This window comes from Arachis stenosperma, chromosome 5 (genome assembly GCF_014773155.1).
Source record: "Arachis stenosperma cultivar V10309 chromosome 5, arast.V10309.gnm1.PFL2, whole genome shotgun sequence".
Classification (NCBI taxonomy): Eukaryota; Viridiplantae; Streptophyta; class Magnoliopsida; order Fabales; family Fabaceae; genus Arachis; species Arachis stenosperma.
In genome coordinates this window covers 102,463,644-102,535,732 of record NC_080381.1, presented here as the reverse complement: position 1 = coordinate 102,535,732, position 72,089 = coordinate 102,463,644, and the positions used below count along the sequence as shown (strand labels likewise).

Here is a 72,089-nt window from a genome sequence, read left to right as displayed (position 1 = left end):
TCGCGCTCCAGAAACTGAAACAAACGCTGAACCAGTAGGTAAGTCGGCTCAGGTGCTGAAGAAGGGGCTGTTAAAGAAGAAGGAGCTGCTGCTGTAGAAGAGGATGGGGCTGCTAAAGGTCCAGCTATCCCTACCACTGCTCTAGCCCTAGATCGGCGTCTAGCCGGGGGCTTCTCGTGCACCCAGCCACCCCAAGGAATAGTAACCTCCTTGTCATCGTCATCTGGGGGTGGTGGTATCACATCATCATCCAACCAGGGGACCTCAGCTAAGGCGGCCATACTGGTAAGCAAGGTAGGGAACGGAAGTAGGCCACGAATATGTGCTCGCCACATACACTGCCGGATCAATCGAGGAAAATAAACCTCCTTTCCCTCCATAACACAACCAATCAAAAGCAACATCTCTATAGGGATCTCAGAAAAGTGAGTGGTGGACAAGACGTAGTGGGCAAATATCATCTGCCAGGTCTTGGCCTCTCTAGTCAAATGAGCAAATAGCATCCCCTTAGGCTTAGTGTTGTTCGCATCCATGACCCAAGTGGCATCTGGTAAACCAATCACGCGCCTAAGCGCCTCATAGTCAAAGGTCATGCTGTGAATAGCTATCTCAGCCTGCTGATGAGCGCAGGTGCCATCAATAAGATGTCGGCACTGCAACGCCTCCTCAATAGTAGTCTCAGTGATCATAACCTCTCTACCCCTCAACTAAACTAAATCCAGAGTAGGACGGAAGAAGTTGCAATAGAATTCCTTAACCCAAGAAATGTTGATATCTCCCAAATCTATATCAACAAAGTCCAAACCCAACTCTAGGATTCGACTAGTAATGGCTCATCTCACATCATTGGGAAGGACAAGCTTCTTCTCAGTATTCAGTTTTGTCATCCGATACTTGGAAAGACGAAGCTCACAATAAAGATTGGGAAACTTTGTTTGATCGGTAGAAGGTAGCAACTGATTTTCCTTTTCCTCATCATTCAACGGATTCTTAGCATAATTCTTGTAAATGGAGGGAATAGAGGGTGTAGAATGTTTTCTTTTCTTGGAGGTAGTGGCTATAGCTTTTCCTTTGTCCGACATCCTGAAAAGTATGATAGAATATAAGCAATGAAGCACTTAGCATGAAACAAAGAAAGCATGTTCAGGATATCAATTGGCTTATGAACAATCATGATATGAACTGAACTTGAAAAAATTTGTAAACACGTAAGCATAAGTGAACAAGTAAACCAAGAATGCAATGTTCATGAAAGTCAACAACTCTTACTCATTAAGCAATAAAATCATCATACTTTTGAAAGAATGATTAAAGAGGGTTAAATGTGAGTAGAAGTTAAATGGTTAAAGAGATTAGTAAATTAGAAAAGTGGATTAGTGGTATGATGATAGTTAGGCTCAAATAAAAGAGAAGTTGTGGTTCATGTTCACAATGATTGGTGTAAATCCCGGCAGTCAAAAGGAACGAAAATTAGCCCAAATTTGTAATAGAGTTAAGATGAAAACAGATTTCTTGAAAATTGGGCAGCATCCCGGCTTAAAATTGGACGTTCCCGGATAGCAAAGTAGCACAAACAGCATAGTTACAACATCAATTAAGCACAGCAGCAGTGGTACAGCATTCAGGCAACACAAATTGCATAAAAGAGCAATCCAAATTCAACATACAACACCCAAGCAAACAAATAACGAATATGCACAAACGGAGCACTTATCAGGCCTAGAATCCTCTATCCAATCCTAGCTACCTAACAGCAATTATTTCTATCTATCCTAACATGCAAAGTTTCAATTCTAACTAACTACAAACAACTAACAGTACTAACAGTAATCAAAATTTACAGGAGTCGAAGCAGAAACCTGGAGCAGAGTGGAAATGGAAGTAGGGCAGGGGAGTGATGAGCGGATAATTTGTATACTTTTTGGCATTGTTTTTAGTATGTTTTTGATATCTTTTAGTTAGATTTTAGTACATTTTTATTAGTTTTTATTTAAAATTCACTTTTCTGGACTTTACTATGAGTTTGTGTGTTTTTCTGTGATTTCAGGTATTTTCTGGCTGAAATTGAGGGACCTGAGCAAAAATCTGATTCAGAGACCAAAAAGGACTGCAGATGCTGTTGGATTCTGACCTCCCTGCACTCGAAGTGGATTTTCTGGAGCTACAGAAGCCCAATTGGCGCGCTCTCAACGGCGTTGGAAAGTAGACATCCAGGGCTTTCCAGCAATATATAATAGTCCATACTTTGTCCAAGATTTGATGGCCCAAACCCGCAAAGCAATCCGGCCTCAGGAATTCCAGCGTTAAACGCCGGAACAGGAATAAAAGTTGGAGTTAAACGCCCAAACTGGCATGGGAGCTGGCGTTTAACTCCAGAAAAGGTCTCTACACGAATTTCCTTGATTGCTCAGCCCAAGCACACACCAAGTGGGCCCGGAAGTGGATTTTTATGTCATTTACTCATCTATGTACTAGTTTTCTATAAGTAGGACCTTTTACTATTGTATTAGAGAGCTTTTATCAAGACTTTGGTAGCTATCTTCACTTTTATGCTATCTTAGATCTTTGGGAGGCTGGCCATTCGGCCATGCCTAGACCCTGTTCTTATGTATTTTCAACGGTGGAGTTTCTACACACCATAGATTAAGGGTGTGGAGCTCTGCTGTACCTCGAGTATTAATGCAATTACTATTGTTCTTCCATTCAATTCCGCTTATTCTTTTACCAAGATATCACTTGTTCTTCACCTATGAACAAGGTGACTGACAACCATTCTTGTTCTACAAGCATTCGAGGCTTAGTGAATATCTCTTGGATTCTTCGGAATCTTCGTGGTATAGGCAGGACCTGATGGCGGCATTCAAGAGAATCCGGAAGGTCTAAACCTTGTCTGTGGTATTCTGAGTAGGATTCAATGATTGAATGACTGTGATGTGCTTCAACCCTGTAACCTACTGGGCGTTAGTGACAGACGCAAAAGAGTTATTCTATTCCGGTAGGGGAGGGAACCAAACCGGTGATTGGCGGCACTGTGACAGAGTGCTTTGCATTAGCTTTCACTGCGCGGATGGGAGGTAGCTGCTGACAACAGTGAGACCCTACACGAGCTTGCCATGGAAAGGAGTAAGAAAGGATTGGATGAAGGCTGTAGGAAAGCAGAGAGACGGAAGGGAAGGCATCTTCATACACTTGTCTGAAGCTCATACACCAATGATATACATAAGTATCACTATCTTTATCTTCTATGTTATTTTCGTTCATCACCATATATATCTGAGTTTGCCTGACTAAGATTTACAAGATGACCATAGCTTGCTTCAATACTAACAATCTCCGTGGGATCGACCCTTACTCACGTAAGGTTTTATTACTTGGACGACCCAGTGCACTTGCTGGTTAGTTGTGCGAAGTTGTGTAATGCCATGGTATTGAGCGCACCAAGTTTTTGGAGCCATTACCAGGGATTATGAGAGTTGTGAAAAAGTATAGTTCACAACTTCGCGCACCAAGTTTTTGGCGCCGTTGCCGGGGATTGTTCATGTTTTGAGCAAGCTTTTGGTAACATCAGAGCCAAGATCCGGCAACAACATCAAATTTTTGGTGTTATTGCCGGGGATTGTTTAGGCTGGACAACTGACGGTTCATCTTGTTGCTTAGATTAGGTATTTTTTTTTTTTTTTTTTTTTTTTTCGAAATTCTTGAAGGTGAATTCTAGAGTTTCATGATGATTTGTTGAAATCTGGCTGGCTGAGAAGCCATGTCTAATCTGATTGGACCGAGGTTTCAACTTATCACCACAAGAGCTTGTTGATTTCGTATCAATCTTGCTGTTGGAGCAGTGATTTGCTAAGGCTTGGCTGACCTTGGTCATGTCTAGTGTTTTGGACCGAAGCTTTCTTTGAAAGCTTGGCTGGCTGTGAAGCCATGTCTAATTCCTGGACCGGAGCCTTAGACTAGCATTGCACTGATTCCTGGAATTCTCATTAAGAATTTTGATACTTTCTTTTCACTTAATTTTCGAAAAATACAAAAAAAAAAATTTGCAAAACCATAAAATCCCAAAAATATTTCTTGTTTAAGTCTAGAGTCTCATCTTAAGTTTAGTGTCAAATGCATGTTTTTGTTATATTTTTCGAATCCATGCATATATTTCTTTGTTTTGATCTTTGAATTCTATTGACTTGAAGTATTTTGTGTGTCTCATATGCACTTTCATGTTGTTAGTGTCAGTAGTACACAAACTGCTAAGTTTGGTGTCTTGCATGCATTGTTAATTGATTCCTTTTGCATTTTGATTATCAAAAATCCAAAAATATTTTTAATTTGTGTCCTTTCAAGTCAATGATACAAAGAATTGAAGATTCAAAACATGCTGCAGAGGAATTATACAGAAAAAGCTGAGCATTCAAAAATGCCCAGTGAAGAAGGCAGACTGGCGTTTAAACGCCAGCCAGGGTACCTGGTTGGGCGTTTAACGCCCAAAAAGGGTGCATTTTGGGCGTTAAACGCCAGAATGTATACCATTCTGGGCGTTTAACGCCAGGATGGTGCAGGGGGAAGATTTTGTTTTCAAAATCAAATTTTTTTTTAGTTTTTCAAAATCAAATCTTTTTCAAATCAAATCTTTTCAATCAAATGTTTTCAAAATCAATTTCTTTCCTTTTTAAAAGATACTTACTAACAATTAATGATTTGATTGAACATCACAAGATTGTTACCTTTTCTGTTGAGAAAGGTTTGAATGTTTCAAATCATATCTTTTCTTGTTAGGCAAGTCATTCATTTTTAAAATCATATCCTTTCAAATGGTTTTCAAATCATATCTTTTAAAAATGTTTTCAAATCATATCTTCTCAATCACATTTTTTAAACTCATAACTTTTCAATTAAATCTTTTTAACCACATCTTTTTCAAAACAGTTTTCAATCAAATCTTTTTAATTTCTAATTTCAAAATCTTTTTCAAAAATCACTTGGTTTCCTTTCCACTTTGATTTTCGAAAATCAATTGATGTTTTTCAAAAATGTTTTCAAAGTATTTTAATTAATTTTCGAAAATCTTCTTCCCTCCTTCTCACATCCTTCTATTTATGGAGTGCCACTCCTTCTCAATGCACAATTCGAACCTTATCTAACTAAAGTTCGAATTTATCTTCTCCTTCTTCTTTCTATTTCTCTTTTCCTCTGACACTTAAAGGAATCTCTATACTGTGACATAGAGGATTCCACATTTTCTTGTTCCCTTCTCTTTCATATGAGCAGGAGCAAGGACAAAGGCATTCTTGTTGAAGCTGATCCTGAACCTGAAAGGACTTTGAAGAGAAAGCTAAGAGAAGCCAAAGCACAACTCTCTTTAGAGGACCTGACCGAATTCTTCAAGGAAGAAAACATGGCAGCAGAAAACAACAACAATGCAAACAATGCAAGGAAGGTGCTGGGTGACTTTACTGCACCTACTCCTGATTTTTATGGGAGAAGCATCTCTATCCCTGCCATTGGAGCAAACAACTTTGAGCTTAAGCCTCAATTAGTTTCTCTAATGCAACAGAATTGCAAGTTCCATGGACTTCCAATGGAAGATCCTCATCAGTTTTTAGCTGAATTCTTGCAAATCTGTGACACAGTCAAGACTAATGGGGTTGACCCTGAAGTCTATAGACTGATGCTATTCCCTTTTGCTGTAAGAGACAGAGCTAGAATATGGTTGGACTCTCAACCTAAAGAAAGCCTGGACTCATGGGAAAAGCTAGTCAATGCCTTCTTGGCAAAATTCTTTCCACCACAAAGATGGAGTAAGCTTAGAGTGGAAGTCCAAACCTTTAGACAAAAGGATGGAGAATCCCTCTATGAAGCTTGGGAAAGATACAAACAATTAATCAGAAAATGTCCTTCTGACATGCTTTCTGAATGGAGCATCATAGGTATTTTCTATGATGGTCTCTCTGAACTATCTAAGATGTCCTTGGATAGCTCTGCAGGAGGATCTCTTCATCTGAAGAAGACGCCTGCAGAAGCTCAAGAGCTGATTGAAATGGTTGCAAATAACCAATTCATGTACACTTCTGAAAGGAATCCTGTGAACAATGGGACTAATCAGAAGAAAGGAGTTCTTGAGATTGATGCTCTGAATGCCATACTGGCTCAGAATAAGATATTGACTCAACAAGTCAATTTGATTTCTCAAAGTCTGTCTGGAATGCAAAATGCACCAAACAGTACTGAGGATGCTTCATCTAAGGAAGAAGCTTATGATCCTGAGAACCCTTCCATGGAAGAGGTGAATTACCTAGGAGAACCCTATGGAAACACCTATAATTCTTCATGGAGAAATCACCCAAATCTCTCATGGAAGAATCAAGAGAGACCTCAACAAGGTTTCAATAACAATAATGGTGGAAGAAACAGGTTTAGCAATGGCAAGCCTTTTCCATCATCTTCTCAGCAACAGACAGAGAGTTCTAAGCAGAATACTTCTGACTTAGCAACAATGGTCTCTGATCTAATAAAGACCACTCAAAGTTTCATGAATGAAACAAGGTCCTCCATCAGAAATTTGGAAGGACAAGTGGGTCAGCTGAGCAAGAAAGTTACTGAACTCCCTCCTAGCACTCTCCCAAGTAATACAGAAGAAAATCCAAAAGGAGAGTGCAAAGCCATAGACATGGCCGAATTCTGGGAGGAAGGAGAGGCAGTGAACGCCACTGAGGAAGACCTCAATGGGCGTGCACTGGCCTCCAGTGAGTTCCCCAATGAGGAACCATGGGAATCTGAGGCTCAAAATGAGACCATAGAGATTCCATTGGACTTACTTCAGCCATTCATGAGCTCTGATGAGTATTCTTCCTCTGAAGAGGATGAGTATGTCACTGAAGAGCAAGTTGCTAAATACCTTGGAGCAATCATGAAACTAAATGACAAGTTATTTGGAAATGAGACTTGGGAGGATGAACCTCCCTTGCTCACCAAAGAACTGGATGACTTGTCTAGGCAGAAACTGCCTCAAAAGAGGCAGGATCCTGGGAAGTTTTCTATACCTTGTACCATAGGCACCATGACCTTCAAGAAGGCCTTGTGTGACTTAGGGTCAAGTGTAAACCTCATGCCCCTCTCTGTAAAGGAGAAATTAGGGATCCTTGAGGTGCAAGCTGCAAGAATCTCATTAGAGATGGCAGACAATTCAAGAAAACAAGCTCATGGACTTATAGAGAATGTTTTGGTGAAGATTGAAGACCATTACATTCCTACTGATTTCATAGTCCTAGAGACTGGGAAGTGCATGGATGAATCCATCATCCTTGGCAGACCATTCCTAGCCACAGCAAAGGCTGTGATTGATGTTGATAGAGGAGAGTTGATCATTCAAGTGAATGAAGAATCCATGGTGTTTAAGGCCCAAGGATATCCCTCTATCATCATGGAGAAGAAGCATGAAGAGCTTCTCTCAAAACAGAGCCAAACAGAGCCCCCACAGTCAAACTCTAAGTTTGGTGTTGGGAGGCCACAACCAAACTCTAAGTTTGGTGTTGAAACCCCACATTCAAACTCTAAGTTTGGTGTTGGGAGGTTTCAACACGGTTCTGAGTGTTTCTGAGGCTCCATGGGAGTCCTCTGTCAAGCTAATGACACTAAAGAAGCGCTTGTTGGGAGGCAACCCAATGTTTTATAATTAATTATTTTCTTTTGTTATTTTATCTTTTTTGTAGGTTGATGATCATAAGAAGTCACAAAAACAATGAAAAAAGCAAAAACAAAATGAAAAACAGGAAGAAAAACAGCACACCCTGGAGGAAGATGCTGCTGGCGTTCAAACGCCAGTCAGCCTAGCAGTTGGGCGTTTAACGCCCAGTCTGGCACCTTTCTGGGCGTTTAACGCCAGAAAAGGGCACCAGACTGGCGTTAAACGCCAGTAAAGGGCAACAACCTGGCGTTAAACGCCAGGAATGGGCACCAGCCCGGCGTTTAACGCCAGAAATGGCTCAAAACGTGATTTTGAGCAACTTTTGGTGCAGGGATGACTTTTCCTTGACACTACAGGATCTGTGGACCCCACAGGACCCTACCATCACTCTCTCTCTTCTTCCCCCATTCACCAATCACCTCAACACCTTTTCCCCAAAAACCCCTCACCTATCAAATCCCATCTTTCTCTTCACCACTCACATCCATCCTTCATAAATCCCCACCAACCTCACCCTTCAAATTCAAACCATTTTCCCTCCCAAACCCACCCTCAAATGGCCGAACCTTTTACCCCCCCTCTCTCCTATAAATACCCTTCTTCAACTCTTCATTTTCACACAACCTAAACACCCTTTCTTCTCCCTCTTTGGCCGTATACACCACCATCTCCCTCTTCTTCATTTCTTCTTCTTCTACTCTCTTCTTTCTTCTTTTGCTCGAGGACGAGCAAATATTTTAAGTTTGGTGTGGTAAAAGCGTTGCTTTTTCATAACCATTATGGCACCAAAGGCCGGAGAAACCTCTAAAAAGAGGAAAGGGAAAGCAAAAGCTTCCACCTCCGAGTCATGGGAGATGGATAGATTCCTCTCAAAGGTGCATCAAGACCACTTCTATGAAGTTGTGGCCTTGAAGAAGGTGATCCCCGAGGTCCCCTTTTCACTCAAAAAGGGTGAATATCCGGAGATCCGCCATGAGATCCGAAGAAGAGGTTGGGAAGTACTTACCAACCCCATTCAACAAGTCGGAATCTTGATGGTTCAAGAGTTCTATGCCAATGCATGGATCACAAAGAACCATGACCAAAGTGTGAACCCGAATCCAAAGAATTATCTTACTATGGTTCGGGGGAAATACTTGGATTTTAGTCCGGAGAGTGTGAGGGTGGCGTTCAACTTGCCTATGATGCAAGGAGATGAGCATCCTTTCACTAGAAGGGTCAACTTTGATCAAAGGTTGGACCAAGTCCTCACAGTCATATGTGAAGAGGGCGCACAATGGAGGCAAGACTCAAGAGGAAAGCCGGTTCAATTGAGAAGGCATGACCTCAAACCCGTGGCTAGAGGATGGTTAGAGTTCATACAACGCTCAATCATTCCCACTAGCAACCGGTCCGAAGTTACCATAGACCGGGCCATCATGATCCATAGCATCATGATTGGAGAAGAAATAGAAGTTCATGAGGTTATAGCCCAAGAACTCTATAAAGTGGCGGACAAGACCTCCACTTTGGCAAGATTAGCCTTTCCTCACCTCATTTGTCACCTCTGTTATTCAGTTGGAGTTGACATAGAAGGAGATATCCCCATTGATGAGGACAAGCCCATCACCAAGAAAAGGATGGAATACACAAGAGACCCCTCTCATCAAGAAATCCCTGAGATTCCTCAAGGGATGAACTTTCCTCCACAAAACTATTGGGAGCAACTAAACACCTCCCTAGGAGAATTAAGTTCCAACATGGGACAACTAAGGGTGGAGCATCAAGAACACTCTATTCTCCTCCATGAAATTAGAGAAGATCAAAGAATCATGAGGGAGGAGCAACAAAGACAAGGAAGAGACATTGAGGAGCTCAAGCACTCCATAGGACCTTCAAAAGCAAGGAAGAGCCGCCATCACTAAGGTGGACCCATTCCTTGATTTCCTTGTTCTTTATTCCTTTGTTTTTCGAATTTTATGCTTTATGTTATCCATGTTTGTGTCTTATGATCATTAGTGTCTTAGTGTCTATGCCTTAAAGTTATGAATGTCCTATGAATCCATCACCTTTCTTGAATAAAAATGTGCTTAATTGAAAAAGGAAGAATTGCATGAATTTTGAATTTTATAATAGTTTAATTATTTTGATGTGGTGGCAATATTTTTGTTCTCTGAATGTATGTGTAAACAGTGCATATGTATCTTGAATTTGTGGTTCATGAATGTTGGCTCTTGAAAGAATGATGAAAAAGGAGACATGTTACTGAGGATCTGAAAAATCAATAAAATGATTCTTGAAGCAAGAAAAAGCTATTCAAAAAAAAAAAAAAAAAAAAAAAAAAAAGAGAAAAAAAAAAACCGAAAAAAAAAAAAAAAAAAAATCGAAAAAAAGAAAGAAAAGAAAGAAAAAGAAAAGAAATAAAGTTGTGATCCAAGGCAAATAAGAGTGTGCTTAAGAACCCTGGACACCTCTAATTGGGGACTTTAGCAAAGCTGAGTCACAATCTGAAAAGGTTCACCCAATTATGTGTCTGTGGCATGTATGTATCCGGTGGTAATACTGGAAGACAGAGTGCTTTGGGCCACAGCCAAGACTCAATAAATAGCTATGTTCAAGAATCATCATACTTTACTAGGAGAATCATTAACACTATCTGGACTCTGAGTTCCTAAAGAAGCCAACCATTCTGAATTTCAAGGGATAGATTGAGATGCCAAAACTGTTCAGAGACAGAAGGTTAAAAGCCCCGCTCATCTAGTTAATACTGATCTTCACAGATGTTTTTGGAATTCATTGCATATTCTCTTCTTTTGATCTTATTTGATTTTCAGTTGCTTGAGGACAAGCAACAATTTAAGTTTGGTGTTGTGATGAGCGGATAATTTGTATACTTTTTGGCATTGTTTTTAGTATGTTTTTGATATCTTTTAGTTAGATTTTAGTACATTTTTATTAGTTTTTATTTAAAATTCACTTTTCTGGACTTTACTATGAGTTTGTGTGTTTTTCTGTGATTTCAGGTATTTTCTGGCTGAAATTGAGGGACCTGAGCAAAAATCTGATTCAGAGACCAAAAAGGACTGCAGATGCTGTTGGATTCTGACCTCCCTGCACTCGAAGTGGATTTTCTGGAGCTACAGAAGCCCAATTGGCGCGCTCTCAACGGCGTTGGAAAGTAGACATCCAGGGCTTTCCAGCAATATATAATAGTCCATACTTTGTCCAAGATTTGATGGCCCAAACCCGCAAAGCAATCCGGCCTCAGGAATTCCAGCGTTAAACGCCGGAACAGGAATAAAAGTTGGAGTTAAACGCCCAAACTGGCATGGGAGCTGGCGTTTAACTCCAGAAAAGGTCTCTACACGAATTTCCTTGATTGCTCAGCCCAAGCACACACCAAGTGGGCCCGGAAGTGGATTTTTATGTCATTTACTCATCTATGTACTAGTTTTCTATAAGTAGGACCTTTTACTATTGTATTAGAGAGCTTTTATCAAGACTTTGGTAGCTATCTTCACTTTTATGCTATCTTAGATCTTTGGGAGGCTGGCCATTCGGCCATGCCTAGACCCTGTTCTTATGTATTTTCAACGGTGGAGTTTCTACACACCATAGATTAAGGGTGTGGAGCTCTGCTGTACCTCGAGTATTAATGCAATTACTATTGTTCTTCCATTCAATTCCGCTTATTCTTTTACCAAGATATCACTTGTTCTTCACCTATGAACAAGGTGACTGACAACCATTCTTGTTCTACAAGCATTCGAGGCTTAGTGAATATCTCTTGGATTCTTCGGAATCTTCGTGGTATAGGCAGGACCTGATGGCGGCATTCAAGAGAATCCGGAAGGTCTAAACCTTGTCTGTGGTATTCTGAGTAGGATTCAATGATTGAATGACTGTGATGTGCTTCAACCCTGTAACCTACTGGGCGTTAGTGACAGACGCAAAAGAGTTATTCTATTCCGGTAGGGGAGGGAACCAAACCGGTGATTGGCGGCACTGTGACAGAGTGCTTTGCATTAGCTTTCACTGCGCGGATGGGAGGTAGCTGCTGACAACAGTGAGACCCTACACGAGCTTGCCATGGAAAGGAGTAAGAAAGGATTGGATGAAGGCTGTAGGAAAGCAGAGAGACGGAAGGGAAGGCATCTTCATACACTTGTCTGAAGCTCATACACCAATGATATACATAAGTATCACTATCTTTATCTTCTATGTTATTTTCGTTCATCACCATATATATCTGAGTTTGCCTGACTAAGATTTACAAGATGACCATAGCTTGCTTCAATACTAACAATCTCCGTGGGATCGACCCTTACTCACGTAAGGTTTTATTACTTGGACGACCCAGTGCACTTGCTGGTTAGTTGTGCGAAGTTGTGTAATGCCATGGTATTGAGCGCACCAAGTTTTTGGAGCCATTACCAGGGATTATGAGAGTTGTGAAAAAGTATAGTTCACAATTTCGCCGACCAGGGAGTAAGGAAGCAAGGGAGTGAACTGGGCGGAGCGCCGCCGCGGAGGGTGACAGGCACGGCAGAGCAGTGATAGCGCTCGGTGGCGTAGAGGCTGAGTGAAGGGTAGCTGGCGGCGGTGAGAGAGGGAGAGTGAGAGGAAAATATGAATGGGGAAAGAGAGGGAGGGGCAGCCGAGTGCTTTTCGCCGGCGGTGATGGCAGAGGTGGTTCGGGCAGGGATGAGCAGAGCGAGAGAATGAGAGGTTGGAAGTGAGAGAGAGAGACGACGGATGAAGGTTGGGTGGTGGTGATGGCGGCCGCTGTTAGCGGCGGAAGTTGAATAGAGGTTAGAGGAGGAAAGAGGAAGAAGATGATGGGGGAAGAAGAGATGTGCGCGACTGCGCAACACCCTCGCGCATTAGGGTTATCCTCTTATTCTGAATTCGCGCGGGCGCGTACATTGCGCTCAAGCGTGGATGGGGAAACTACATAGGGTGCGTGCGCGGATAGTGCGTGCACGCGTACATGGAGTTGGGCTGGAGGCTTAGAGTGAGCTCAGCGCGCGCCCAACTTTCTGGACAAAGGCCTGGAATGGCGGCATCAGCTAAGGCGCGCATGCGGCAAGTGCACGTTCGCGTACGTTGGTAGTGCAACATAAAGCGCGCAAGCGCGATGCGTGCGCTCGTGTCTTTTCCTCCTTTTGTAGATGGGCGCGCACGCGGCGAGTGCGCATCCGCGCGAGATGAGTTGGGCTGGGGGCTTAAAGTTGGCCCAGATTCAGCGCAACTCTCTAGAGATTGGCTCAGAAATTGCAGCAGCAGATCGACGCGGACGCGGCAGGTGTGCGTCCGCGTGCACTTCCTTGTAGCTGTGTGGACGCGCACGCACGTAGTGCACGTTAGCGTGGGTTATGTTGGGCTCAGGGCATAGTGTTTGCCCAAGAGAGGCCCAACTCTCTGGAATTTGGGTGATGATGCAGCTACTCAGGGACGCGTGCGCGTACAGCGTGCGCGCGCGTCTACCCTTTTTTTTAATTTGCCCAGGTGTTTTCTATAATGCTCACAACTCTTTATTCACTCAACTATCATCTACTTCACCAAAACATGCAATTTGATACTATTCATTTACTACTAACACAACATACATGTGACTATGCTAACAATCTAATTGTACAAACAAAACTATATGAAATATACTTACAATGGCAACTCAAATCCCTTATTAAACAAAACTAAGAGAGAATGGAAAGAGTTTACCATGGTGGGGTGTCTCCCACCTAGCACTTTTATTTTAAGTCCTTAAGTTGGACATTTAGGGGAGCTCCTCATCAAGGTGGCTTGTGCTTGTACTCGTCTTGGAACTCCCACCAATGCTTGGTTCTCCATTGTTCCCCAAGATTTCTTATGGATTGAGCCAAGTGTTGATGGAGTTCTTCACAAGCTTGGGGCTCCCATAGTTGATCCTCTTCTTGTGATCCGAGATCCCACACTTTATCTTCACACCCGTCTTGAAGTTGATCATCATTATTGGTCCATCCGGGTGGTGAACAAGATGAATTCTCTATGAAGTACCCAACAAACCTCCTAGACCCATCTATTTGAGCACTATTCCCACCTTTGTATTCAACTCTTGAAGTATCAACCAAAATGAGCCTTGATTTGCAACGCCAACCACGAAACATCTTTCGCTTACGCTTTATCCCACAAAGCATCCTAAGTTGACCATCCGTTTTAAGCAAGCCATACTCAAGTGGGACAATAAATCTAATAGAAATGAATTTTACCCACTCAAGTGAAGGAGTAGATGACAACCTTGGCAAAGATGCTTCCAAAGATCTTGACAAAGCATAACCAATCCCCGTTCTTCTATTTCTAGGGACTTCCACCTCTTCACAAGATCTCTTAATCTCAATCCTTTGTTCAATAATTTTATCTAAACCTTTTCCTTTACTCAAGTTATAATAGGGAGGGTGAGAAAAATTTACCTCCTCAACGCTTTCAAATCCAACCGGAGAAGGTTCTTCAAGTTCAAAGGATTCTCCACCACTAGGACTTGATGCTTGCTCTTCATCACCAAGGGAACTCAATTCTTTCTCTATCCCATCCAAGTCTTCATATGGAATATGCCTTAGAAGGTGTGCACTTTTCTCTCTAGCATCAATTTCAATCATCTTGGAGGGGTTTTCTTCAACTCTATGTTCCCATGGAAGCTCCGCATCTCCTAAGTCTTCTACCACTTCTTCCTTGTCTTCAACAATTAAAGCTTCCTCCAATTGTTCCAATACAAAGCAACTTCCCTCATTTCCCACCGGAGTTTCCAATCTCTCCTTCATACTATGTTCTTCATTCGATTCTCCACATGTATCCATAGGAGTTCCTTGAGTGTTCAATCATTGGGAGGTTAATTGATTTGTTACCACCTCTAAGGCGATCGTAAAATTTTGCATATCCCTTTTCATCTTTTCTTGCCCTTGAACAAGAACACCAAGGGTTTCATCCATTAGAGATTGGGGTGGGTGGAAGGGTTCATCATTTTGGGGGAAGGGTTCATAGTAGGAAGATGGTTCTTCTTGGTAGAGTTGTGGTGGTTCAATATTCTCCACTTTTTCTACTTGTTGCACAACATGCTCCATGGTTGCTTGAAATTGATCCAATGCTTCTTTGAGATGATCCCTTGACTCTTGTTCCTCTTGGATAATATGATTAGGATCATGTGACTCTTGGATTGAAGGACATAAGTATTCTTCCATGGGAGGTTGTGGTGGAAAGTAGTATTCATCTTGTGGTTGGAAATTTTTATATATTAGAGGTGGTTCATCTTGGTAATAATATGGAGGGGGTGGCTCTTGAAAATATTGATGTTGGAATGGTGGTGGCTCTATATGTGGTTCATATGGCTCATATGGTTGTTGGTAGGATGGATGTGGATTAGGGTCATATGAAGGTGGTTGGTAAGAAGGGGCTTGTGAGCATGGTTGAGAGTTATGTTGAGGATATGGTTTATAGGCATATGGTGGTGGTTCTTGAAAGTCACAAGGTGATTCACCATAGCCATTGGATTGATATGCATCATAGAATGGCTCTTCTTCATAGTGCATTGGTGGAGGTTGTTGCCATGAGGATTGATCATATGCATATGGCTCCTCCCACCTTTGATTGTCCCATCCTTGATACACATCTTCATTGTAGCTCCCATCACCTACAACATAGTTATAATCACACTCATAGCCAAAATGAGAATTCATGGTGAAAAGAGAAAACAAAAATAAAAAACTAATAGAAAATAAGAGAAACAAAATTCTACAAATAGCAAACAAAGCAAAAAAGCAAGATATTCACACTATTTACGTATATACAATAACCAATAACATAACACCATTGCAATTCCCCGGCAACGGTGCCATTTTGATGATTAGATTTTTGACGGTTTAGAATTTCACAAATGAATTCTCGTTGCAAGTATAGTTTCTAAACCAACAATAATCCTTTCATACAAAAGATTGTTTGTCACAAGTAATAAACCCTTAAATTTATAAACTGAAGTATTGGAACCTCGGGTCGTTCTCCCTAGGAATTATAATAAAGTGTCTTGTTATTGGTTGTGAGTTGTTTTCGGGGTTTTGATATGAAGCATGAAAGATGAATGGGAAGAAAGTAAACTAATGGCTAAAAAGGTCTTGGCAAGGGTTGGTGGTCAAGGATCTCTATCCTAATCACTAACCACAATATGAGAATTGGCAAGGATTAATCTCATTAAATCATCCTCTAACTAGTAGTAAAGGAAAGTCAAATGAGCTATATCAATCCTAGTCCATAAGTCCTAACTCTCCACTAATTCAATTAGTGAAAACTAGAGTAAATGGCTCCCAATCATCAATTACTTGGACATTAGTAACTCAAGAGTTCCTAAGTTACCTTTCCAAACCAAGAGTATAAAATTCTACTCTAAAATCCAACCAAGCATTTCATCAAACACTTGGAAGGCATAAAAGGAAAGCATAGTAAAATTGCAAGAAAAGTAAATCTACACTACTCAATTGCAAGGAATTAAACAACAACAAATCAAATGAACACAATTATTATGAATTACCTCTAATTGAATTGAAAGAGAATAGGAGGAACAAAAGTAGATCTACAACAAAGTATAAGAACAACATAAAGGAAATTACAACAAAAGAATAGAGGAAGATGAATGTAACAACAAAGAATTGAAAGGTAGAAGTAGAAGAAAATGAATTAAAATCTAGATCTAAGAATTAAACCTAATCCTAATCCTAATCCTAGAGAGAAGTGAGAGCTTCTCTCTCTAGAAACTAACTCTAACTACTAAACTATGCTAAACTAAACTAATGGTAACTAACATCTAAAGTATGAAAAGTATGTTCATTTCCCCTTCAATCCTTGGCTTAAATAGCATCAGAAATGAGTTGGATTGGGCCCACAAGGCTTTAGAATTCGCTGGCCACGTATTGCTTTAAGTGGACCATATGGCAGCAACGACACGTGCGTGTACAGTGCGCGTACACATCACCATACGTGTAGCAACTATGGCAAATCTTATATCATTTCAAATCCCCGGATATTAGCTTTCTAACCCAATTGAAACCGCATCATTTGGACCTCTGTAGCTTAAGTTACGGTCGATTAAGTACGAAGAGGTCGGCTTGACAGCTTTTGCGATTCCTTCATTTCTTCATGAGTTCTCCAACTTTACATGCTTTTCCTTCATTCCCTTGATCCAATCTTTGCCTCCTAAATCTGAAATCACTTAACAAACATATCAAGGCATCTAATGTAATCAAGGTGAATTAAATTAATCTATTTTAAGACCTAAAAAGCATGTTTTCACTCTTAAGCAAAATTAAAGGAGAATATACAAAACCATGCTATTTCATTGAATAAATGTGGGTAAAAGGTCATAAAATCCCTTAAATGAAGCATAAGATAAACCCTACAAATGGGGTTTATCAGTTATTAATTTATTAATTCCTGCAATTTATTTCTCTTGTTCAAAACCTTTTCAAAATCCAAAAATACAGTTTTCCATAACCAATAATAAATCATACTTCCCTGCATTTCCTTGAGAAGACGACCCGAGGTTTGAATACTTCGGTTTATAAATTTTATTGGGTTTGTTACTTGTGACAACTAAAGGTTTGTACGAAAGAATTTTCTGTTGGTTTAGAAGCTATACTTACAACGCGATTATATTTGTGAATTTCTTTACCGATAGGAAATCCAATCGTCAGTAGACTCCCAACTTGACTTGGGAGTTGATTAATAGGAGACCCTTGAGTTGGGATACTCAAGAATTAATTGGTAATTGCAAGTTGTTGGCTAGCTCTCTAGTTACTAATGCTAATCCTTCCCAAGGAAGAGGATTAGGACTTGTGAATAGAAGTTAGCTCAATTACTTGACTTTCCTTTATTCGGTAAAGGCTAACTAAGTAAAAACAACAACCCATTATTAATTAATCCTGGGAAAATTCAACAAGGATAGAACTTCCGATTTATCTTCTCCCAGTCAAGGCTTTTTATCATAAATCTCTCGTTCATATTCTTCGCTTTGATTCTATTCTCCAACTTCAAATTTCTCAGAAACCTACTGATCAATAAATAGCACTCTCTTAGCAACTCGTTGGGAGACGACTTGGGATTCATACTCCTAGTATTTTATTCTTAAATTGTGACAGAACCCCTTTCTAAATTGATACACAGAATCTTCAATGGTTAAGAGCTATACTCGCAACGTCAGTTCATTATAAATTCTTAATCGACAATTTTCTGCTTCGTCAGGTAACAAGCTCTAAATAAGTAAAATAATATATTTATATATTTTGGATGATTCAAATAATTAATAAGATGTTCTGCTGTTGTTGTATAGTCATCTATCATTTATACAATTATACACTACTACTAATTTTTTCCTATAAATTAATCATAATCACTCTTTGTTTTATCAAAAAACACTCTTAAAATAGCACACTCTTTTCTCTTTTTAAATTAAAATACACTATCTTCTTCAACAAACTCACTCTCACTCCAACTTGGATAAATACACTTTCAGCAAACTTCTTTTCTTCAAAAACCCTAAACCCTTCTACTATACTAGCTTTCACTTTCACTCTCTCTTGGATGAATACTAAGCCTTACCCCCACCCAATTTTAAACATACATGCGGCATGTGTGTTGAGCAACGCGTTTCCTGTATGTTGGAAAAAGCAGATTCTCATTCGGCAACACACCTATGGGTGGTAATAAATAGAGTATGGTAGTATTTAGACCCAACTCTAACCGTACTCGTGAATTGATTTTTCACTAAAACTTAATTCTACTCTACCTGTGAATTTTTAATATGTCAACCCTAATCCTATCCGTCGTCAACTCGCTGGTATCCGACTCTACCTGCAGATTATAAAAAAAATACAATATTCAATATTCTAATGAGATTTTGAGATTGTAATTTGATATTTATATATTATTAAATAGATTTGTTTTTATATAAATAAAAGTGTTAAACTTTCAATTCAAGATCTTGACTTAATGGTTAAAATTTTTTTATATAAATGAAAGGCTTTTGGTTTGATACTCACACATTTTATATATGTATGTATGTATGGTGAATTCTATCTAATTCTTCCTAATAACATGTATGATGTGTAAGCTTCTAATTGAATGTTATTTTAATCTGATAACTAACTGTACTTATAACTTGAGTTACTTCAATTTGAGTTAATATTTTAACGATAATAGAATTATTTTGTAATTAAGTTATTATTTAAAATGGGTGATTATATAATTTTTTAAAATATTAATAAGGAATTCTGGTACAGAGTTTTGAATGAGTTAGGATTTGATTTATTAATTTTGAAAAAAGAAAAAAATGATTATGTTAAATAAATATTATAAAATTCTGATTCAAAGGCCATGAAAAGTGTTGTTTGTGACAAAATGTCAAATTTTAGTCACTGTACTAATATTTTATGATAAATATGAGATACTTGCTACTTAAAAATAAGAGAAACTCATAAGTGTTTTGTTAAAAAAGAATAATTTGAAAATAAAATTTAATTATTAGTATTTTAAAAAATTATATAATTATCTATTTTAAATAATAATTTAATATAAAATTATTTTATTATGATTTAAATATTAATTTTAATGAAATTGATATCATTCAAGTTATAATTATAATTAGTTATCAATAATATTTAATTAAAAATTGACATATTATAAAAAATAAATTACATATTATTTAGAGAAAGTTAAAAAAAATTATATATATATATATATATATATATAATATCTTAATTTCCGGTTTCAAGCTCCACGTGTCACATTATCCTTTTGAAAGAAAATTTTGTTTACTTTTTTCTATTGGTGTTAAAAAGTCATCAAACGTGATGAAACTATGAAAGATAGAAGCCCCCGAAGTCTTACTATGTGCTGGTCATGGATGGAAATTTCAACACCTAATTAAATACCTGGTAGTTCAACACCCACTCTTTTCTGCCACCAGTCCATGAAGAAGAAGAAAAGCAGCAGTAATTTTCTCCCTAAATTTTTAGGTACCCTTTTTATCCAGGTAATAAAGAGAGGGGTGTTTTAGCTAGCAGATTGAAAGAAGATGTTGGTCCAGGCGTGCAGCAATTCCCCAAATTTGATTTTAGAAGGAAAGGTTTCTGTAGCTGATGACGGCAGCGTAGCTGGTGGCGACAGATGGGGTGCTGTTCAGTTTCCAATCAGGAGCATGAAGAAGCAGATGAATCCTTTCTTTGCCTCCACTGGGCAACAGTGGAAGGAGCAGAAGCTCGCCGAAAAACCCGCAAGGTTCGTCGTCAACACTGCCACTCAGGAGATAAAATAGCCCCATAAGGAGCTCATCACCAATGTCCAATCTTCTTCTTCCTCTTTCTCTCACTAACTGTAGCCTTATTTTCCCCTGAACGGATAGCTTTCATTTTTGGCACATCTTGCTAATATGTACATGTATTCTTATTAAACTGAGTATTTATGTTCTTATTAAACTTCATGTTTTGCTGTTCATAGCAACGAACAAAGCACAGAGCAGAGATGAAAGAACTTATGTTCCTGGACTGAAGCGTTGGGTTAATAGGGTTACGGGTTGACATGATAGTTTGATGTGACGATCGTTCTTGATGCCACATTTAATTAGCTGCCGATATCCAAGGTGGTGCGCAGTAATTCCTCTTCTCAATCGAAATTGAAGTTTATTGCTGTTGTTGTTGTTGTTGTTGGAAGTGATATTCTTATTGTAACTTGCTATAGGGTTTTTGCTGTTCTCACCTTTGATGTTTTTTGTCACCATTTTGTGCTTTCATTTCAGGATATAGCTTCAATTCATGGCTTGGGATCTCTGGGGTTCTTCATACGACCAAGGTTTCTTGTTTTCTCTCATTATCATCTCTCTGTAATTAATTTCTGTATGCTCAATGATGCTATGTACAGTTAAATTTACTGGGTTGCATGAAATTTGCCCCTTTCTCTTTGCTTTCTTTTGAATGATGTTTTTGCTTTTGTACATAATTTATTTGTTTCAGTTTTCTGCAAAGATAATTGCTTGATCATCCTGAGTGGCCATATGGCTTCTTCTTTGGCTGTGACCCTGGTATTCTTTCAATTTTACTTTATCCTACATTTATCCAATCTTCTTTGTTTGCATCACTGTTACTGTATTGATTTACTTTATATCTTTATTGAATTTGTAGATGTGATAGAGAAAGATGCCTTGAATGAGGAGTACTGTGTTCAGGTTTTAAGGATTTTGATCACCAAGGCAGATACCGAAATCAAGGAACTTGAAAAGGATCTATGGTCCCCTTCAAAATGAATTGGCCTGCGCTGAGCATGAGAAATGGCCTGAAATATGTTGTAGTGCTTTGACCGAAAGAATCAATTGGCTGGATGTTGCAATTAGTGCTTTGAAGAAAGATCATCCTGATGAAATAGAGACAGGGCTGCTATTACACTGTAAGCCTGCTGAGACACTTAATGAGATAGTGAAGGCTTTACAAAGGGATCATTGACAAGATGAAAACAGCCAAGTTTGACATTTGAATTCCCTTCCTCTTTCCAAGTTTACAAAATGTGATATTTTCCTGTTCCCTTTTGAAATCATTGCTATATTGATTTATTAGTATGGAAATGTAGCTTATCGAAGTATATGACCATAGCTATTAAGAATTATGAATCACTTACTATGTCCTAAAAAGATTAAGATTTATTAGTCTATTATACTATAGCACATAATATTACTTTAATTTTTATCTTCTATTTTGATGGTGCATTACTGTGTTGCAAGTGTTACATATGCTAATACTATAATTTGCAAATTCTATGGATTTGCTTCAATACTGGCTGTAAAATAGTTTTTCTTAATAGTTTGACTCTTAGTAGTCATTTTGGTGACTAATATAATCTTTATTTATTAGGTTGGAGATTTAGGATATGCATCAGAGGTTGGAAACTATGCTGAGTATTTAGGAGCTCCAAATGAGGTGTTATTTGTAATTGATGTTAATATCATAATTCCTTCACGTTCCAAGTAAACTTTTTTTGTGAATCTAATTATAGCTTTCTCATGTATAGGGATCAGGTCAAGCGACAACAGTTGGTTTAGGAATTGAACCCTTTGTAAAATTTGGTCTGTTTTCTATTTTTTTTGGGAGAACTTTGAAAGGATCATTGTTTAGTGGGTTAAACTCCATATCATACCTATTCATCATAGTTGACAAATGCATTAAACATGTATTCTAAATCTATATACATACCATAGAATGATTATATCTTGGTAAATTATATTTCAAAACAGTTTAAATGTTAATTATGTCTTATATGTCTTAAATAGTTAAATTGAATGATGACATTAAATTATGCAAGGGGATTTGTTTTGCTGCCTTGCTTTCATATGCTTTGGGTTGTTTTCATTAGGTGTTTTTGCTATTTGAAGCTCTGCTACTTTAGTTTTATATGTTGTTATCACAGTATTATGTTGTTGTTATTGGTGATTGGTGCACGAAATTGTGATCACTACAACTTCGCACAACTAACCAGCAAGTGCACTGGGTCGTCCAAGTAATACCTTACGCGAGTAAGGGTCGATCCCACGGAGATTGGTGGTATGAAGCAAGCTATGGTCATCTTGTAAATCTTAGTCAGGCAGACTCAAATGTATAATGGTGATGAACGAAAATAACATAAAGATAAAGATAGAGATACTTATGTAATTCATTGGTGTAAGAGCTTCAGACAAGTGTATGAAGATGCCTTCCCTTCCGTCTCTCTGCTTTCCTACTGTCTTCATCCAATCCTTTCTTACTCCTTTCCATGGCAAGCTCGTGTAGGGTCTCACTGTTGTCAGCAGCTACCTCCCATCCTCTCAGTGAAAGCGATTGCATATGTCCTGTCACGGCATAGCGGAATTCAGCTGTCGGTTCTCGGTCAGGCCGGAATAATATCCATCGATACTTTTGCATCTGTCACCAGACGCCCCGCCTGCTAGGAGTTTGAAGCACGTCACAGTCATTCAATCATTGAATCCTACTCAGAATACCACAGACAAGGTTTAGACCTTCCGGATTCTCTTGAATGCCGCCATCAGGTCCTGCCTATACCACGAAGATTCCGAAGAATCCAAGAGATATTCACTAAGCCTCAGATGCTTGTAGAACAAGAATGGTTGTCAGTCACCTTGTTCATGGGTGAGAATGGTGATGGGCGTCAATCATCACCTTCATCAAGTTGAAGAACAAGTGATATCTTGGACAAAGAACAAGCGGAATTGAATGGAAGAACAATAGTAATTGCATTAATACTCGAGGTACAGCAGAGCTCCACACCTTAATCTATGGTGTGTAGAAACTCCACCGTTGAAAATACATAAGAACAAGGTCTAGGCATGGCCGAATGGCCAGCCTCCCAATGAGGGTTCAATCATCAAAACATGATCAAAAAAAGATAGATGAAAATACAATAGTAAAAGGTCCTATATATAGAAAACTAGTAGCCTAGGGTGTACATAGATGAGTAAATGACATAAAAATCCACTTCCGGGCCCACTTGGTGTGTGCTTGGGCTGAGCAATGAAGGAATTTCGTGTAGAGACGTTTTCTGGAGTTAAACGCCAGCTTTTAATCCAGTTTGGGCGTTTAACTCCCAATTAGGTGCCAGTTCCGGCGTTTAACGCTGGGAATTCTTGGGGTGACTTTGAACGCCGGTTTGGGCCATCAAATCTTGGGCAAAGTATGGACTATCATATATTGCTGGAAAGCCCAGGATGTCTACTTTCCAACGCCGTTGAGAGCGCGCCAATTGGGCTTCTGTAGCTCCAGAAAATCCACTTCGAGTGCAGGGAGGTCAGAATCCAACAGCATCTGTAGTCCTTTTCAGTCTCTGGATCAGATTTTTGCTCAGGTCCCTCAATTTCAGCCAGAAAATACCTGAAATCACAGAAAAACACACAAACTCATAGTAAAGTCCAGAAAAGTGAATTTTAATTAAAAACTAATAAAAATATAATAAAAACTAAACTAAAACTACTAAAAACATACTAAAAACAATGCCAAAAAGCATACAAATTATCCGCTCATCACAACACCAAACTTAAATTGTTGCTTGTCCCCAAGCAACTGAAAATCAAATAAGATAAAAAGAAGAGAATATACTATAGACTCCAAATCATCAATGAAACTAAGCTCCAAATTAGATGAGCGGGACTAGTAGCTTTTTGCCTCCGAACAGTTTTGGCATCTCACTTTATCCTTTGAAATTCAGAATGATTGGCTTCTTTAGGAACTCAGAATCCAGATAGTGTTATTAATTCTCCTAGTTAAGTATGATGATTCTTGAACACAGCTACTTATTGAGTCTTGGCTGTGGCCCAAAGCACTCTGTCTTCCAGTATTACCACCGGATACATACATGCCACAGACACATAATTGGGTGAACCTTTTCAGATTGTGACTCAGCTTTGCTAAAGTCCCCAATTAGAGGTGTCCAGGGTTCTTAAGCACACTCTTTTTGCCTTGGATCACAACTTTATTTCTTTCTTTTTCTTTTCTTTTCTTTTTCTTTCTTCTTTTTTTTTTTCGTTTTTCTGTTTCTCTTCTTTTTTTTTTTTTTTTTTTTGTTTTTTGTATTCACTGCTTTTTCTTGCTTCAAGAATCATTTTTATGATTTTTCAGATCCTCAGTAACATGTCTCCTTTTTCATCATTCTTTCAAGAGCCAACAACTTTAACATTCATGAACCACAAATTCAAAAGACATATGCACTGTTCAAGCATACATTCAGAAAACAAAAGCATTGCCACCACATCAAACTAATTAAGCTAGTTTTAAAGATGAATTTGAAATCCTGTACTTCTTGTTCTTTTGTGATAAAAACAGTTTTCATTTAAGAAAGGTGATGGATTCATATTCATAGCTTTAAGGCATAGACACTAAGACACTAATGATCATAAGACACAAACATGGATAAACATAAAGCACTAAAATTTGAAAAACAGAAGAATAAAGAACAAGGAGATTAAAGAACGGGTCCACCTTAGTGATGGCGGCTTGTTCTTCCTCTTGAAGATCCTATGGAGTGCTTGAGCTCCTCAATGTCTCTTCCTTGTCTTTGTTGCTCATCTCTCATGATTCTTTGATCTTCTCTAATTTCATGGAGGAGGATGGTATGTTCTTGGTGCTCTACCCTTAGTTGTCCCATGTTGGAACTCAATTCTCCTAGGGAGGTGTTTAGTTGCTCCCAATAGTCTTGTGGAGGAAAGTGCATCCCTTGAGGTATCTCAGGGATTTCTTGATGAGAGGGGTCTCTTGTTTGCTCCATCTTCTTCTTAGTGATGGGCTTGAGGTCATGCCTTCTCAGTTGAACCGGCTTTGGATGCCATAAATGGTTATGGAAAAACAAAAAGCAATGCTTTTACCACACCAAACTTAAAAGGTTTGCTCGTCCTCGAGCAAAAGAAGAAAGAAGAGAGTAGAAGAAGAAGAAATGGAGGAGAGGGAGATGGCTTTGTGGTTCGGCCATAAGGGGAAGAAGTGGTGTTTTATGAAGGATGGATGTGAGTGGTGAAGAGAAAGAGATGTTGAGGTGATTGGTGAATGGGTGAAGAAGAAGAGAGAGAGTGGTGGGGTTGGTGGGGATCCTGTGGGGTCCACAGATCCTGAGGTGTCAAGGAAAAGTCATCCCTGCACCAAATGGCATCAAAATCCACGTTTTGAGGCATTTCTGGCGTTAAACGCCGGGCTGGTGCCCATTTCTGGCGTTTAACGCCAGGTTCTAGCCCTTTCCTGGCGTTTAACGCCAGTCTGGTGCCCCTTTCTGGCGTTAAACGCCCAGAATGGTGCCAGACTGGGCGTTAAACGCCCAACTGCTACCTTCACTGGCGTTTAAACGCCAGTGAGTTCTTCCTCCAGGGTGTGCTGTTTTTCTTCCTGTTTTTCATTCTGTTTTTGCTTTTTCAATGGATTTTGTGACTTCTTATGATCATCAACCTACAAAAAAGATAAAATAACAAAAGAAAATAATTAATTATAAAACATTGGGTTGCCTCCCAACAAGCGCTTCTTTAGTGTCATTAGCTTGACAGAGGACTCCCATGGAGCCTCAGAAACACTCAGAACCTTGTTGAAACCTCCCAACACCAAACTTAGAGTTTGAATGTGGGGTTTCAACACCAAACTTAGATTTTGGTTGTGGCCTCCCAACACCAAACTTAGAGTTTGACTGTGGGGGCTCTGCTTGGCTCTGTTTTGAGAGAAGCTCTTCATGCTTCCTCTCCATGATGATAGAGGGATGTCCTTGGGCCTTAAACACCAAGGATTCTTCATTCACTTGAATGATCAACTCTCCTCTATCAACATCAATCACAGCCTTTGCTGTGGCTAGGAAGGGTCTGCCAAGGATGATGGATTCATCCATGCACTTCCCAGTCTCTAGGACTATGAAATCAGTAGGGATGTAATGGTCTTCAATCTTCACCAAAACATTCTCTACAAGTCCATGAGCTTGTTTTCTTGAATTGTCTGCCATCTCTAATGAGATTCTTGCAGCTTGCACCTCAAAGATCCCTAATTTCTCCATTACAGAGAGGGGCATGAGGTTTACACTTGACCCTAAGTCACACAAGGCCTTCTTGAAGGTCATGGTGCCTATGGTACAAGGTATAGAAAACTTCCCAGGATCCTGCCTCTTTTGAGGCAGTTTCTGCCTAGACAAGTCATCCAGTTCTTTGGTGAGCAAAGGTGGTTCATCCTCCCAAGTCTCATTTCCAAATAACTTGTCATTTAGCTTCATGATTGCTTCAAGGTATTTAGCAACTTGCTCTTCAGTGACATACTCATCCTCTTCAGAGGAAGAATACTCATCAGAGCTCATGAATGGCAGAAGTAAGTCCAATAGAATCTCTATGGTCTCATTTTGAGCCTCAGATTCCCATTGGTCCTCATTGAGGAACTCAGAGGAGATTGGTACACGCCCACTGAGGTCTTCCTCAGTGGCGTCCTCCTCCTCTCTTTCCTCTCCATATTCGGCCATGTCTATGGCTTTGCACTCTCCTTTTGGATTTTCTTCTGTATTACTTGGAAGAGTACTTGGAGGGAGTTCAGTAACTTTCTTGCTCAGCTGACCCACTTGTCCTTCCAAATTTCTGATGGAGGACCTTGTTTCATTCATGAAACTTTGAGTGGTCTTTATTAGATCAGAGACCATTGTTGCTAAGTCAGAAGTATTCTGCTTAGAACTCTCTGTCTGTTGCTGAGAAGATGATGGAAAAGGCTTGCCATTGCTAAACCTGTTTCTTCCACCATTATTGTTATTGAAACCTTGTTGAGGTCTCTCTTGATTCTTCCATGAGAAATTGGGGTGATTTCTCCATGGAGAATTGTAGGTGTTTCCATAGGGTTCTCCTAGGTAATTCACCTCTTCCATTGAAGGGTTCTCAGGATCATAGGCTTCTTCCTCAGATGAAGCTTCCTTAGTACTGCTTGGTGCATTTTGCATTCCAGACAGACTTTGAGAAATCAAATTGACTTGTTGAGTCAATATCTTGTTCTGAGCCAATATGGCATTCAGAGTGTCAATCTCAAGAACTCCTTTCTTCTGACTAGTCCCATTGTTCACAGGATTTCTTTCAGAAGTGTACATGAATTGGTTATTTGCAACCATTTCAATAAATTCTTGAGCTTCTGCAGGCGTCTTCTTCAGATGAAGAGATCCTCCAGCAGAGCTATCCAAAGACATCTTGGATAGTTCAGAGAGACCATCATAGAAAATACCTATGATGCTCCATTCAGAAAGCATGTCTGAAGGACATCTTCTGATTAATTGTTTGTATCTTTCCCAAGCTTCATAGAGGGATTCTCCATCCTTCTGTCTGAAGGTTTGGACTTCCACTCTAAGCTTACTCCATCTTTGTGGTGGAAAGAACTTTGCCAAGAAGGCATTGACTAGCTTTTCCCAAGAGTCCAGGCTTTCCTTAGGTTGAGAGTCCAACCATGTCCGAGCTCTGTCTCTTACAGCAAAAGGGAATAGCATCAGTCTATAGACCTCAGGGTCAACCCCATTAGTCTTGACTGTGTCACAGATTTGCAAGAACTCAGCTAAAAACTGATGAGGATCTTCCATTGGAAGTCCATGGAACTTGCAATTCTGTTGCATTAGAGAAACTAATTGAGGCTTTAGCTCAAAGTTGTTTGCTCCAATGGCAGGGATAGAGATGCTTCTCCCATAGAAATCAGGAGTAGGTGCAGTAAAGTCACCCAGCACCTTCCTTGCATTGTTGGCATTGTTGTTGTTTTCGGCTGCCATGTGTTCTTCTTCTTTGAAGAATTCGGTCAGGTCCTCTAAAGAGAGTTGAGCCTTAGCTTCTCTTAGCTTTCGCTTCAAGGTCCTTTCAGGTTCAGGGTCAGCTTCAACAAAAATGCCTTTGTCCTTGTTCCTGCTCATATGAAGAAGAAGAGAACAAGAAAATATGGAATCCTCTATGTCACAGTATAGAGATTCCTTGAGGTGTCAGAGGAAGAAGAGGAATAGAAGACAGAAGTAGAAAATTCGAACTTATCAAAGAAGATGGAGTTCGAATTTTGCATTAAGGGATAGTGTTAGTCCAAAAGTAGAAGGATGTGAGAAGAAGGGAAGTAATTTTCGAAAATTTAAGTAAAAGATTTTGAAAACATTTTGAAAAACACTAATTGATTCTCAAAAACTAAGAATAGAAAAAGAATCAAGTGATTTTTGAAAAAGATTTGAAATTAGAAATCAAAAAGATATGATTGAAAACTTATTTTGAAAAAGATGTGATTGAAAAAGATTTGATTGAAAAGTTATGGTTTTAAAAAGATGTGATTGAGAGGATATGATTTGAAAACAATTTTAAAAGATTTTATTTGAAAATAATTTGAAAAGATATGATTTTAAGAATTAATGACTTGCCTAACAAGAAAAGATATGAATCAAACATAAAACCTTCCTTAACAGAATAGGCAAAAAATGTTCAATCAAATCATTAATTGTTAGTAAGTATCTTTGAAAAAGGAAAGAAATTGATTTTGAAAACATTTGATTGAAAAGATATGATTTGAAAAAGATTTGATTTTGAAAAACTTTGAAAACTTGAAAAAAAAAATTGATTTTGAAAACAAAATCTTCCCCTAGCACCATCCTGGCGTTAAACGCCCAGAATGTGCACATTCTGGCGTTTAACGCCCAAACTACTACCCTTTTGGGCGTTAAACGCCCAGCCAGGCACCCTGGCTGGCGTTTAAACGCCAGTCTGTCTTCTTCACTGGGCATTTTTGAATGCCCAGCTTTTTCTGTGTGATTCCTCTGCAGTATGTTCTGAATCTTCAATTCTCTTGTATTATTGACTTGAAAAGACACAAATTAAAAATATTTTTGGATTTTTAATAATAAGGAAAAATTAAAATGCAACAAGAATCAAATAACAATGCATGCAAGACACCAAACTTAGCAATTTGAACACTACTGACACTAATGCATATGAGACACACAAAACACTCAAGTCAAGAGAATTCAAAGATCAAAACAAGAAAATCATCAAGAACAACTTGAAGATTAATGAAGACACATGCATAAATTTGAAAAAATGCAAGAAGAATAGAAACATGCAATTGACACCAAACTTAAGATGAGACTCTAGACTCAAACAAGAAATATTTTTGGATTTTATGATTTTGTAATTTTTTGGCTTTTTTCGAAAATTAAGTGAAAAGAAAAATAAAGGTATCAAAATTCTTAATGAGAATTCCAGGAATCATGCAATGTTAGTCTAAAGCTTTAGTCTAAAGGAATTAGACATGGCCGGCTAAGCTTCAGCAGGACATTGCATTCAAGAGCTAAATTGATGAGAATCAATCAGCTTTGGTGATGATAAGAACATCACCTTGAAACACTAGAATTCATTCTTAAGAACTCTGAAAAAAAAATACCTAATCTAAGCAACAAGATGAACCGTCAGTTGTCCATACACAAGAACAATCCCCGGCAACGGCGCCAAAAACTTGGTGCACGAAATTGTGATCACTACAACTTCGCACAACTAACCAGCAAGTGCACTGGGTCGTCCAAGTAATACCTTACGCGAGTAAGGGTCGATCCCACGGAGATTGGTGGTATGAAGCAAGCTATGGTCATCTTGTAAATCTTAGTCAGGCAGACTCAAATGTATAATGGTGATGAACGAAAATAACATAAAGATAAAGATAGAGATACTTATGTAATTCATTGGTGTAAGAGCTTCAGACAAGTGTATGAAGATGCCTTCCCTTCCGTCTCTCTGCTTTCCTACTGTCTTCATCCAATCCTTTCTTACTCCTTTCCATGGCAAGCTCGTGTAGGGTCTCACTGTTGTCAGCAGCTACCTCCCATCCTCTCAGTGAAAGCGATTGCATATGTCCTGTCACGGCATAGCGGAATTCAGCTGTCGGTTCTCGGTCAGGCCGGAATAATATCCATCGATACTTTTGCATCTGTCACCAGACGCCCCGCCTGCTAGGAGTTTGAAGCACGTCACAGTCATTCAATCATTGAATCCTACTCAGAATACCACAGACAAGGTTTAGACCTTCCGGATTCTCTTGAATGCCGCCATCAGGTCCTGCCTATACCACGAAGATTCCGAAGAATCCAAGAGATATTCACTAAGCCTCAGATGCTTGTAGAACAAGAATGGTTGTCAGTCACCTTGTTCATGGGTGAGAATGGTGATGGGCGTCAATCATCACCTTCATCAAGTTGAAGAACAAGTGATATCTTGGACAAAGAACAAGCGGAATTGAATGGAAGAACAATAGTAATTGCATTAATACTCGAGGTACAGCAGAGCTCCACACCTTAATCTATGGTGTGTAGAAACTCCACCGTTGAAAATACATAAGAACAAGGTCTAGGCATGGCCGAATGGCCAGCCTCCCAATGAGGGTTCAATCATCAAAACATGATCAAAAAAGATAGATGAAAATACAATAGTAAAAGGTCCTATATATAGAAAACTAGTAGCCTAGGGTGTACATAGATGAGTAAATGACATAAAAATCCACTTCCGGGCCCACTTGGTGTGTGCTTGGGCTGAGCAATGAAGGAATTTCGTGTAGAGACGTTTTCTGGAGTTAAACGCCAGCTTTTAATCCAGTTTGGGCGTTTAACTCCCAATTAGGTGCCAGTTCCGGCGTTTAACGCTGGGAATTCTTGGGGTGACTTTGAACGCCGGTTTGGGCCATCAAATCTTGGGCAAAGTATGGACTATCATATATTGCTGGAAAGCCCAGGATGTCTACTTTCCAACGCCGTTGAGAGCGCGCCAATTGGGCTTCTGTAGCTCCAGAAAATCCACTTCGAGTGCAGGGAGGTCAGAATCCAACAGCATCTGTAGTCCTTTTCAGTCACTGGATCAGATTTTTGCTCAGGTCCCTCAATTTCAGCCAGAAAATACCTGAAATCACAGAAAAACACACAAACTCATAGTAAAGTCCAGAAAAGTGAATTTTAATTAAAAACTAATAAAAATATAATAAAAACTAAACTAAAACTACTAAAAACATACTAAAAACAATGCCAAAAAGCATACAAATTATCCGCTCATCAGTGATTACATGTGATGTCTAATGCTTTTCTTTGTGTCGTGCAAGAAGGTCAGGTTGTTGTCCCAAAGGTTGCACCATGAGGTCGCTGTTTTGAAATTGAAGAAAGGGGGTATTAACTGGCTCGGTTAATTTTTAACCTATGTTGCTGTTGGGTTTGGTGACTGATGAAGCTTGGTATGAAGAAGTTTCTTCATTCACTTTCTCTATAGGTTCATTAATTATTATTTACATTGTTTATTGTTCTGGAGTTTCATAGTTGCAATGGCAAGAAATAGCCATTTTATTTAGAGCTTACAAGGTGCCAGATTTACATATTTGTGTCATGCATTATATCCTTCAATAATTGTTTGCTTGCAATATATTTTCTAAGTCGACTCACGAAACATTGGCATCAAACCTTTATCGGAAAAAGGTACTCTTCAACTATCTTTTCACCAAATAATTATGACTTTCTTGATTTAGTTTGTAGTATTCTTCCATTTTGTTTCAAAATATATTTCAACAATCAGTTCTGGTTTTCTGTTTGTAATAACAAGTTGAAAGAATTGTTGATCATTTGATAGGAGACAATAAAAACAGGTTGCTTTTCTGTTGGGTAAGTATTGTTAAGTAACAAGTGTGAAGGATAGTTAGTCTTATATTAAATGAAAGAATCCTGCTAGGGAGCCAATGGAGTATCTGTACTAAATATCTGATATCCTATTGAATCGAACGTCTCAAAAGTCTAAACCCCATTGTACACATTGTACATATACTCCATTGGCTCCCTATACTTCCTCTAAATGAAATAATGTGTGAGAGTTTATGAAATGAGAAATTTATCTATTTAGTGCGATAAGCTTTTTAAGTTGGTGTGGTATATTTTGTCACTTGATTCTTATACAAGTGATTGACTATTTTATTCTTTTGTTAGTATTGTAATATGATTGCTAAAATATTACTCTTATATATTTTTATTTTTTTGATACAAACAATAAATGTACTGTTTTGCTCCTCTCATAATCTTTGTCATGAGACGGATAAAATTTTTTTATTTGTTTTAATTTAAACCTTTTCTCTGTGGCCATAGGAAAACAACTTGGTAACATTGATTATTGGAGTAAACCATGTTCTTCGTGCTTTTGATCTATATTTATTTATATACAAAATGAGTATCATTGCACCAAAATAAGTTTCAATACTTTTAAAGTAAACTCTAAGTTTGTGAAATTTAAGGATTTGAGAATGCACTGAAAGATGAAGCTGCAATTTTGATCGGCAAGGCACTGGAAGAGAGTCATGGCACTTGAAGTTGATTTCAGCACAAATTCAATTACTAGGTCCAGAATTCGAGCTTTGGCTGAAGTTGTTGTGCAAAAACCTAGATTTAAATTGTTAAACATTAATGCTAACTTCATATCTGACGAAGGGATAGAAAACTTGAAGGATATATTTAAAAATTCACCTGATATGCTGGATATGTACTTTAGATGAGATCTTGAAGGAGAAGACATTCATGAGGATTCTTAAGAAAATGATGACCCCAATGAACTGGAATCAAAACTCAAGGGCCTTGATATTTAGGAAGATTTATAGGACATAGGCATCCATCTTTTATATTAAATTAATTTGTAGTCATCATCTATTGTATTTTAGAATTCTGAATTCCATATTTCCATGTCTCAACATTTTTAAAGCTTACCAGTTATATCCATATGTCTGGCAAGACAAGAAATGGTATTAACTTTATAATCTTTTGAGCTCAATTATTTTTTTTGTGGTTGTTCTTTATCTTTAGTTGATTGATCTATTCTCTTCCTGTTGTCATGATTATCTTTATTATTAATAAAATTCTAATTCATTTTTTCTTATTTTTATGCGTCATATGAGTTAAAATGCCAGCTGAAACTGAATAATTTTTTTGAATATAAATTTAAGTTGTAGATGTCCATTTTTATGGAATAATGAGTTTTATGGAGTAATTATTTGAGTTTTAGACTAATATTTTACAGGTTAATGCTGACTATATGTATAAAGTGAAGATATAAGTAAAAAATAAATAATTGCTCACAAATAGAATGATATAAAATTTATTATAATAAAAAGTCAAATTTTATTGTCATTATTTGACTAAATATATACTTAATATGTGTTATTATCACTACAAGAAAAAAGGCCTATGGCCACGCTTTTTTCTTGCCACGCTTCAAAAGCGTGGCCAAAAGTGGTCAATGGCCACGCTTTTTCGAGGGTGGCGATAGATTAGAGATTTGGCCACTTTTTTTTTGCCACGCTTCAAAAGCGTGGCGAAAAGGATCAACGGCCACGCTTTTGTAAGGGTGGCAATTGATAAGGAAAAAGGCCACGTTTTTTTTCTGCCACGCTTCAAAAGCGTGGCCATAGAGAGAAACAAGGACGTTTTAAAAGCGTGGCCACAGGGTTTCATTACGGCCACGCTTTTGAAGCGTGGCTATATGCTGGTACACTTTTGCCACGCTTTAAAAGCGTGGCCAAAAGTTTCTTTTCTGCCACGCTTCAAAAGCGTGGCCGTAGAGAGCAACAGTAACGGCTTAAAAGCGTGGCGAGAAGGCCCCAACCGATTGACCCAAACCCGGCTCTCAAACCCGGATACCAAACCGGCCCAAACCCGGCCCCCAACCCGGTCCCCAACCCCAATCTCTCTTTCCCCTTCGAAACCACTAACCCTAATCTCTCTTTCACCTTCGAAGCTACTCGACTGTATCGCGGAAGAGCTCCTCCCTTCGCCCTTCGTCCTTCAGCCCCTTCGCCCTTCGCCCTAGCCTTCGTCACTGATGGAAACCACTTCTTCTTCATCTTGTTAATCTTCATACCCTTCTTCTTCATCTTGTTAATCTTCATACCCTTGTTAATCTTCATCTCTGTTCACCTTCAAGCTCCAGCAAGCGTGGGCGACGGCAAGCTCCTCCCTCTTCTTCTCCTCCAAGCTCTCGAATTCCAAAGGTATGATCGATTTTTCTCTTTTTATTTTCTCGATTTTTCCGTTGTTTTTACTTTTAGGGCTTTCCCTTTTCATTTTCATTTTCCCCTGATTCGTTCTCTCTGATCGCATGTTCCTTCTTGGTTAAATGATAATGCTGAAGACGCGTTGCTTGCGATGCTGTGGACGTACGATAATGCTGATCATTTTTCTGGAATGAGAAAGCCACAAGGGTGCACTCTATTCACTATATTCTCCTATGATTTTCGATATCTTATGTTGACTGTTGATATATGTTGTTCCTACTATGATGAATGCTGATGGTGATGAATGAAATGTCTCAGCCACGTGAGACACAAGGCTTCTGTAATTTACTTGTGTTGGTGTCAGAAAGAGTAAAATCTATCTGTAATTTCCCTTCTGTAATTTCCTTGTGCAGTTGTGAATGATTGAAGTCAAAACCATATTTTATGCTGATAAATCGAATTATAGAAGTTGACTAGAACCAAATATTAATCTCATTATTTAAGTACATTAAATTGATGTTTTTAATTTTAATTTTAAACTAGTTATTTTAATTTTAATTTTATTTGGTGGATCGGTGTCTTTTAAGTTAAGAGTATTACTTAATTTGTATGGACGATGATGAATGAGCATTATTTCATCATCACTTTGTTTGTGTGTCTTGAATAATACAATGGTGGCCTGGGAGCCTAAAACAGTTGCATTGTTAAGACCAGCATCTTAGCATTTTTTTTATTTCTTTTTAATTCTCCACTTGATGCTTGTTAAGTGATTATATGTGCCAGTGTGTGTGTGCGTCTGTGAGATGATATGCTTGAGATGATATGTGTTTTAACGTTACTTATTAGCATCAATTGTATTTTATTTTGGATTCTTCTCTCCACTTTGCATAAAAACTCGCTTCTGATGAAAGATGCTGAAGTCACATAAAAAGTGTGTTTTCTTGCTGGTTTTGGTATTCCATTAATTCTCACTGTTTTTTGCCTTTTGCCTAAAAAGTATTTTCACCTCTAATGGCCTTCTTTATTATTAGCTTTTCCCTAAAGAGGTTTTAAGTTACTGACTTTATATGATGTCATTCCTATTGGTGGACTGTGACTTCATGAATGAATTTTAAGATAATCATACAATCGTCTTACTTATCAATACTTGATATGATGTCGTTTATTTGAACTAATTAGTTACCTTTATTCTTTTTCAGCATGCAATGGCACTCTCGGAGCACTTGTCCAAGATTCTGTTAAGAGCCACTACTAGACCCTGTTTTACTGTTTTCCCTTCCCTTCCCCTGCTCCAATTCCCTGCTTTCCAGGTTCCCCTTTCATCTCATTTGATTTTATTTCTGTTTGATTAATCTGGTTTAGCTCATTCTGTTTAGCTTGTTTAGTTCAACTAATTTAGTTTAGTTGAATTAGGTGGTTAGAGAATCTGGACTGGTTAGTGGATGTAGGTTTTGTTTTGTTTGCTGCTGCTGTTCGGAATGAATTTGTCTTTCCTCTGAAAGTTGCCCTGGATGAACTTGTTTATTGTGCTGTTTTGGTGATGAATTCTAGACTTGTGATTGCTGTTTGTTGTATTTTTTCATTGTCCAAAATAGATGCTGTGGAAGTGTTACTGTTTCATTAATTTTTCTTGGTTTGTTGTTGCTGAGTTCTGCTCTGCTTGTTGCTTGGTCCATATTATATGAACTGCAATGATTTCAGTTTGTGGAACTGGTTAAGTCATATGAATTCTGTTTGGTGCTTGCTTGAACCTGGGAAATATGCTATTTACTGCTGCTGTTTAATAAGTGTTGCTGCTTCGTGCCATGTGTTAGCAACTCGTTTCCTTGTTGCGATTCTTTGTGCTTATTATGCATTCATGCTCATTACATCCTTAATCATTGGCTGCTGCTGATTTCTCAATTTGCATTTCCTCTTCTGCTCACTTTCTATGCATGCATATATGATGTTCATTCTTGGATTCTTTTGGGGGGGTGTTTGCCTAAATTTGCTTGGAATTGGGAAATTGTTGTGTGATCATGCAATTGCACTTGGATTCTTTTGCAACAATTATTCATGGATCTTATTTTTCATTTTCTTTTCACTATTTAGCATTGTGTCCCTACTTTGATGTGGTTTCTGATGCTTGCATTGTGCTGCCATTATCTAATATAATCTGAAATTCTAAATAGCCATTTGAATTTGAATTTGTATTTGCATTTCTCAATCATGCACTATTATTATATTGTCTATTGTTAATTCAAGTATAGTACACACGTCCATTTTTTTTTTCGTTTAGCCAAAAAAAAGCCTGAAAATATATAGAATAACATTGGAAGTATTATTTTTGCAGTAACAACCACTAACAACACTGAAGCTATTGAGAGAGAAGAAGAACAAGTTTGAAGAGGTTCTACTGTTTTGGCTTTGGTCCTTCCTCCCTGCTGCCACTTCTTTGTTCTGCTGCTCCTGTGGTACTATAATAATCTGCTGCTGCCGAGTAGCTGTTCGCTGACGCCGCTACCTCTCTAATTTTACTTCTGCTGTGCTACCACTTTGTTGCTGTTGTGGAACGGATTAAGACAGTAATTAAGGTTGGTTTATGTAAATTTAAATACATGTATTAATTTGTTATTGATGTCATGCATGCAACTTGGTCCTTCCTGAGGCACTCATCACTTTAGGCACTTCTTTAAGCATTGTTAAAATTCAATTTTCTCTGTTATTTTATGTATAATGCTTTCAAAGTATTTTCGAGGCTTGCACAATATTGTCTCTTAGTTAAGTAGGAAGCTAGATTTGCAGTTAGTGAGACGAACAGTAAGGACTTCAATTTAGAAACTTAGCTATCTACGTGAAATATATAGGTTTTCGATGGATATGTCGAAAGACTGGATGGATACACCACGTCATGAGAAAGAATATCAAGTTGGTGTAGAAAGATTTTTACACTTTGCTTTCTCATCAAAGGGAGTTCCTCAAGGGGAAGAAATTCAATGCCCTTGTGCAAAGTGTTGTAATATATTTTGGTTAAAGAGAGATGACGTATATGATCATCTAATATGCCACGGTTTTGTAAAAGGTTATAGGCGGTGGTTTAATCATGGGGAATCACTTTTTGCTATGGATATTGACAGTGACATAGGCGGTGAATATAACTGCAATGATAACATTGATGAGTTGTTACGTGATAGATTTCGAGATAATACACAAGTTGACGGACAAAACATGGGGCCTAACGAATGTGCAAAGGAATTTTATAAATTGGTAGACGAGGCAAGCCAAGAACTATACCCCGGGTGTAAAGGATTCACAAGATTATCCTTTACCATTCGTCTTTACTTGTTAAAATGCTTGCATGGTTGGAGTAATGCGTCATTTACTTCTCTCTTGGAATTATTGAAAGAAGCAATGCCATATTTGAATATTCCTATTTCTTTTGATAAAACCAAGAATATGGTGAAGAACTTGGGTCTTGACTACCAAAAGATCGATGCATGTCGCAATGACTGCATGTTGTATCGGAACGGGTATGAGAATGACTCATCTTGTCATGTCTGTGGAACATCCCGTTATATTGAGCATCATGAAGAAGAGGATGATGTTACCTCATCTAGAAAGCCTCGCAAAGTTGCTGCAAAAACTCTAAGGCATTTCCCTTTGATTCCCAGACTTCAACGGCTTTTTATGTGCACAAGAACTGTCGAAGCTATGTCTTGGCATCACAATGAGCGCGTTAAAGACGGGTCCTTAAGGCATCCTGCCGATGGTGAATCTTGGAAAGCATTTGACAATCGACATGAAGATTTTGCAAAGGAGCCTCGTAATGTGAGACTTGGGTTAGCAAGCGACGGATTCAATCCATTCCGAACTTTGAGCAGTACACACAGTACATGGCCTGTTGTTCTGATGGTGTATAATCTACCCCCTTGGATGAGCATGAAGCCTGATTATTTTATGCTATCTTTACTCATTCCTGGACCACAATCACCGGGAAATGACATTGATGTCTATCTTCAACCGTTGATTGAAGAATTAAAAGAATTATGGGAGTCAGGTGTCGAGACATATGATTCAAAAGAAAACAAAACATTCAACATGAGAGCGTGCCTTTTGTGGACAATTAATGACTTCCCTGCGTATGCTATGTTATCTGGGTGGAGTACAAAGGGAAAATTGGCTTGTCCATGTTGTAATGATGAGACTTCTTCAATCTATCTGAAACATAGTCACAAGACTGTTTATATGGATCACCGAAGGTTTTTACCCATGAATCATCCATGGAGGCATAACAAGAGATCTTTCAATGGAAAAACTGAACTCAGGTCTCCACTGCAGTTGTTAGAAGGTTCAGCTGTATTTGATGCATTGCGAGAGGTGGATAATTCTTTTGGGAAGAAGCAAAAGAGATCAAAGAATGGCATATCAAATTGGAAAAAACGGTCAATCTTTTTTGAGTTACCATATTGGAAGTCCAACATGTTTAGACACAACCTTGATGTCATGCACATAGAGAAGAATATAGTTGATAGCATAATTGGAACTCTTTTAGATATTCCTGGAAAGACGAAAGATCATGCAGCTGCTCGTTTTGACCTTAAAGATATGGGTATCAGGAAAAACCTTCAACCAAAAGATACGAAGGATGGAAAAAAAACTAAGTTAGCAAAGGCATGCTTTTCAATGACTCCAGCAGAGAAAACAATCTTTTGTAGTGTGTTGAAAGCGGCAAAATTACCAGACGGTAGCGCTTCCAATATTGCTCGATGTGTGCATGAAACAGAAAAGAAGATTTCTGGTTACAAGACCCATGATGCTCATTTCATGTTGCATTACTTGTTGCAAGTACCAATCAAGAGTATACTTCCTGACCATGTTGCCATCGCTCTAGTTCGATTATGTTCATTTTTTCGCCGAATATGTCAGAAAGTAATTAGCCTGGATGAGGTAGTTAACTTAGAAGCAGAGATTGCTGAGACATTGTGCCAATTGGAGAGGATTTTTCCTCCTAGCTTTTTTGACATAATGGTGCACTTGCCTATTCATTTGGCAAACGAGGTGAGGTTAGGTGGTCCAGTTCAATATCGTTGGATGTACCCTGTTGAACGGTATATGTGCACACTAAAATCATATGTTCGTAATAGAAGTCGTCCAGAAGGATCTATTGCCGAAGGATATTTGGCGAATGAGTGTATCAATTTTTGCTCAAGATATTTGCATGAAGATGTTCATACAAGATTTAATAGAATCCCTCGGAACAACGATGAGTGTGTTTCAGATGAGGTGCGAACTCCTAGTTTGTTTCCAAGCAAAGGATGTCCTCTTGGTGGAAGAATGGGAGATTTGTTTATGTTAGATGAAAAATCAGAAATACAAGGTCATGCATACATCCTAAACAATTGTGATAAGATCGAAGTCTACATGAGGTATCCTATTCGATTCATTATCATTTGTTAGATCTCAATCATATTTAACCTTACTAACAACTATGACTATGATTATTTAATCTCTTCAGAGAGCATGAGGAGGTAGTTAATGATAACAATCCACAAAAAACAAAGTGGGAGAAAGCCAAGGACCGCAGTCAACAATTTTCAGAATGGTTTAAAATTCGTGCCATGAAAAAGGATGTGCCTGGTTGGGCAAAAGGGTTGGCTAGGGGTCCAAATCGAGTTGCAAAAAGATTTTCAGGTTATATTATCAATGGGTATAGGTTCCATACAAGGCACCGTGATGTGAGACGTAAAACTCAAAATAGTGGTGTCACATTAGAGGCATTGACTCCTAGTTTTGCTAGTGTGAAAGATAAGAACCCAATTGAAGCAAAAGTAGCCTACTATGGTAGAATAGTTGATATGTTTGAGTTAGATTATTATGGCCAATTTAAAGTAGTCTTGTTTAAGTGTGAGTGGTATACAGTTGCAAAAGACAATTTTGGTCTTTCATATGTGTATTTCAATAGAAAATGCTACCAAGAAGAACCATTTGTGCTGGCATCTCAAGTAAACCAATGCTTTTATGTGCAAGACCCATATGTTAGGGACAAGCACTATGTTATGAAAACAATTCCAAGAGATTTATTTAGGGTAAGTGATGACCTTGAGTCTGATTCCCCCATAATATATGCAAGGGAGCCATGCGAACCTGAAGTGATTCCAAGTCTTCCAAATGATAATGGCGAAATTGATCTAGTGAGGAATGATCTACGAGCAACTATTATAGATATGGATCAAAACATGTTTGCCAAACAATATTGTGAGGAAGACGAGGAAAGCAAATAAGAGTACATGGAGGACCTTGACTCTGAAACATCTTGACAAGTTTTTTTGGTAGAATCCTAAACAACCCACTTTCCTTAGTTGTTTTGCTTAGTTAATTACTTGCTTTAATTGATTATGCTCATTTAATTATTATTTAGTTAGCATTTTATTCATTGTTATTATTTTGTGTATGCAGAATGGAGAAAGAGGAGATCACTAAAAGAAAACGGATACTTACCTTAGGCCAAAAAATGAAAGGAAAAAGCCCAAAAAAAAACAATTCCTTTGAGGTTACACAAGTGAAGTCAAGTGCTGAATTGCTAAAACAATACAATATTAAGAGAGAAAGGATCATGGCTGAAAATGAGAAGGTTAGCTTGCAAGCTCAAGCTCCAAAGGATCCAACAAGCAAACAACCCATCACAATAGTGGAGGATGCATTTGAAGAGCAAGTTAGGACTTCGAAGAAAACAAGGAAGGCTCAACCAACGGCACTTTTTCAAGAACGCACGCATAATGGAAATGGGACAATATTTGAAGTTGAAAAGAACTCTAAAATTGGGAATCAAAGGACTGCTGAACCTGATGCAATGGATCAAAATGATATAAATTCTGATGATGACGGAGAAGATACAAGCGAGATGAGTGCAACTTCAAATAAAAAAGGAATGAGTCTTGACATGTATTTTAAGGTACATGGGATAAAGTTGGAAGATGAAGAAGATGAGGAAGATGAAGAAAATGAGCTTGATGATAATGCAAATGATGCGGGTTGGTGGACGAAATTGTGATTCAACATTCTTAAGTTGTACAAATTTTATTCTATCTTTTGAGCTTTGGCATATACCCTTAGGGCACTGTTTATTTTCTTCACAACTCCGTTCAACTAACCAGCAAGTGTACTGGGTCGTCCAAGTAATAACCTTACGTGAGTAAGGGTCGAATCCACAGAGATTGTTGGTATGAAGCAAGCTATGGTCACCTTGTAAATCTCAGTTAGGCAGATTAAATATTGATTTATGGGTTTCGAAAATAGAAATAAGAAAATAAATAATAAAAGGGATAGAAATACTTATGTAGATTCATTGGTAGGAATTTCAGATAAGCGGAATGGAGATGCTGTAGAGCTCTCGGACGCCTGCTCTCCTATTCCTTCTACTCAATCCTTCTTACTCCTTTCCATGGCAAGCTTTGTATAGGGGTTCACCATCAACTGTGGCTACTTTCAGTCCTCTCGGGGAAATATCCTATGCGGCTGTCACTCGCACAGCTAACCAGTCTGGAGGCATCACCCATGGTTGATAGCTACATCCCATCCTCGCAGTGAAAGCTAATGCTCACGCACTCTGTCACAGTACGGCCAATCACCGGTTGGTTCCCGCTTCCTACTGGAATAGAATCCCTCTTTTGCGTCTGTCACTGACGCCCAGCAGGTTGCAAGTTTGAAGCACGTCACAGTCATTCATTACCGAAATCCTACTCGGAATACCACAGACAAGGTGAGACTTTCCGGATTCTCAGGATCCTACTCGGAACACCACAGGCAAGGTTGGACTTTCCGGATCCTCATAAATGCCACCATCCATCTAGCTTATACCACGAAGATTCTGTTGGGGAATCTAAGAGATACACATTCAAGCTTGTGTTGCATGTAGAACGTAAGTGGTTGTCAATCACGTGCGTTCATGAGTGAGAACGTTAATGAGGGTTATTAACTCATCACATTCATCATGTTCTTGGGTACGAATGAATATCTTGGAATAAGAATAAAAGAGGAATTGAATAAAAGAAAATAGAACTTCATTAATCTTTGAGGTACAGCAGAGCTCCACACCCTTAATCTATGGTGTGCAGAAACTCCACCGTTGAAAATACATAAGTGAAAGAGGTCCAGGCATGGCCGAATGGCCAGCCCCCTAAACGTGATCACAGGATAGAAAATACAATCCAGGATGTCTAATACAATAGTAAGAGGTCCTATATATACTAGACTAGCTACTAGGGTTTACATGAGTAGGTTATTGATGCATAAATCCACTTCCGGGGCCCACTTGGTGTGTGCTTGGGCTGAGCTTGATCAATCCACGAGCTAAGGCATTTCTTGGCGTTAAACTCCAGGTTATGACGTGTTTTGGGCGTTTAACTCCGGATCATGACGTTTTTCTGGCGTTTTACTCCAGACAGCAGCATGAACTTGGCGTTTAACGCCAAGTTACGTCGTCATTATTCGAACAAAGTATGGACTATTATATATTGCTGGAAAGCCCTGGATGTCTACTTTCCAACGCCGTTGAGAGCGCGCCATTTGGAGTTCTGTAGCTCCAGAAAATCCATTTCGAGTGCAGGGAGGTCAGAATCCAACAGCATCAGCAGTCCTTTTATCAGCCTTTTTCAGAGTTCTGCTCAAATCCCTCAATTTCAGTCAGAAATTACCTGAAATCACAGAAAAACACACAAACTCATAGTAAAGTCCAGAAATGTGAATTTTAACATAAAAACTAAGGAAAACATCCCTAAAAGTAGCTTAAACTTACTAAAAACTACCTAAAAACAATGCCAAAAAGCGTATAAATTATCCGCTCATCACAACACCAAACTTAAATTGTTGCTTGTCCCCAAGCAACTGAAAATCTAATAGGATAAAAAGAAGAGAATATACTATAAAGTCCAAAATATCAATGAATATTAATTTAATTACATGAGCGGGACTTGTAGCTTTTTGCTTCTGAACAGCTTTGGCATCTCACTTTTTCCCTTGTAGTTTAGAGGTATTGGCGTCTCTGGGGGAATTTAGAATTTGGGATAGTGTTATTGACTTTCTTAGTTAAGCATGTTGATTCTTGAACACAGCTACTCATGAGTCTTGGCTGTGGCCCTAAGCATTTTGTCTTCCAGTATTACCACCGGATACACAAATGCCACAGACACATAACTGGGTGAACCTTTTCAGATTGTGACTTAGCTTTGCTAAAGTCCCCAATTAGTGGTGTCCAGAGCTCTTAAGCACACTCTTTGCTTTGGATCACGACTTTAACCACTCAGTCTCAAGCTTTTCACTTGGACCTTCATGACACAAGCACATGGTTAGGGACAGCTTGATTTAGCCGCTTAGGCCCGGATTTAATTTCCTTGGGCCCTCCTATCCATTGATGCTCAAAGCCTTGGATCCTTGCTTTAGAATTTTCGCCTCTTTTTTTTTTTTTTCACTGCTTTTTCTTGCTTCAAGAATCAATTTCATGATGTTTTTCAGATCATCAATAACATTTCTCTTTGTTCCTCATTCTTTCAAGAACCAACAATTTTAAACACTCATAAACAACAAGATCAAAAGACATATGCACTGTTCAATCATTCATTCAGAAAACAAAATTTATTGCCACCACATCAATATAATTAAACTAAATTCACTAATAATTTCGAAAATTATGTATTTCTTGTTCTTTTGAATTAAAACATTTTTCTTTTAAGAGAGGTGAAGGACTAATGGATTTTATTCATAGCTTTAAGGCATGGTTACACACTAATGATCATGAAATAGAGACACAAAAACATAGATAAACATAGCATTAAAAACCGAAAACAGAAAGAAATAAAGAACAAGGAATGAATCCACCTTAGTGGCGTCTTCTTCTTGAAGGACCAATGATGTTCTTCAACTCTTCTATGTCCCTTCCTTGCCTTTGTTGCTCCTCCCTCATTGCTCTTTGATCTTCTCTTATTTCTTGGAGAGTGAGGGCGTGTTCATGATGTTCCACCCTTAGTTGTTCAACATTATGGCTCAAATCCTCTAAGGAGGTGTTGAGTTGCTCCCAATAGTTGTTAGGAGGAAAGTGCATTCCTTGAGGCATTTGTTGATGATGCACTTCCTCATGTTCTTCTTGGAGGCCGTGAGGAGCTTCCCTTGTTTGCTCCATCTTTTTCTTGGTAATGGGCTTGTCTTCTTCAATGGAGACATCTCCTTCTATGATAACTCCAGCTGAGTAACATAGATGGCATATAAGGTGGGGGAAGTAAGGTGGGAATATGTTATGTGGGGATCCTATGGGGTCCACAGATCCTGTAGTGGGGATCCTGTGGGGTCCACAGATCCTGAGGTGAAAAGAAATACCATTCCTTCTCCCTATAGGCATGTAACATGCCTTCATGCATCATTCTGGCGTTCAAACGCCCATATGTGCACGTTCTGGGCGTTAAACGCCCATGTGATGCTTGTTTCTGGCGTTGAACGCCAGTTTCAAGCTTGTTTCTGGCGTTCAGCGCCAGATTGTCCTCTGTGTGCGCATTCTGGCGTTAAACGCCAGGATGTAGCTTGTTTTGGGCGTTCAGCGCCAAAAAGATGCTCTGTTCTGGCGTTGAACGCCAGCCAGATGCTCCTTCTGGGCGCTGAACGCCAGCCCGTGCGTCCTCCAGGGTGAAAAATTTTTTTCTTCTGTTTTTGACTCTGTTTTTAATTTTTTTGATTTTTTTTCGTGACTCCTCATGATCATGTACCTAATTCAACACAAAAATAACACCAAAACAAAATAAAATAAAATTAGATAAATAAAATTGGGTTGCCTCCCAACAAGCGCTTCTTTAATGTCAGTAGCTTGACAGTGGCTCTCATGGAGCCACAAGGTGATCAGGTCAAATTAGTGTGTAGTCCCAACATCAAAATTAGAGTTTGGATATGGGGTTTGAACACCAAACTTAGAGTTTGGTTGTGGCCTCTCAACACCAAACTTAGAGTTTGACTGTGTGGGCTCTTCTTGACTCTGAACTGAGAGAAGCTCTTCATGCTTACTCTCTTTTGTCACAGAGGGATGGCCCTGTGCTTTAAACACAAGGTAGTCCCCATTCAATTGAAGGACTAACTCACCTCTGTTGACATCTATCACAGCTCCTGCTGTGGCTAGGAAAGGTCTTCCTAGGATGATGCATTCATCATCTTCCTTCCTAGTATCTAGGATTATGAAATCAGCAGGGATGTAAAGGCCTTCAACCTTTACTAGCACGTCCTCTACTAATCCATAGGCTTGTCTCACTGACTTGTCTGCCAGTTGTAATAAGAACAAGGCAGGTTGTACCTCAATGATCCCCAGCTTCTCCATTACAGAGAGTGGCATAAGATTTATCCCTGACCCTAGATCACATAGAGCTTTTTCAAAGCTCATGGTGCCAATGGTGCAAGGTATTAAGAATTTGCCAGGATCTTGTTTCTTTTGAGGTAGAGTCTTCTGAATCCAAGTATCTAGTTCACTAATGAGCAAGGGAGGTTCACTTTCCCAAGTCTCATTACCAAACAGCTTGGCATTCAGCTTCATGATAGCTCCTAAGTATTGAGCAACTTGCTCTCCAGTCACATCTTCATTCTCTTCAGAGGATGAATATTCTTCAGAGCTCATGAATGGCAGAAGGAGATTTAAAGGAATCTCTATGGTCTCTAGATGAGCCTCAGATTCCTCAGGATCCTTAATAGGAAACTCCTTCTTACTGGAGGAACGTCCCAGGAGGTCTTCCTCCCTAGGATTTTCGTCCTCCTCCTCCTTAGTGCATTCGGCCACTTTGATTAAATCAATGGCCTTGCATTCTCCCTTTGGATTCTCTTCTGTATTGCTTGGGAGAACACTGGGAGGAGTGTCAATGACTTTCTTACTCAGCTGACCCACTTGTGCCTCCAAATTTCTAATGGAGGATCTGGTTTCATTCATGAAACTGAAAGTGGCCTTTGACAGATCAGAGACTATATTGGCTAAATTAGAAGTGTTTTGTTCAGAGTTCTCTGTCTGTTGCTGAGAAGATGATGGATATGGCTTACTATTATTCAGCCTGTTGCGTCCACCATTGTTAAAACCTTGTTGAGGTTTTTGTTGATCCTTCCAGGAGAAATTTGGATGATTTCTCCATGATGAGTTATAGGTGTTTCCATAAGGTTCACCTAAGTAATTAACCTCTACCATGGCAGGGTTTTCAGGATCATAAGCTTCTTCAGAAGCTGCCTTTCTAGTACTGTTGGATGCATGTTGCAATCCATTCAGATTTTGAGAGATCATGTTGACCTGTTGAGTCAACACTTTGTTCTGAGCCAATATGGCATTCAGAGCATCAATTTCAAGAACTCCTTTCTTCTGAGGTACCCCATTATTCACAGAATTCCTCTCAGAGGTGTACATAAACTGGTTGTTTGCAACCATGTCAATGAGTTCTTGAGCCTCTTCAGGCGTTTTCTTCAGGTGAATAGATCCACCTGCAGAATGGTCCAATGACATTTTCGAAAATTCAAAGAGACCATAATAGAATATATCTAATATGGTCCATTCTGAAAACATGTCAGATGGACATCTCTTGGTCAGCTGCTTGTATCTTTCCCAAGCTTCATAGAGGGATTCACCATCTTTTTGTTTGAAGGTTTGAACATCCACTCTCAGCTTGCTCAGCTTTTGAGGAGGAAAGAACTTATCTAAGAATGCAGTGACAAGCTTATCCCATGAGTCCAGGCTATCCTTGGGTTGTGAATCCAGCCATACTCTAGCTCTGTCTCTTACAGCAAAAGGGAAAAGCAAGAGTCTGTAGACTTCAGGATTAACTCCATTTGTCTTTACAGTGTCACAGATCTGCAAGAACTCAGTTAAAAACTGGTAAGGATCTTCAGATGGAAGTCCATAAAACTTGCAGTTTTTTTGCATTAAAGCAACTAGTTGAGGCTTAAGCTCAAAGTTATTGGCTCCAATGGCAGGAATGGAGATGCTTCTTCCATCAAACTTGGACGTTGGTTTTGTGAAGTCTCCAAGCATTCTCCTTGCATTATTATTATTATTTTCGGCTGCCATGTCCTTCTCCTGTTCGAAAATTTCTGAAAGGTTGTTTCTCTTAAAGATGTTTTTGGATTGTTGTAATTTAGCTTCTTTTCATTTTCTCTTCAGAGTCCTTTCAGGTTCTGGATCAATTTCAACAAGAGTGCCTTTATCCCTGTTCCTGCTCATATGAAAGAGAAGAAAACAAGAAAAGAAGAGGAATTCTCTATGTCACAGTATAGAGATTCCTTTATGTTAGTAGAAAAAGAAAGGGGTAGAAGGATGAAGAAGAATGGAAAAAAAAAGAAACACAACTGTGAGGATGGCAGAGATGTGAGATGAGATGTTAAGATATGAATGAAGAGAGGTGAAGAGAAGTGTTAGTAATTAAATAATTAAATAGAAGAAGAGAAGAGGAGAGAAATTCGAAATTAATTTTTGAAAAAGAGTTAGTGATTTTTGAAAATTAAAGATAAGATGTAATTAAAATTAAACATGAAACAATTAATTAATTAAAAAGAATTTTTGAAAAAGAAAGAGATATTTTCGAAAATAGAAGAGGGAAAAGTAGTTAGGTGGTTTTGAAAAAGATGAGAAACAAACAAAAAGTTAGTTAGTTGATTGAAAAAGATTTGAAATCAAAATTGAAAAAGATAAGAAGATAGGAAGTTAGGTAAGATATTTTGAGATCGAATTTTGAAAAAGATAAAGTTTTTGAAAAAGATAAAATAAAAAGATAAAAAGATTTTTAAGAAAAAGATATTTTGAAAAAGATTTAATTTTTAAAATTACTTAACTAACAAGAAACTACAAGATAAGATTCTAGAACTTTAAAGATTGAACCTTTCTTAACAAGAAAGTAACAAACTTCAAATTTTTGAACCAATCACATTAATTGTTAGTTTGATTTTCAAAAATTTGATAAAAAGATAAGAAAAAGATTTTGAAAATATTTTGAAAAATAATTTTTGAAATTTTCGAAAAATAGAAAAAAATGAAGAAGATATGATTTTTGAAAAAGATTTTGAAAAGATAAGATTTTTAAAATTGAAATTTTGACTTGACTTGCAAGAAACAACTAATTTTAAAAATTTTGACCAAGTCAAACCAAAATTTCGAAATTTTGGAGGGAAATAAGGAAAAGATATTTTTTTGATTTTTGAATTTTTAATGAAAAACACAAAAATGACCCAAAACATGAAAATTTTGGATCAAAACACAAAATGCATGCAAGAATGCTTTGAATGTCAAGATGAACACCAAGAACACTTTGAAGATCATGATGAAGAACATAATTTTGAAAAATTTTTGATGCAAAGAAGACATGCAAGACACCAAACTTAGAAATCTTTAATGCATGGGAAATATGAATGAAAAAATGCACATGAAAAACAACAAACAACACAAAACAAGAAAACATCAAGATCAAACAAGAAGACTTATCAAGAACAACTTGAAGATCATGAAGAACACTATGAATGCATGGGATTTTCGAAAATTGCAAAAAATTTTTAAAACATGCAATTGACACCAAACTTAAAAATCAACTCAAGACTCAAACAAGAAACGCAAAATATTTTTGATTTTTTATGATTTTCTAATTTTTTTGTATTTTTATTTTAATTTTTTTCGAAATTATAGTTTGGAAAAACGAAAAATAAAAAGAAAAATTTTGAAAAAGATTTTTGAAAAGAAAAATTACCTAATCTGAGCAACAAGATGAACCGTCAGTTGTCCATACTCGAACAATCCCCGGCAACGGCGCCAAAAACTTGGTGGACGAAATTGTGATTCAACATTCTTAAGTTGTACAAATTTTATTCTATCTTTTGAGCTTTGGCATATACCCTTAGGGCACTGTTTATTTTCTTCACAACTCCGTTCAACTAACCAGCAAGTGTACTGGGTCGTCCAAGTAATAACCTTACGTGAGTAAGGGTCGAATCCACAGAGATTGTTGGTATGAAGCAAGCTATGGTCACCTTGTAAATCTCAGTTAGGCAGATTAAATATTGATTTATGGGTTTCGAAAATAGAAATAAGAAAATAAATAATAAAAGGGATAGAAATACTTATGTAGATTCATTGGTAGGAATTTCAGATAAGCGGAATGGAGATGCTGTAGAGCTCTCGGACGCCTGCTCTCCTATTCCTTCTACTCAATCCTTCTTACTCCTTTCCATGGCAAGCTTTGTATAGGGGTTCACCATCAACTGTGGCTACTTTCAGTCCTCTCGGGGAAATATCCTATGCGGCTGTCACTCGCACAGCTAACCAGTCTGGAGGCATCACCCATGGTTGATAGCTACATCCCATCCTCGCAGTGAAAGCTAATGCTCACGCACTCTGTCACAGTACGGCCAATCACCGGTTGGTTCCCGCTTCCTACTGGAATAGAATCCCTCTTTTGCGTCTGTCACTGACGCCCAGCAGGTTGCAAGTTTGAAGCACGTCACAGTCATTCATTACCGAAATCCTACTCGGAATACCACAGACAAGGTGAGACTTTCCGGATTCTCAGGATCCTACTCGGAACACCACAGGCAAGGTTGGACTTTCCGGATCCTCATAAATGCCACCATCCATCTAGCTTATACCACGAAGATTCTGTTGGGGAATCTAAGAGATACACATTCAAGCTTGTGTTGCATGTAGAACGTAAGTGGTTGTCAATCACGTGCGTTCATGAGTGAGAACGTTAATGAGGGTTATTAACTCATCACATTCATCATGTTCTTGGGTACGAATGAATATCTTGGAATAAGAATAAAAGAGGAATTGAATAAAAGAAAATAGAACTTCATTAATCTTTGAGGTACAGCAGAGCTCCACACCCTTAATCTATGGTGTGCAGAAACTCCACCGTTGAAAATACATAAGTGAAAGAGGTCCAGGCATGGCCGAATGGCCAGCCCCCTAAACGTGATCACAGGATAGAAAATACAATCCAGGATGTCTAATACAATAGTAAGAGGTCCTATATATACTAGACTAGCTACTAGGGTTTACATGAGTAGGTTATTGATGCATAAATCCACTTCCGGGGCCCACTTGGTGTGTGCTTGGGCTGAGCTTGATCAATCCACGAGCTAAGGCATTTCTTGGCGTTAAACTCCAGGTTATGACGTGTTTTGGGCGTTTAACTCCGGATCATGACGTTTTTCTGGCGTTTTACTCCAGACAGCAGCATGAACTTGGCGTTTAACGCCAAGTTACGTCGTCATTATTCGAACAAAGTATGGACTATTATATATTGCTGGAAAGCCCTGGATGTCTACTTTCCAACGCCGTTGAGAGCGCGCCATTTGGAGTTCTGTAGCTCTAGAAAATCCATTTCGAGTGCAGGGAGGTCAGAATCCAACAGCATCAGCAGTCCTTTTATCAGCCTTTTTCAGAGTTTTGCTCAAATCCCTCAATTTCAGTCAGAAATTACCTGAAATCACAGAAAAACACACAAACTCATAGTAAAGTCCAGAAATGTGAATTTTAACATAAAAACTAAGGAAAACATCCCTAAAAGTAGCTTAAACTTACTAAAAACTACCTAAAAACAATGCCAAAAAGCGTATAAATTATCCGCTCATCACGGGTAGTGGAGGACAAACTAGTAATGAAGGTACTTTCTTGTTTACTTTATTGTCTAATTAGAGCTTATATTACTTCTCAATTGAATTATGTTATTTTATTCGGACTTAGGCACAATAAAGAAGAAAACCCGTGGAAAAACTACGTGCAAAAAGCTTCATGCCACAGATTTTAATGATCGACGGGAGGTGGAATTTTTTCAAGGGCAGCCTATAGGTCCAACCAACGAGGTTGTATCTGATCTCAACCAACTATTGGGCACAATAGTTAGAAACCCTCGTTTTGTGACTTTGTTATATACGAGTTGGCATGGTGTGCCTAGTAAACTCAAAGAGGAAATGTGGGAGTATGCCAATGTATGTAAATATGGCATTATAGATAATTTTTTGTTAATTTATTTGTCACATTACTTGTACTAACTGTTGATATTCTAATGTGTTGTGTTGCATAGCAAAAGTTCATTCTTCCCAGAAGTTCAAAGCCGTGGGTAATGCGGGGATTTTGTGGTGCATGGAAAAAATATAAGAGAGAGATAAAAAAAGAGCATTTCGTGAAGTACAACACAAAGAAAGAAATGCTAAAGAACCGGCCATTAGAGATTCCTGAGGTTCAATTTCGCAAACTAATTCGGTATTGGAGTCTTCCGGCCATTAAGGTAATATTGCCTTTTATTTCTTCCTATACCATCAAGCATACTATCATTGATTCTTCATGTTCCTAAACTTAAGTGTTTTGGAAGAAATTTGATTCTTCATTGATTCTTTATATTTAGGCTATCTCTGCTAAGAATACTGAAAATAGGTTAAAACAAACATGTCCTCACCGAATGGGATCCACAAATTTTGGAATAGTGCGTAAGCAGCTGGTAATATAACTTATTCTTTGTGATTTCTCTTTTATATGTATTCATGGTGTAGTTGCCTAGTTAGTATGCTTCATGTAAACTTTTCTCTATGTATTCTAGCGCGACTCTAAAGAGAACAGTGAAGAACCATCAAGGGCTGAAGTTTTCATAGCAACTCGCACAAGTAAAAAAGGAAAAGAAATTGATGCTAAAACACAAGCCACAATTGTGAGTTGTTTGTATTTGTATTTTGGATATATACATTATGAATTCTGATGTGATTTCTATCTAAATTGAGTTAATGCGACTTTGAACCTTATTGGTTGTTGCTTTTTGATAGACTGAACTTCAGAACCGCTTAGAAGCAGGAGAAAATGAAGAGGATGCATTTGTAGGAGTGTTAGGAAAGGACCAACCAGGTCGAGTTCGTTGTTATGGGGCTTCCATTACAAGAAGCTCTCTTAAAAAAGATGAGGAGATTCGCCACATAAAAGTTGAGTATAACACTAAGGTCTCATCATTAGAGAAGAAGATGGATGGTGTTTGTGGTTTATTAAAGATGTTGGTGCACCAACTCAACCCTGGAATGAGCAATGAAGAGGTAACAGCCTTAGTTCAAGCTGCCCAAGATTCTCCTTTGGATACCTCAAGTAGCAAAGCAAGAAATACTCCTCGCTCCTCCGAAGCAACTCACATTCCACACAAAGATGATGTAGGTAAAATTATAATATTTTTATTAATAAAAATGTTGGAATATAACCAAGTACTTCAATTTTGTTTGTTGTTGCTGAATTCGAACTTGGAAGGTTCAGGATATGATTTTGAATATAATACTTGCTGAATTCTATTCAAGTCTTGTATTTGAGGAGTTTTATCTATAGAAGTCCTACTTAGCTTGACCAGGTTAGTTGATCTCTAGTTGACTAAGGATAGAGCTGATTTAGGATTGTAAGTAAAGAAAGAAAAATATCCTGCTAGTAAATGAAGATTCAGTGACTGAAACCTCTGGATTAGAAATAAAAAAGCTTGCAATATGGTCTGAAACTCTGAATAAATAGAATAGCAAATCCTTGTATGCCGGCCATAATTGTTAATGGAACACTGTAGGTCTGTGCAAGTGCATTGGAGCAACAAGGGGCTGCGTAATGGAAGAGGTATTGGTTGTAGGATGGATCCATGTTGTCCTTGTGACTTGAGCCATTGTATGATTCATATGGAACTTTATAGATTTATTTTTAATCTTTTCTTAGTAAATTTTTGTGGGAGCATAAGGCATTGGGAGTATATGGCATTGAACCAGTGGCAATGTGAAAATGGAGATCAGCCTGGACCTGGAAGAGATAAGTTAAAGTGCAGTGGACTGTGGATATGAACTGTGTTATTTTGACTCCTTAAAAGACTTTATTGCCAGCAATGTCTGGTCTTTTAGAGTGTAATATTTTTGTGTATGTTTGTATTTTTCTACTATGATTGTTTATGTCTGTAATACATTTGATGACTTCTTCCATTTAGATATTAGTCTACATGTTAAAGTTTCTGCCTGCTGTTTACTTGCTTTGATGATGTCCACATAATTATAGTTCCAAGCTTGTCATGCTCAAAAAGCAGATGAAAATAACGGTAGATCTACTGAAAATATTATGCATTTTCTGTTTACCTACTGTTTTTTTTGGGGTGCTCTGGCCAGGAAAAATCCAAATCAATTTGTAGTTGTTCATTTGTGTTTTTTATTTTGCAGGGCACAGGTCAAAACAATTTACCTTGCAACGATACATGAAGTACAAGAAGACTTTGATTAGAAATTCTAATTCATGTATTAGGAATTTCACACTTTTGATATTTTGAAGACGACTTTGATTAGGAATTCTAATTCATGTATTAGGAATTCATGAGTAGTTATGATTTTCACTTTTGGTATTTTGTTAGTGTATGTTGTTATGTGATCACACTTATTTTGGTGACAATTTTATGAAAGTTGGATTACTTGATGATTGGTTATTGAGTAAATTATAAAATTATCTATGAATTCATTTTAAGGTTTTATTTATGAAGATTAAAAAGGAAATAGGTTACTGACCATCTTTTTTGCCATGCTTTAAAAACGTGGCCATATGGCCATATCTCAGTCTATTGCCATGCTTAGAAAGCGTGGCTGTATCTAAGATTTTTTGCCACGTTTTTCAAGCGTGGCCAAATCTACTCTACTATCACCCTATTGCCACGCTTTAAAAGCGTGGCCATATATCTAGTCTACTGTCACGTTTAAAAAGCGTGGCCAAATCTACCCTATTGCCACGCTTTAAAAGCGTGGCCATATCTGGTCTACTGTCACGCTTGAAAAGCGTGGCCAGATCTACCCTATTGCCACGCTTTTACAGCGTGGCCTTATCTCTACCTATCGCCACGCTTTTAAAGCGTGGCCGTATTTCCGACCTTCAGCCACGCTTTTACAAGTGGCAGTTTGTAAAAAAACGTGGCAAACAAAAAGCGTGGCAATAGGCTGCAAAAAGCGTGGCGATAGAGCAACCGCCACCCTTTGATAGGTCACCCTTTCAAAAGCGTGGCGGTAGCTCAAAAAGCGTGGCGAAAAGCTATCGCCACGCTTTTTTGGGTTTTTCGCCACGCTTTTAAAGCGTGGCAAAAAACGTGTTTTCTTGTAGTGTATAAATTTAATTAAAATTTTGTCATATTTGTTTGAAAAATTATGAAATCTGTAATACCCTTAATATGTAAAACAATATTTTTGTATTGTATATAATATCCTTAATAAATAATGTTATATAGTTATTATAGTTATTATGATTCAACATTTCCATGCTTGGCACGGACAATTACGCTAGTATATATATATATATATATTACGGATTGATGGGATAGAAATTGTTGTTGTCATTCCTAAGCACGCCACTTACTTGGTACGCAGAGTCCTCCACGTCACCTATTCAAAGCCCTAAATGTACCCAAGTTGACCGACATTCATGCGAGCCAAGAAAAAGCTATTACTTACTAGCTACATAGGTTTTATGATTTTTATAGAAAAGAAGTGGGAACTAGCTAGATTATATTCGAATGTGTGATAAGGTTAGCACACCTGCTGCTTCCATTTGTCATATTCAAGAAACACATGCATTACACCAAGAAATTACCGTATGCGGTTTTCAAAGCTAATCACATGCATTGTGTGATTTCAAGAGTTGTTAGCTTTTTGTCCGGATGCGAATGTCACTGTGAATTTGTTGATTAACTCCAAAACGCAGAAGTAGAATCACATTCTTCACTTGTCTTGAAATTCTGTACAATAGTACTATAGCTAGTACACTTTCTTTTTTATGGTAAAATGTTAATCTCCGGGTTGTGTGAATTTTTTATTTTTTTGGTTTTTATAATTTTATAAAATTTTTAATTAAATTTTTATATTTTTTTAATTGAATTTTTGTATTAAATTTTTTTTATTAAGTTCTTTTTGGTAGTAATTAAATTAATTATATAGAAACCTAACTAAAAAAAATTAATATAAAAACTCAATTAAAAGATAAAAAAATATAAAGACCTAATTAAAAATTTTGTAAAATTATAAAAATTAACAGAATAATTAAACTTTTTAAAAGTATCGTCATAAAAAATTATATTTTTTCATATATTAAATATAAATAATTTTTTATTATCATATTTTGTATGTGTTTTGGATACATTTTATTAGTTAAACTTTTAGTTTAATGTTTTATCAATTTAAAATTTTACAATATCAATAAATTTTTTTTTACTTTTTATTACAAAATATAAAAGTTATATTAAAAATAATGAAATGTAAACCAAATATAATTGTTATTTTTAGGAATGTCCAACGCATGAAACAGTTAGATTAAGTCATGTCTATTTAATTCTACGAAATAACGAGCTAGCCTATCTAAATAATTAAGAGAACAATTTAAATTTTTTTTAAAGTTTGGCAGAGTTTGACCGTTTATACTTTTAAATAAACGACTTTTCTTGATATACGAATATGAGAAATTTTGACAGCCAAAATGGAGAGAGATATTTCATGGAGGAAAATTTTCTTGGACGACGATTTTACCGGAGGACGACGATTTCATGGAAGACGACTTTCTTGGTGAATTGGTTGATTGTAAAATAAACCAGATAGTTTTCTACTATAAAAAAATGATAAAATGTTAATTGGGGTAGATTATAGGGAAAAGAAAGTTAGTAGCTCATCAGAGAAATGAGTTAGTATTTAAGCACTTTTAAACGAAACACTTTTAGACACCCAAAAAAAAAAAAAACGAAACACTTTTAATGATTTTTTCAAGGGAAAAAAGACTAGAAGTTATAGTCTAATTTATTTTCTTTGATAAATAAATTGGCTTGACGGATTTAACGCATTTTAATGATTTTAATGTTGAAAAATTATTTAATTTTTTAATTTGTTTGTATACAATATATATATTAATTATAATTATAAATTACACTATTTTAAATTAAATAACTTATATAATATTGATCTTATTTATTATTATAAATGCTAAATTGAACAAGTTATAATTATTTTTGATTTAAAATTAAATAAAAATAAAAACATATACAATTTTTATTTAGGTTTTAGATACAATTTTTATTCGGACTTTAGGATTTAATGGGTACCATGCTCAAATATAAATAGCGACTTCAGGATTTCGGTTCTCAACATACTAAAACTGTCTCTGTCGCTCTTTTTTTTATCAAAAGAGTTACAATTCAACTCTATCAAAAATACAGAATATTTTAGTTAAAAAAGATTGAAATAATTCTTTTATCATTTTTATGAGTATAGATAAATTTTTATATTATGACATATATTTTTTATGATTTAATATAAATGATGTGAATTATAAAACAATTTATTCTAATATATGCTATGAGAACTATCTATTAACTATAAAAAATATTCAATTTTATTATTTTTTTGGATCGAAATATGTATATGTATGTGTTGTTTACATTGAGTATTCTTACATAGCAAAATTGTATATTATGATTACTATTATGTGGTTTTGTTCATTGTTGTTACACATACAATATATTTAACTATCATATATATTATGTGTGTGCTCATATATAATTAGTATTATTGCACGAACATAAAGTTTAATCCTTTTTAAGGCTAATGCAGTTGATCGCAATTCTTCACACACTTATATATATATATATATATATATATATATATATATATATATATATTATATATTGTCGTGCACTTATATCTACTTGTATGTATTATCAATGTACTTATATATTGTTAAGAACTCGACTTTTGGGTCTCGTACTGGAACGGCCTCCAATCCAGATATCTGGGGTTGGTCCTTTTTTTCTAATAGATTTGAACTAGTCTCACATCCTCTAATCAATATTTAAATTTAAATATTTTTCTTGTTAGATAAAATAAGATGAGATAACTACCACTAGCTATATAAATAGGAGCCAGAAGTCCCCTCAGATACGTTACTCATTTTTCACATTCTATACCACTCAAATCCATTCTAACCTTTGGGCATCGGAGTATCTCTGCAGGTACCACTCTCGCCGCTCCAAAAAGACGATCCGACAACCGCCTCGACTCGCAAGTTTCCGATCCATCTCACAACTAGTACCAAAGACATCCAGTACATTGGTGCCGTCTGTGGCGACCACCAAATCGTGGTGGCATCACGGAGAATCTCGACGAGCAATTCTCAAGCCACCACCATAACTCACACCCACGAAGCCCAACTCCCGAACTCCAAGATAACGCTCCTCCCACCCAAGGGAGGATGACGAGCACTGTGCATCGCCAACCAACCCCGATCCGGAAACAATCGAAAGAGGACAACCGTCCACCCACTGAAGCCTGGGCACCCGATGGCCTAGGAGAGAAGGTGGTCCAAATAATTCAAGAGCTATGCCTCAGGGTACAAAACCTCGAAGGCTGAGTTACACCCAAAGAACGGTATCACCTGGAGCATGCAAGCCAAACGACTTCTAAGATCCGATCTCATCACGATACTAGGAACAGGTCACCCGAATGACAACACAGCAAGCGACACGATCGCAACATTTTTTGAGACCCAAAATGCCGACGCAGAGAAGACGACCCTTGGCCCCATTTGGAAGCCAAACGAGCACGAAGCGAGCACGTAATAAGGGAAGCCACCCCGTTCACAGAAAGAATCTTGAGAGCCAAACTTTCGAAGGGTTTCGACAAGTCCACTAACATGAAATACGATGGGACCAAAGATCCCCAGGAACACCTAACAGCCTTCGAGGCCAAGATGATCCTGGAAAGAGTCGTCGATACGGTCCGATGCAGGGACTTGCCGTTAACCCTAGCCGGCCCCGCAATCAAATTGTTCAACGCCCTCCCAAATGGCTCTATAGCCATCTTTCACGACTTTTACAAAAAGTTCATGGCCAAGTTCACTACCATAATCACCAAAGCTAAACACCCCATCAGCTTGCCCAGAATCATCCAAAGACAAGACAAATCCATGAGAAAATACCTCGATTGATTCAATGATGAGTGCCTGATGATGGACGAATGATGAAGGCCTAAGTGGGTTTGGAATTTTTCTCAAAACTAAGATCGGCGTTGTACGTGTAGTTCCCAACCTAACAATTGGCCAACAAGCAAATTTGAATCAAAAGATAGTCACAATCAAAATACAATAACCGGGAGTTTAAAATTCCAGGTCGTATCCCTAGGAGTTGCAATTGAATGTCATTATTTGCTATAAGGGAGTAAGGGGGATTGATTGAAAGAGGCAAGAAATTTAAAGTACAAGAAATTAAATGAGCATGTAAGGACTTACATGGCAAGAAAGTAAAATTGGTGTCAAGAAATTAAAACTCAAGCAATTAAAAGCAACGCAATTGGAAATTAAATGACAAGAAGAACTCTTGGCAAGAATCGGATAATTAGGGCTTGCTATCATAGTTGTGGACCACAAACATGGTAATTATGTGTTGATTAATCCCAATTAGTCAATCCTACATCGAGGATAAGTCAACTAGGCATAATTAATCTCAATCCCTAAGTCCTAAGTCAACACTATTTATGGGTTACTTAGAGTCAAGGAAAACCAAATTAATTAACAACCCCCACACAATGTGAAATGGACATCCACCATTCAAGTTCACCCAAACCACACAATTTTCCAACCAAGGGTGAGAAAAACTAGGCTAAAACCAACCCAAGCATTTTATCAAACACTTGGGAGGCATGAAAATAAAGCATGACAAAATAACAAGAAATAATAAATGCTACATCTACCAAAAGCAAGAAAAGTAAGATAACAACTCAATTAAACAATAAAGTGGCATGAAACATAAAATTGCATTAAATGTAAATTAAAGTAACAAGAGTGCAAATATATAAAAATGTCAAGAATGGAGAAAATGACAAGATAAAGTAATGAAATTAAGACAAGAAAACAAGGAAAGGTAGAAGAAACTAGATTAAAACAAGAATTAAAAAGGAAAATTAGAAAGGAAATAAACTAAGAACCCTAATTTCTAGAGAGAAGGGGGAGCTTCTGTCTCTAGAAAATAACCTACATAATGCTAAACTAAACCTAATTTCTCCCCACTTCACATGGAAAGAGGCCTTCTTTGATATAGGAAGAATCAGCTTCAGAAAGTCCAAAAACTGGGCTCCGGAGGCCTAGAAATCGCCCCCAGCGATTTGCATTAAGTGAGTCACGTGCTGGGACTTGTGCGTACGCATAGACGTGTGCATACGCACACTTGCTGCTTTCCTCTCGTGCGTACGCACACATGGCTTTGTCGTTTTGGTGCATACGCACAGTGAGTTGTGCACACGCACACTCCAATGTGTGCTTCTCCTTTGTTTTCTTCATATTTTCTCCCTTTATACATGCTTCTCTTCCACTCTTATCAAGCCATTCCAACCTATTACACCTGAAATCACTCATCAAACCATCAAGGTATCGAATGTGATAAAAGTGGGATAAAAGTGATTAAAATAAGCACAAAATAGCATGTTTTCACAATTAAGCTCAATTAAGGGAGAGAACACAAAATTATGCTATTTGGATCAATAAATGTGGGTTTAAGTGATGAAATTCACTTAAATGAAACCAAAATATATCGTCAAATATGGATTCATCAATTCCCCCACACTTAAACAATAGCATGTCCTCATGCTAATCACAATCAAAGGAGAAGGGTAAAGGGGAAAGCAATTTATTCAATACAACTAACTACATGCATGCAACTACACTAAATGCTATCTATCTATATGTACAATATGATTTCCTATGGAGTTTGGCAAGAACAAACAAGGGATTCCAATCAATCCAAAACAAACCTTAGGGCCAAGGCAAAGAGTCAATACACTATGATCAAAGTCCAAAGAATTGAATTGAGATATTCAAAACTAACCAACAAACAACTTGCAAGAAGATACAATATAGAGCAAAAGAATATAGAATTGAGCGATCGAACCCCTCACCGGATATGTATTCACTCAATTTGCTCAGTGTTTAGGGCTTAATCACTCAATTCTCTTTTAATCATGTTTCTCGAATATTTGCAAGTCATCTAACAATCAACAATTATTCGGTGCATGCATACAAATATCAAGAGGACTTATCCATGGGTTGTAATGGGGCTAGGGTCAAAGTAGGATGTATATGGTCAAGTGAGCTTGAAATTTGAATCATTGATTAACCTAAGCTTCCCACCTAACCTACAATAACATATTCAATTCTAATGCAAACCTAACTACCCATTCTTCACTTTTTCACACACTCATGCATTCTTTTACAATCACATTCCATATGTATTGATATTATTACTTTACTTTGGGGCATTTTTGTCCCCTTCTTATTGCTTTTCTCTTTTTTTTTTCAAACTAAAATATATACAAGAGCATCAATGCATATGGTTTAACATAATTTTTCATGAGTATGTACCCAATTTCCAATATTTTGACAAAAAAATAAGAAACGTCCTTTTATCCCAACTAATGTTCCCAAACTTTCCAAACTTGAATGATAAACACACTCATTAGCCTAAGCTAATCAAAGATCCAAACAAGGGACATTTCATTGTTTTCCTCTTTAACGCTTGTAATGTGCTAAAATTAAGAACAAATGGGTTCAGCATATGCTCAAAGTTGGCTAACAATGAAAGATAAAGGGTAGGCTATTTGGGTAAGTGAGCTCTTCGAAACAATGGCCTCAATCAACATGCATGCATACACAAAATAATGGACATATAGATTCATGAAAATCAAAGGTTACAATCATAAAAGGAGTTTATCACACAAGAACAAACTTTATGGTTGGAAATGTGCAACCATATAATTAAGGCTCAAATCTCACAAGGTTTGTTGTTCTAGCTCTTTTTTCATGTTCTATGAAAAAAGATACTTCAAGCAAGTTGAAAGAAAACAATTCCACTTCAATCAATGGTATGCCCTAAAAGGGATTTCATGAAAATTTCTAGTTGTTTTTACCAAACTTATTCAATCTAACATGCAACATGCAAGTATTTACTCCCATTGAACTATAAGCATTAAAGAAATATATACAAACAAACAAAACAAAAATGCAAATAAGAACAAAATTGCAAAAATTTGAGAAAAAGAACAAAAAGAATATTGCAAAGTGTCTAAGAAAAGGATTTTACCCCTCTCGAAGTTGGCAATCCTCCCCCACATTTAAATTGTGCACGGTCCTCCGTGCAAGCACATAATCCGGGGGATGAAGGACTTTGAGGCTCCACCTGTAGCTGGTGGGCTCTGGGAGTTCCGGTTGTTTTGTAAACAAATAAGCAACAATTGAGGCAAAGTAAGATGTGTGTGGTATGATAAAAAGCAATGTGTGTATTCTAAATGCGCGCACATTTAGAACGCAAACGTTGGTGGTGTAAAAACAACAACCACCTATTCAAAAGAAATAGCATGCATTCCTCAATTTAGTATCCTAGGTTGCAAGTGAAGATAAACTTAAGGCACAAGCAACCCTAGGTAACACAAAAGTGAATTGAGTTTTTGATATTGGTTATTGAAATTGTGAATGTGAAAGTGCAAAATTGGTATAGAATAGCACAATAAACAACAGCCAATCCATTAATGACTGAAAAACTACTTATTTATCATGACACATAATGCAATAGTCACATGGAAAAGTACTTGTTATAAAAAGTGATAAGCTTGATAAAAATCAAGTTAAATAACTCAAACAAATGCAAAGCATTAACAAGGAACAAGTACTGGACATGTGATGAATTTTGATATGAAAATCATGATGAGCAAGTAATTTCAATTCAATTCACTAAAGTAAAAGTGCACAATTCAAGATGCCAAACAAGGATAAAGTCTAATGCATATGGTAGCTACAACATATGAATCAAACTCACAATTCAATTAGGCAATCAAATTAAGGACTTAATGCTTAGTGCATACATTTATCAAACTTGAAACCAAATTCAAGCAAGAAGCAACTCAATCAACATCAACAAACATTTGCAACTTATTTACTTCACAAACAACTAAACTAAATCTAATATAATCACTAAAGTGAAAATGAAATGCAAACAAAATGGACAAGAACAAGCAGAAAATACGGTGAAAGGAGAAGAAGAGGGAGGAAGAGAAAAGAAGCATAATAGTGAGAAAACAGAGGAGTGCGTACGCACAGATACGTGTGTGATAAATGAGTGTTTTATAGTTGATCTAGAGTTTCTCAAAATGGAATTCCTTCGTTCGTAGTATAGTCCAAATCAACAATAAAATCTCACAATCAAAATTCAATCCAAAAGATGTCACAATTCAATACAAAATTAACCGAGAGTATTTCGACTCCCGGGTCGTTCTCCCTAGGAACTAGTGACAACAAGTGCATACATTTTTGGTTGTGGAAGGCAAAGGGGTTTTCAATGATTGAAAGCAACAAAAATAAAGAGATAAAAGAACTAGACAAAATTGCAATTAATAAAGCAATAAAGGAATAAAAGAACTATGTATGTAATATAAACAAGTAAGACTCAAAATTGATGGAAAAGTGGTTTAAAACATAAATGAAACCTTTGCTTGGAATGAGTTATGGAATCCCTTCCTTGCAATAACCACAACTATGATAATTATGATGGATTAATCTCACTAAGTCAACCCTTTACATCGAAGGATAAGTCAACTGAGCATAATTGTTATTAATCCACAAATCCTAGCTAGCTTACCAAATTAATTGGTAAAAAGCTAGCGTTAGTAGAAACAATAACAACTAACAACCCAAGAATTATCACTAAATATTGGACATTATGGCTCTAGGAATCCATACACTCATTTCCCCAAGCCAAGGGGTGGAAATCTACCCCATAACTAAGATTGGAATTTTATTAAACACATAGAGGGCATAAACATAAAACATGGCAAAATTGGGAAAATGGTAAAAGCTATGAACCATAAATGATCAAAAGCAACAAAAGAAACTCAACAAACATATAAAAGCCATGAAACATCAAATTAAACAACTAGAAATCCAAAATTGCAAAGGAAAGTAAATATTGACGAAGAAAATTAAAGTGTAAGGAAACGTAGAACAAGTAATGTAATAAAAGAGGAATTAAAGAAATAGCAAAATCCAAAAGCAAAACTTGAACTATAAAATTCTACAAACCCAAATTAAAACCGTAAGAGAGAATTTTCTACTCTATACTACTCCTACTCCTACTATGTGCTTTTCCTACTCAAAGATGGCTCCCTAAGCTAATGTCTTCATATGAGATGTTGCCCCCTTGATATAGCCTTTGATTTTAGCCTCAAGCCTTCAGAAATAGGCCAAAAAGAGCCCCAAAATGCAAGTGCACGTGCATTTTTAATGAAGGCATGCACTGGTACCTGTGCATACGCACAGATGTAAGTATTTCTGCACTTGTGCATATGCACAGGGAGTTGTGCGTACGCACACATGGCTGTGTGCTCTTCTTTTGTTTTCTTCATGTTTTCTCCCTTTGTTCATGCTTCCTTCCACTTTTGCCTTGCCAAACTTGCCTCTAGGACCTAAAATCATCAACAAATATGTCATGGCATTGAATGGTATAAAAGTGAGATTAAAATCACTAATTTAAGCTCAAAAATGCATGTTTTCACATTTAGGCACAATCTAGAGAGAAAACATAAAAGTATGCTATATAGGTGAATAAATGTGGGTTTATATGATGAAATCGACTCAAATTAAACCAAAATATATCGAAAAATATGGACTCATCAATTCTCCCACACTTAAACAGTAGCATGTCCTCATGCTAATCACATCCAAAGGAGAAGGATAAAAGGGCAAGCATCTTATTCAATTCATCAACCTACATGTATGTATACTATATACTATTTATATTTATCTATACTATCTATAGTTTCCTATTGATTTGGTGAGGACAAATAATCAAATTTCCAAGCAAGAGTATAAACATTTGGGGCAAAACAAAGAAGTAGCTCAATGTAAGCAAAATCTAGAGAATTGATTCAGGTTTCAAAATGAAGCAACTTGCAAGGATGCATGATAAGAAGTATGGAAACATAGAGTTGAGTGATCGAACCCTCACTAGGTGTGTATACACTCTCATCACTCAGTGTTTAGGGTCAATTCACTCAAATATCCTCTAATCATGCTTTCAAGGATTTTCTTTTCATCTAACAATCAACAAAGGTGTGATGTAAGAATGCGAGTATCATGAGGTCTTTAGAAGGTTGTAATGGGGTTTGGGGTAAGGGTAGGTGGTACACAAAATCGCGATACACAACTTCGTACAGCTGACCAGCAAGTGCACTGGGTCGTCCAAGTAATACCTTACGTGAGTAAGGGTCGATCCCACGGAGATTGTCGGTTTGAAGCAAGCTATGGTCATCTTGTAAATCTCAATCAGGCGGATTCAAATGGTTATGGGAGCTTTGATAATTAAAAGATAAATAAACATAAAATAAAGATAGAGATACTTATGTAATTCATTGGTGGAAATTTCAGATAAGCGTATGGAGATGCGTTATTCCTTCTGAATCTCTGCTTTCCTACTGTCTTTATTCAACCATTCATACTCCTTTCCATGGCAAGCTGTATGTTGGGGATCACCGTTGTCAATGGCTACCTCCCATCCTCTCAGTGAAAATGGTCCTCTACGATTTCTGTACGGCTAATCAACTGTCGGATTTCTCATCACGGATGAAAAATACCAGGCACAACTACCGCATGGTTAATCAGCTGTGGATTCCAATGATCTTTTTGCGTCTTGTCACAGTCATCCCTTCCCAGATCCTACTCGGAATACCACAGACAAGGTTTAGACTTTTCAGATCTCAGGAATGCTGCCAAATGGTTCTAGCCTATACCACAAAGGTTCTAATCTCAGATTCAGATGCCCTATTGTCAGAGGGGAAACGATGTGAATTATTGATTAGAAACCCAAGAGATACACACTCTAGCTTTTGCAGGTAGAACGGAAGTTATTGTCAGGCACGCGTTCATAAATTGAGAATGGTGATGAGTGTCACGAATCATCACATTCATCATGTTGAAGTGCGAGTGAATATCTTAGCATAAGAATAAGCTTGAATTGAATAGAAGAACAATAGTATTTTGCATTAATACTCGAGGAACAGCAGAGCTCCACACCTTAATCTATGGTGTGTAGAAACTCCATCGTTGAATATACATACGTTATGAAGGTCCAGGCATGGCCGAATGGCCAGCCTCCAAGTCCAAGGAAAAATGTTCCAAAGATGATCTAAGGATAATCCGAAGATGTCAAGATCCAAAGTTGTGAGTACAATAGTAAAAGGTTCTATTTATACTAGACTAGTTACTATGGTTTACAGAAATAAGTAAATGATGCAGAAATCCACTTCCGGGCCCACTTGGTGTGTGCTTGGACTGAGCATTGAAGCTTTCATGTGTAGAGACTTTTCTTGGAGTTAAACGCCAGTTTTTATGCCAATTTGGGCTTTTAACTGCTGCTTCTATCATGTTTCTGGCGTTTAACGCCAGAATAGGGCAAGAAATTGGCATTTGAACGCCAGTTTGCGTCATCAAAAATCGAACAAACATTGGACTATTATATATTGCTGGAAAGCCCAGAATGTCTAATTTCCAACGCAATTGAGAGTACGCCAATTGGGCTTCTGTAGCTCCCAAAAGTCCATTTCGAGTGCAAGGAGGTCAGAATCCAACAACATCTGCAGTCTTTTTCAGCCTCTGAATCAGATTTTTGCTCAGGTCCCTCAATTTCAGCCAGAAAATACCTGAAATAACAGAAAAACACACAAACTCATAGTAAAGTCCAGAAATGTAAATTTTGCTTAAAAACTAATAAAAATATACTAAAAAGTAGTTAGATCCTACTAAAAACTACCTAAAAACAATGCCAAAAAGCGTATAAATTATCCGCTCATCACAACACCAAACTTAAATTGTTGCTTGTCTCCAAGCAACTAAAAATCAAATAGGATAAAAAGAAGAGAATATACAATGAATCTCTCAATATCAGTCAAACTTGGTCCCAATAAGATGAGCGGGGCTAGTAGCTTTTTGCTTCTGAACAGTTTTGGCATCTCACTTTATCCTTTGAAATTCAGAATGATTGGCATCTATAGGAACTCAGAATTTTAGATAGTGTTATTGATTCTCATAGTTCAGTATGTTGATTCTTGAACACAGCTATTTTATGAGTCTTGGCCGTGGCCCTAAGCACTTTGTTTTCCAGTATTACCACCGGATACATAAATGCCACAGACACATAACTGGGTGAACCTTTTTAGATTGTGACTCAGCTTTGATAAAGTCCCCAGTTAGAGGTGTCCATAGTTCTTAAGCACACTCTTTTTGCTTTGGATCACGACTTTAACCACTCAGTCTCAAGCTTTTCACTTGGACCTTCATGACACAAGCACATAGTTAGGGACAGCTTGATTTAGCCGCTTAGGCCTGGATTTTATTTCCTTGGGCCCTCCTATCCATTAATGCTCAAAGCCTTAGATCCTCTTTACCCTTGCCTTTTGGTTTAAAGGGCTATTGGCTTTTTCTGCTTGCTTTTTCTTTTTCTTTTTTTTTTGCCATTTTTTTCATTGCTTTTTCTTGCTTCAAGAATCAATTTCATGATTTTTCAGATTATCAATAACATTTCTCTTTGTTCATCATTCTTTCAAGAGCCAACAATTTTAACATTCATAAACTTTACTATAAAAAATATGCACTGTTCAAGCATTCATTCAGAAAAAAAAAAGTATTGCCACCACATCAAAATAATTAAACTAATTTCAAGATAAAATTTGAAATCCAAGTACTTCTTGTTCTTTTGTAATTAGGCACATTTTTCATTTAAGAGAGGTGAAGGATTCATGGAGTTATTCATAACTTTAAGACATAGACACTAGACACTAATGATCATGTAATGAAGACACAAACATAGACAAACATAAAGCATCAAATTCGAAAAACAGAAAAATAAGAACAAGGAAATCAAAGAACGGGTCCACCTTAGTGATGGCGGCTAGTTCTTCCTCTTGAAGATCCAATGGAACGCCTGAGCTCCTCTATGTCTCTTCCTTGCCTTTGGTTCTCCTCCCTTATAGATCTTTGATCTTCTCTAATCTCATGGAGAATGATGGAGTGCTCTTGGTGCTCCACCCTTAGTTAGTCCATGTTGTAACTCAAGCCTTCCAAAGAGGTGTTGAGTTGCTCCCAATAGTTGTGTGGAGAAAAATGCATCCCTTGAGGCATCTCAGGGATTTCATGAGGAATTTCCTCATGCTCTTGTTGAGGTCCATGAGTGGGCTCTCTTGTTTGCTCCATCCTCTTCTTACTGATGGGCTTGTCCTCTTTAATGAGGATGTCTTCCTCTATGACAATTCCAGCTAAATTGCATAGGTGACAAATGAGATGAGGAAAGGCTAACCTTGCCAAAGTGGAGGACTTGTCAGCCACCTTAGACAGTTCTAGAGGTATGATCTCATGAATTTCCACTTTCTCCCCAATCATGATACTATGGATCATGATAGCCCGATCCACAGTCACTTTCGATCGGTTGCTAGTAGGAATGATGGAGCGTTGGATGAATTTCAACCATCCTCTATCCACAGGGTTAAGGTCCGGTCTTCTCAATTGAACCGGCTTGCCTCTTGAGTCTTTTTTCCATTGAGCTCCTTCTACACATATGTCCATGAGGACATGGTCCAACCTTTGATCAAAGTTGACCGTTCTAGTTTAAGGGCGTGCGTTTTCTTGCATCATTGGCAAGTTGAATGCCAACCTTACATTTTTCGGACTGAAATCTAAGTATTTCCCCCGAACCATTGTAAGCCAATTCTTTGGATTCGGGTTCATACTTTGATCATGGTTCCTAGTGATCCATGCATTGGCATAGAACTCTTGAACCATTTAGATTCTGACTTGTTGAATGGGGTTGGTGAGAACTTCCCAACCTCTTCTTCAGATCTCATGTCGGATCTCCGGATACTCATTCTTCTTAAGCATGAAAGGAACCTCAGGGATCACTTTCTTCTTGGCCATAACATCATAGAAGTGGTCTTGATGGACCTTTGAGATGAATTTCTCCATCTTCCATGACTCAGAGGTGGAAACTTTTGCCTTTCTTTTCTTCTTTCTAGAGGTTTCTCCGGCCTTAGGTGCCATAAATGGTTATAGAAAAATAAAAAGCAGTGCTTTTACCACACCACACTTAAAAGGTTTGCTCGTCCTCGAGCAAAAGAAGAAAGAAAGAAGGGGAAGAAGAAGAAAATGGAGGAGATGGAGGGAGAGATAGGTTCGGCCAAGGGGGTAGGAGAGTGGTTGTAATGTGTGAAAATGAAGGAGTGAAGAGGGGTATTTATAGGGAAAGAGAGGGAGAGTGGCCGAATGGAATTGGGTGGGTTTGGAAGGGAAAAGTGTTTGAATTTAAAAAGTGAGGTAGGTGGGGTTTTTGGGGAAGAGGGATGGAGGTGATTGGTGAAAAGAATATAGGGAAGAGAATAGGATTTGATAGGTGAGTGGTGTTTTGGGTAGAGTGTTATAGAGATGTTTGAGGGGGAGAGAGAGATGGGGTAGGTGGGGATCCTGTGGGGTCCACAGATCCTGAGGGGTCAAGGACTTCTCATCCCTACTCCATTTAGGCGTGCAAAAATGCACTTAGAGTGACTGCTGCCTATTTCTGGCATTAAACACCAGCTTTTATACCTTTCTTGGTGTTTAACGCCAAGCTGTAGCCTGTTTCTGGCGTTAAACACAAGTCTGGTGCTTCTTTCTGGCGTTAAATGCCAGTTTGGTGCCCATTTCTGGCGTTAAACACCCAGAATGGTGCCAGACTGGGTGTTTAACGCCCATCCTACTACCCTTACAGGCGTTTAAACGCCAGTAAGTTTTTCCTCCAGGGTGTGCTGTTTCTAATGCTGTTTTTGAATTTGCTTTGATTTTTGCACTTATTTTTGTGTCTCCACATGATCATCAACCTAAAGAAAACCTGAAATAATAATGGATAATGGAAATTTAACATAGATAAACAAAAATTGGGTTGCCTCCCAATAAGCGCTTCTTTAATGTCAATAGGTAGACAGTGGGCTCTCATGGAGCCTCACAAATAATCAGAGCATGGTTGGGGCCTCTCAACACCAAACTTAGAGTTTAAATGTGGGGGCTTTGTTTGACTCTGTATTGATAGAAGCTTTTTATGCTTCTTCTCCATGTGTACAGAAGGAGAACCTTGAGTCTTGAATACGAGGTGTCCTCATTCAATTGAATGACCAACTCTCCTCTATCAACATCAATCACAGCTTTTGCTGTGGCTAGAAAAGGTCTGCCAAGGATGATGGATTAATCCTCATCCTTCCCAGTGTCTAGGATTATGAAATCAGCAGGGATATAAAGGCCTTCAACCTTCACTAGCACGTCCTCTACTAGTCTATAAGCCTATTTCATTGATTTGTCTGCCATCTCTAGTGAGATTCTTGCAGCTTGTACCTCAAAGATTCCTAGTTTCTCCATTACAGAGAGTGGCATGAGGTTAATACCTGACCCTAGGTCACACAGAGCCTTCTCAAAGGTCATGGTGCCTATCGTACAGGATATTAAGAATTTACCAGGATCCAGTTTCTTTTGAGGTAAAGTTTGCTGAATCCAGGTATCCAGTTCATTAATGAGTAATAGAGGTTCATCCTCCCAAGTCTCATTACCAAATATCTTGGCATTCAGCTTCATGATTGCTTCTAAATACTGGGCAAGTTGCCCTTCAGCAATGTCTTCATCTTCTTCAGAAGATTAATAGTCATCAGAGCTCAAGAATGGTAAAAGGAAGGTCAAAGGAATCTCTATGGTCTCTATATAAGCCTCAGATTCCTTTGGTTCCTCATTGGGGTACTCCTTAATGGCCAGTAAACGTTCCCTGAGGTCTTCCTCACTAGGACTCACTGCCTTTTCACTCTCTCCAGGTTCGGCCATGTTGGTCACGGTTATGTGTAACAACCCTGATTTTCGAGTACGCGAGATCTTTTCTGAAAGTATGAATCTCTCCGGAAGATCAGTAAAGGGAACACCTCTGTTATATCATCAAGTATCTCAATCCTCATTGTCATTATGTCATCTTTAAGCTAGAACCTTTTCCAAGGCAAGCTCGATAACGCGGTCACGAAGAACATAGTTTTTGAACCGTATCGGTTAGGAGTTTTGATCCGGTTTTTCGTAGATAGTCTCAGTTTGACGAACCGGACTCGATTCATGAGAGAAGAGAGATAATAGGGTAATATCATCATTATATGAGTATTAGAAGCTTCTTGAATGATATTATAAGGTTACCTGGTCAGTTTTAGTTAAAAACAGAAAATTGGTTTAACCGGATTTACGGTTTACTGGTGCAGCTTAGCACCAGCACTCTTTGATGACTTTAGCAATGCTAAGGCCTCATTATACATGTTCCATTCTCATAATAAATATGTTACTAGTGTCATTTATGCTAGTAGCTCAGAAAATAATTTTTAGAGATGTTTTTACGAGTGTTCCGATACACCTAGTTTTAGTAGTTGTACACCAGAGATATTTTAATATTATTTTAATTCACTTCAAAGCCAACCAATCATAACTCACCTTACACCCCCAAGACCTCCAAGGCTGTCTCATTTCATCATTTTGGCCGAAAATAACAAGAGAGAAAAGAGAGAAACTTTCACGAACACTTAATCTTCAAAGCTTGATTTCTTCTGAACTAAAACTCAAATCAAAACTCCGATTTCACCAAAATGATCCTCTCTTCTTCCTCTACATAACCATGTGAATTATCAAGGCTGGAAATAAGGTGAGATGGCTGTCTCCCTCCCTCTTCAATTCGGTTTCAAGGAAACATGGGTAAATATGTGTTTTCTTGATGTGTTTTAGGAGGAAAAAGTGCTTAAGGACCACCTGAAAGTTTGATTGAATCAGGAGCAGCAAAACCAGGTAGGGTTTGACGAATTTAATCTTGATTGATTGTGTTTGAGTTGTGTAATTATGATATGGTTTGGCTGTGCTTGAAATTGATTGTTTATATGAGTGATTCTTGTTGAAAGTTTGTTGAAAATTTGATGAAATTTGGTGATATTTAAGCTATGAATGTTGTTCTTGAGGGCTGCTGGAAAACGAAACCCTAGAGCTTAAATTGGGGTTCAATTTGTGTTGAAATCATGTAGGAAAGATGGGGTTTTAGTGGCTGCTAATTTATTATGAATTTTGGTAAAAATCGGTTGCTGAAAAGACTGAAAAACAGATAAAAACAGAGAAAGAATTTGAAGAATATACGAAGAACATGAAGAACACTTTGAGTGTGGTGAAGAACATTGAAGAACAGGCCTTAGATCTTAAAAAGGGCAAGGAAGTAAAATTTTTGGTGTTTTAGGGGTTGTTCGGTAATTTCTGAAAGTTAGGGTGGTAAAAGTAGAAATATTAAAAGTTACGGGTGGTAAAAAGTGAATTTTAAAGGTTAAAAGTAAAAGTGAGTTAATTTTCGAAAATTTAATAATAAAATAATAAATAATAATAAAATATTAAATAATAATATTTAATTAAAAATAATATTTTAATAAAAATAATAAAATAATGCGAAAAAGGCAGTTTTCTGTAAAAGCTTTAGAAAGACAACTTTAAGTGCAGAATCTCATAATTACCTTCATAAAACACTTAGGGAGTGGTAAGAACATATTAGTGAGGCAAAGATAAAAGAAAGATAAAAAGTTGAAGAAAAGATAAGACTCGAAGAAAAAGTCTGTAAAGTTTTAATGACAGAAAAACAGACAGAGATTAGTGAAAGAACTAGAACAACATAGTTAGTCCTTGAGTTGCGACTAGGGTTAGGTATAACATGAAAAGTTAAACTGTTTCAGTATAGACTTAATGAACCTATACTTGGGGCAGAATAACTATTCATACCGAAATTTACATAAGCTTTAAAATACAT

At 37.7% G+C, this 72,089-nt stretch overlaps 2 protein-coding genes, 1 long non-coding RNA gene and 2 other non-coding genes across 5 annotated transcripts; 4 read left to right on the top strand and 1 right to left on the bottom strand.

The window, feature by feature from the left end:
• Positions 1-5,794: 5,794 nt before the first annotated feature.
• LOC130984723 (small nucleolar RNA R71) lies at positions 5,795-5,902 on the bottom strand. Its single transcript, XR_009088637.1, has one exon. It is a non-coding gene; the product is annotated as a small nucleolar RNA R71 (small nucleolar RNA).
• Positions 5,903-19,913: 14,011 nt separating this feature from the next.
• LOC130983187 (uncharacterized) lies at positions 19,914-21,007 on the top strand. Its single transcript, XR_009087274.1, has 5 exons — positions 19,914-19,951; positions 20,171-20,312; positions 20,469-20,521; positions 20,683-20,750; positions 20,851-21,007. It is a non-coding gene; the product is annotated as an uncharacterized LOC130983187 (long non-coding RNA).
• Positions 21,008-27,439: 6,432 nt separating this feature from the next.
• Positions 27,440-27,547, top strand: LOC130984122 (small nucleolar RNA R71). The gene has a single exon (XR_009088075.1). It is a non-coding gene; the product is annotated as a small nucleolar RNA R71 (small nucleolar RNA).
• Positions 27,548-37,062: 9,515 nt separating this feature from the next.
• LOC130981017 (uncharacterized) lies at positions 37,063-40,469 on the top strand. The gene is made up of 2 exons (XM_057904655.1): positions 37,063-39,614; positions 39,704-40,469. The coding sequence occupies exons 1-2, from the start codon at positions 37,063-37,065 to the stop codon at positions 40,467-40,469; spliced, it is 3,318 nt and encodes a 1,105-aa protein (XP_057760638.1).
• Positions 40,470-41,038: 569 nt separating this feature from the next.
• On the top strand, positions 41,039-57,274 carry LOC130981016 (uncharacterized). The gene is made up of 7 exons (XM_057904654.1): positions 41,039-41,219; positions 50,918-51,162; positions 51,258-51,461; positions 51,579-51,671; positions 51,771-51,878; positions 51,991-52,366; positions 57,198-57,274. Exons 1-7 carry the CDS (start codon positions 41,039-41,041, stop codon positions 57,272-57,274), a joined length of 1,284 nt encoding a protein of 427 aa, XP_057760637.1.
• Positions 57,275-72,089: the final 14,815 nt, after the last annotated feature.

What these genes read in the sequence shown, in the direction of transcription:
- LOC130981016 (XM_057904654.1), top strand. Translation starts at nt 41,039, where the DNA reads ATGGATCAAAATGATATAAATTCTGATGATGACGGAGAAGATACAAGC. An exon ending in AAATGTGGGAGTATGCCAAT is followed by an intron (nt 51,163 to 51,257) that starts GTATGTAAATAT and finishes TGTGTTGCATAG; the next exon opens with CAAAAGTTCATTCTTCCCAG. An exon ending in CTAAAACACAAGCCACAATT is followed by an intron (nt 51,879 to 51,990) that starts GTGAGTTGTTTG and finishes GCTTTTTGATAG; the next exon opens with ACTGAACTTCAGAACCGCTT.
- LOC130981017 (XM_057904655.1), top strand. Translation starts at nt 37,063, where the DNA reads ATGGATATGTCGAAAGACTGGATGGATACACCACGTCATGAGAAAGAA. An exon ending in AAGATCGAAGTCTACATGAG is followed by an intron (nt 39,615 to 39,703) that starts GTATCCTATTCG and finishes TAATCTCTTCAG; the next exon opens with AGAGCATGAGGAGGTAGTTA.